General features: G+C 42.5%; 1 protein-coding gene across 1 annotated transcript; it reads right to left on the reverse strand.

The window, feature by feature from the left end:
- Positions 1 to 6,938: 6,938 nt before the first annotated feature.
- On the reverse strand, positions 6,939 to 36,042 carry SSC4D (scavenger receptor cysteine rich family member with 4 domains). The gene is made up of 10 exons (XM_075262773.1): positions 35,916 to 36,042; positions 28,369 to 28,401; positions 26,895 to 27,200; positions 21,899 to 21,970; positions 20,028 to 20,342; positions 16,017 to 16,097; positions 15,858 to 15,932; positions 12,704 to 13,015; positions 12,450 to 12,527; positions 6,939 to 8,136 (listed from the first exon to the last, which is right to left on the reverse strand). The coding sequence occupies exons 1-10, from the start codon at positions 36,040 to 36,042 to the stop codon at positions 7,820 to 7,822; spliced, it is 1,716 nt and encodes a 571-aa protein (XP_075118874.1). The 3' UTR covers positions 6,939 to 7,819.
- Between the last annotated feature and the right edge of the window lie 36,047 nt (positions 36,043 to 72,089).

The raw sequence follows: 72,089 nt of genomic DNA on the forward strand, positions 1-72,089 counted from the left end.
CCAAAGCCCGTAAGAAAGTCGCAGAAATGCATTTTTTCTTCAAATCCACCCCATTCTGATTTTTTTTCCTGCTTCCCAGTACCTTATATAGAATAATTAATGGTGGCATCATGAAGAAAAATTTGTCTTCGCAAAAATTAAGACCTCATATGGCTCTGGGAGTGGAGAAATAAAAAAGTTATGGGGTTTAGAAGGAGGGGAGTCAAAAACGAAAATCAAAAAATGCCATCGGCGGGAAGGGGTTAATTCCATGGTGCTTTACATTTGGGGGTTACACACAATACACAAAATATACAGGTAGATATAATACTAACAGTGACCGACTGGCACAGTGGGGTAGATGGCCCTGCCCGCGAGGGCTTACAATCTATGAGGGAAGGGGGGTATAGACAGAAGGAGAGGGGGGAGACTGTACAGATGGCAGTGAGGTGATAGTGTTATTGGAGGCTGTAGGCCTTCCTGAATAGGTGAGTCTTCAGGGCCTTCTTGAAGCCTGTGATTGTGGGGGTCAGTCTTATGTGTCTTGGTAAGGAGTTCCAGAGTATGGGGGATGCACGGGAGAAATCTTGGAGTTGTGTGAGGAGCAGATGACAGCAGAGAGGAATAGAAGGTCATTGGAGGATCTGAAGTTAGGTGTGGGCAGGTAGCGGGAGATTAGTTCAGAGATATATGGGGGGGACAGGTTTTGGATGGCTTTGTATGTTAACGTAGTAGCTTGAATTCAATTCGAAGCAGTGGTTATAAATATGTCTTATTACTTAATTAAATGGCCAGAAGCCATAACTTTTATTTTGTGATCAGTGTGGAGCTTGTTTTTATGTGCAGCAAGATGTAGTTTTCAGTGGTATCATTTTGGGATACATGGAACTTATGGATTATCTTATATCAATTTTTTCAGAAGGGAGGAAAAAAATTTCATTAAAGGGGTTGTCCCATCTCAGTCTTTCTCCAGGCTGTACCCAGTGTCTGCTTCTCACTTCCTGTATTTCTCCTCTCTCCCCCTCCCTCTTGCTAAACAGGCTGAAGAAGTCTCACAACACTCATACAGATGAGATAATTTGCAGACTCTTGTACAGAATGGACTACATGTTATCTCTATGTCTACAAAGGGTGATAACAGACTCTGCTTTATCAGCAAACTGCAATTAGCTAAATGGATTGCCCTACCGGAACTAAGTGATGTCACTTGTCCTATCTCCCAGATCCGTGGTTATAGCAAAGTTATGTAAACAATGAGAGGAATAAGGTCACATAGCAAGAGAACAGAACAGAATTTCTGAAGCAATATATTTAGGAAAAACCTTCAATTTACACAAGCTACCAGTATAGATAGGATCCTTGAGATGGGACAACCCCTTTAATTTTTTGGGGGAATTGTTTGAATAAAATATTAACTGTATTGTCTGTGTTGTTACTAAGGCTGATTGAATCAGCTCACAACAAACTAGATTTCAGATTCAGCTGAGCTCAAGATTTTTGGTGTTTTCCACCAATGAATTATTATGCTGCTCTGAAATATCAGGGAAGTGCAAAAGAATAAAAAACTACTCACACTTGGCTTTCCTCACCTCTCCAGAGCACTGCTGCAACATCTGGTCTTCTTGGGCTTTTTTTTTTTTTTTACATTTCTTTTTTGTTAGTATGTTGTACAATGGTGTCCTTAAATGGCTATTCCCATGAACATAATCATATCTATATTTGCAGATAATTAAAAGTTATACATTTTTGCAAATATAAATAGTTAAAAATTCTGAGTTTTAAAGATTTTCTCTAACTATCTTAGCGGTGACAGTCTATTGTTTTGATCGGTTGCCAATGCATACAACGATAAATGCAGAAACTCTCTATGGTCTGGGATTTGTCAGGAACCCAGCTATGGTTTTCTTTTTGTACCTGGGTTATCAGGCAGCGACACTACATGTATGAGAAGATAACCCAGTGACAATAAGGAAATTATTGCAGATTTTCTGACCTTAGAAAGTTTCTGGTGTCCTTACTGATTCGGCGACCATCAAACTTAACTGAACTTGAATTGTTTTGTAAAGAGGAATGGACCAAAATACCTTCATCCAGGATCCAGGAACTGATTAAAAGCTACAGGAAGCGACTAGAGGCTGTTATCTTTGCAAAAGGAGGATCTACTAAATATTAATGTCACTTTTCTGTTGAGGTGCCCATACTTTTGCACCAGTCAAATTTCAGTTTAATGCATATTGCACATTTTCTGTTAGTACAATAAACCTCATTTCAATCCTGAAATATTACTGTGTCCATCTGCTATTAGATATATCAAACTGAAATGGCTGTTGCAAACACCAAAATATTTAGAACTAAAAATGATTAAGATTAATAGGGGTGCCCAAACTTTTTCATAGGACTGTATTTTGGTGTTTGCATTATTCGCAAGAATCTGCTGATACTGAGTAGAATCCATGCGACCCTCAACTTTAACAAGATTCCCGGTGCCGGCATTGGCCACACAGCCCCAAAGCATGATGGAACCTCCACCAAATTTTACAGTGGGTAGCAAGTGTTTTTCTTGGAATGCTGCTTTTTTTGGACGCCATGCATAACGCCTTTTTGTATGACCAAACACCTAATCTTTGTTTCATCAGTCCACAGGATCTTCTTCCAAAATTAAGCTGGCTTGTCCAAATGTGCTTTTGCATACCTCAGGCATACGACTCTGTTTGTGACGTGCTTGCAGAAACGGCTTCTTTCTCATCACTCTCCCATACAGCTTCTCCTTGTGCAAAGTGCATTGTATTGTTGACCGATGCACAGTGACACCATTTGCAGCAAGATGTTGCTGCAGCTCTTTGGAGGTGGTCTGTGGATTGTCCTTGACTGTTCTCACCATTCTTCCTCTATGCCTTTCTGATATTTTTGTTGGCCTGCCATTTCTGGGCTTAACAAGAACTGTCCCTGTGGTCTTCCATTTCCTTACTATGTTCCTCACAGTGGAAACTGACAGGTTAAATCTCTGAGACAACTTTTTGTATCCTTCCCCTGAATAACTATGTTGAACAATCTTTGTTTTCAGATCATTTGAGAGCGGGCTGTCCATGCTCGGCGACCATCAAACTTAACTGAACTTGAATTGTTTTGTAAAGAGGAATGGTCCAAAATACCTTCATCCAGGATCCAGGAACTGATTAAAAGCTACAGGAAGTGACTAGAGGCTGTTATCTTTGCAAAAAGAGGATCTACTAAATATTAATGTCACTTTTCTGTTTGTCCGGTCAAATTTTGGTTTAATGCATATTGCACATTTTCTGTTAGTACAATAAACCTCATTTCAATCCTGAAATATTACTGTGTCCATCAGTTATTAGATATATCAAACTGAAATGGCTGTTGCAAACACCAAAATATTTAGAACTAAAAATGATTAAGATTAATAGGGGTGCCCAAACTTTTTCATAGGACTGTACAATCCAAAAAGTAGAAAAAGTTGGGCACTCACCATTAGAAGAGTATAAAAATTTGAATCTTTATTTCAGAAATCCATTTTAAAATACAATACGGGAGGAGGCACGCCGGAGAGAGTAGAGCGACATCCGTTTTGTGCTGATAGCACTTTTTCAAGCTCTACATGTAGAGCTCTCCTCTCTCAGTTGTGCCTCTTCCCGTATTGTATTTTAACATGGATTTCTGAAATAAAGATTCAAATTTTTATACTCTTTTAATGGTGAGTGCCCAGCTTTTTCTACTTTTTCTACTTTTTGGATTTTTTGGACTGGAATCCGCCTCAGAATCTGGTCCAAAATTCGCCTCCCGCAGCTAGCCACGAATGTTGCGGCATTCCGATAGTCACAGCATTCCACTCCGGATTAGGCCCAAATGAATGGGTCTAGTTGGGAGGGAGTGTTATGCCCACAGCTGATTCAGCCACAGAATCTCTGGCAAGAAAGGGCAGGCCACTTATTTTTTCCACAAGTGGGAAGAAACTGCTCGTAGAAAAAGGAAGTGAACAGCTCCCAATGAAGTCAATGGGAAGTGTTTTTTTGGACCGGATTCTGAGGCTGATTCTGTGTCAAAATCCGGTCCAAAAAACCCTGTGTGAATTCAGCCTTATATTTACAAAAATGTTTAACTTTTAATTATCTACAACTTTAAAAATGATTATGTTCATGGGAATACTCCTTTAAGGTGATATTTCTATGTAACTCCATTAAAACAGCGACTATAAAACAATATCTTGTATAACATTTACAAGTAAAGTTATATTTTTGCTAATCCTCATTTAGCCCAGTTCCTTCCATTGAAAAGGTACAGAATGCCAATACTGATCTACAAATCCATATTTCTAAAATATGAATAGATTTGGTTATGTGCTTCATCTCGTATGGGATAATTGTTATTAGCATGTTGATGATCTCTTATACTGTGGGTAATTTTACCCACTTAAGATATTGAAGGGAAATAATACAAAAGTATTCATGTAACATTTTACATTTTGTCCCTAAAGTGTTCATATTAGATGTAAAAGGTACAATTGTTCTCCACATGTGTAATTTAACCTCCCACAGCCATTCATGTGTACATCTATTCAGCCTCACATTACATGGTACTTTATAGATCAAGGTATTCAAACTAACATTCAGTTTCATCAATATCTTTTCAGTTATTCCGCTATTGTAAATGTTGCTAATAGAAACATATTAATCATGTGGGATTTGTTAGATAAGCTTTTCATAAAATACATGTGAATTTGAATGACAGATTTATGTAGAGCTGAACTGTGAGATGTTTGCCTTTTTACAGTCTTGAGTATTGAGTATGTGGGAGCTCTGATAGCTTAACCCTTTGTCTATTGCACATCACTTCACTAATGATACATTACATACATTACATACAAGGGAATATTCATACAAGGCATATTTTCTATACGAGTTTCTGCAAATGTCCCATTTACACTATTACAGTATTGTACATGTCACTGATACCAATAGCCATCATCACAGTGTGCTGAATTCAGCACACTGTTGGCTTTTCCAGTATTCACCAAGATGTTGTAGATATCAGTACTGTTAGTTTCAGCACCAATATCTCTCCACTGTCAGAAAGGTCAGCCTAGCATCATCGCTGGGTGGTAAGAAACGCCCTCCTGACAGTATTCTTGCATAGACTTGCACTGTCGAGAGGAAGGGGGGCATTCCTTAGCGCCCAGCAATGACGTTAGGCTGTAAGGCCCACCCGGATAGTGGAGAGACATCAGTGTTGAAACTAATGGTACCAATATCTCCACCAAAACCGGGATGCGTTTCTGACATGTTCTTATATGCAGCGTTACAGCACATACATGAAGACTAGTGTAGAGTAGTGGATCGCCTACATTTTCCAACATGGATGCAACATAAGCAAGGAGGTGGAGAAGTCAGATGTTTTGGGCCAGAATCATGAGAGAGTTTGAAGGCCCCTTTAAGTTACTTGAAGGTGTGAAAATTACCCCTGCAAACAGTGGCATAACTAGGAATGGCGGAGCCCTGTGGCAAACTTTTGACTTGGGGCCCCCCTCCCCCCTGACCGATGCTGAAGACCCCGACCGACCTCCCCCCTGCATTCCTGCACTCTCTATTATGTCCCCTTAGTGGCCCCTGCACACAGTATTATGCCCCATAGTGGCTCCTGCACACGGTATTATAACCCATAGTGGCCCCTGCACACAGTATTATGTCCCATAGTGGCCTCTGCACACACTATTATGCTCCATAGTGGCCCCTGCACATACTATTATACCCCATAGTAGCCCCTGCACACAGTATTATGCCCCACTTTGGACACCCATGAACAATTATTATACTCTTTTCAGACCCCAAAGTATAATAATTGGAGATTGAGGGGGGATACCAACATGAGAAAAGCAATGTTACTTACCTATGGCTCCGCTGCACTCCTTGGTGGTGTTGGCCATCTTCAATGATATCTGGGATGTCACATGACCCGAGACACAGGCCCAGGTCATGTGACGTCAGGGTTGTCACACAAGTAGGCCTGAAGCCTGTCTGGAATCCGGAGAAGTAAGTAACATTTTTCTTGTTAGTTCCCTTACCTCTCCTGGGCCTCCGATCATTATACTTGGGAGTCTGAAAAGACCCCCGAGTATAATAATAGTGTTTACGGGGCCTGCGGCATCACCTACCGATCCTGGCAGGGGCTGGGATTGATAAGTAAATAGGGTCTGTTACCAACTGGAGTAACTCCAGTCAGTAACAGGCTATTTTGCTCAGTGGTAGCGGCTGTCGCTGGGCCCCCCAGCTGCTACCACTGCTACCCCCGTAGTTACACCCCTGCCTGCAAAGTATATAGAGTAGTGTTGATGACATTGTAGTGTACATAGCAATACATAGCAATGTCATACTGACCAGATGAAGGTGTCAGTATAGTTCTGTAACATCTAGACACTTTTACTTTATCTGTGATTGGCATTCTTAGTATCAAGCCCGCTTTTATTTTCCAGCACCTAAATATTTTAATTTCTATAGCCATGTAAGAAATGAAAATAGGGAGAAGACAACAAGTTTTGGTACTTAATTTCATGTGATAGAGGGGTTAATGACAAGGACAAACATCAGTGGGGAAGGCCTGCATCATTTTGAGTTTTACTACATGCCAAGTAAACCCTTGCTGTCAATTCTTGTTGCCCCCGTGTAAGTGACCAGTACACAGCAGTACAAACACAATATGAATTACATTTCCAGAATATCTTGCTGAGAGAAATCATTGTAAAATAATATTTTTTACTATATAATATAGAATCCACAGTTGAAGTCTTTCAAAATGAATTCTCACAATGAAGACTATTACTTAAATCAAGAAAAATTATTGTAATTTTTTGCAAAATGCACTTTATATGTTATTTACATGATAAAACTCATAGAATAACCACGTAAGGAAACCAAATTTTAAGAAATTCTTTATTTATTGTGACCATATAACATTTCATAAGTATTTGGTTTAACTTTTGCTATGGAACCTAACATCACAGTATTTAACTGTTTACATGAATAAGGACTGAGTAAGGAGCATAGGTTCAGCATCCAAACCATATAATATATTTATTGAAATACTATGAAGAACATGTATGAAGAACTGCACTTAATATTGACCAAAACGCTTCACAGCTTTATGAACTGTGCAAGTGGGTAACATTGACATGAATAAGAAAATACTAAGCCTGCAAATATAATATCATCGATTAACCACTGTTTTTTGGATTGGTTGCTTTTTCAAGCTTTCTGGTATTTCTATAATATAGAAGTCTAAAACTGGGTCTAATAAGTTAAATTTCCTATATGAGAGCTAGCAATATAAGATTGCCCTACAAAAACTGTAACAAAAATGAATAAAAGTTTTACAATATTTTTGGGAGTAGAAGCATTCCATGGCTCATCTCAGTACTCTGATAACTGGAGAAAATTAGATTGGATTTTTCCCCTAATTTAAAGGTCAACTTACAACTAAAATCTGTGTATATTATAAATCCATATTTCTTAAAGGGGTTGCCTGACCACATAGGATAGGTCATCGTATGTGATCTGTGGGAGTCCACCACCCAGACCCCACACAGATCAGCTGTTCTTTTAGCACCCGGAGGCTGCTGGATTGGTCTTCAGTATGAAAAATCAATTCTAGGCCGAGCAACCCCTTTAAAAGAAAAGCACAATTTTTTTTAATATATATTATGCTTTTCTCCAATTAACATTGTCTTGGTTTGAGTGGGTTAATAAAGTGCAAAATTACAGTCAAGTGACAATACAGAATTATTTACAACATGTATAAATTTACATATGTTCACATTGGCTGAATATGCTGTTCACAAGAGGCCGCACTTAACCCCAGCATCTTCAGAGTGGTCACAGTTGTGGACATTCCAGTGAATATAGGAGCACTGCAATAGAGAACTTTCATTGCCATGACACTTAACATTGTCGAGGAATATAATGCCAGTCCCCTGTCCATACCATGCTTCTCCCCAAGCTTTCAAAGCTGCTCCACAGCCTAAAGAACGACAAACCACTTTTGCAGCCTTTAGGTCCCATGCATCATCACACACAGTCCCCCACTGCAATAGAAAAAATATTTCCAAACGGCCTTCACATCGATGACTTCCATTCACTAGACGGACAGACCCTGGCAAACAGAGGAAAACATGTCATTATCTAATTGTTAATAATACTATAAACAGAAAAAACTAAACGGCGAGCGGCACATAGTGTGATTCTGTTTATCCAACAGGTATGCAAAAAATATATGGGAACAAGACTCTGAACCAGTAGATGAAAAAAAATAAATGAAGAGATAATAAGAAAAAATAATCAAAAACTTTCTCAAGGGTTTTGCTCAACTCTCCAGGGAAAAGTATGTTCAACTTATACATCCAATACATTTCTCGTTGTTGCAGATGCTCAAACCTATTATTGACTTTGTCAGAGATCTGAACTATAGGGGTGGCTATAAAGACCTTGAACTCAGACTTAGGGCTAGTTCACACGTGAACTGCCCGCACGGGTTTTGACACAGAGAGAGACGCGGCGAGACGCGTCTCTCTCTTGTCAAAACCCGCCCGCCGCGACCACCACGGTCGCGGCTTTCACCTCCGCTGTCGGCTCAAATGAATGAGCCAACATGGAGGGTGCTTCCGCCTGAAGAAAGAGCATGTCGCTTCTTTTCTCCGCTAGCAGCAGCCTGCCGCTAGCGGAGAAAAGAAGCCCGGCGGTCTCCATAGACCACCATTATAAGGGGAGGTTTTGGACGCGAAATCCGCTGTCAAAAACCTCCCCTTATACTCACGTGTGAACTAGCCCTTATGATGTATCAAAGCATGTCGTGAAATGCTATGTTTTACAAATCCATTGTTTACATTAGACCTGTGTTTGCTTAAAGGTTCTCTAAAGGGTCTGGTGGTCCTCCTCACATACTGGGGGTCACATGGACACTGTAAAACATATATCATATATACTATACCACCCAACTGTCCCAATTTCCCGACACTCACACTTTCCTGCCCCTGTCGCAATGTCCCACGCATCTCCCTACATGTCCCATTATGTCCCTTTAATGATTTACTGATCAATCATTCCTCTGATCACCACCTGCTCTTATAACAGATAAGAGGCTGCGGTGATCGGAGGAACGCTTTACTATGGTTCAAGGACCTTGTGTGACATCACACGGTCACGTGACTAAGTGGGCGTGTCAGTGTCCGATGCAGTGAAGAGAGAAGAGATCCGTGTAAGGTACTGAGAAGGGAGAGGGAAGGGGGGGATCTGAGATGCAGGATGGAGAGAGAGAGAGTGTGTGTGTGTGTGTGTGTGTGTGTGTGTGTGTGTGTGTGTGTGTGTGTGTGTGTGTGTGTGTGTCTGTCTGTCTGTCTGTCTGTCTGTCTGTGTGTCTTTGTCATTATACTGGGTGCAGAGAGGGAGGGGGGACATGAAACTGGGGGAAGATGAAAGGGGATATGAAACTGAGGGAGAAATGGAGGGGGGAGATGATGAAACCAGGGGCAGAGATGGAGGAGGGGACATGAAATGGAGCAGATAAAGGGGGCACTTAAACTGGGGGACAACTGGAGAGGGCATTAAACCGTGGGAGGAGCTGTCTGCCTCTAGTTGCCCCCAGTTTAATGTCACCCTCCAGCTACCCCTACAGTTTAATGTCTGCTTCTAGTTGCCCACCGTTTAATGTCCCACTTCATCTGCCATTTATTTATTGCCCCTTCCAACTATCCCCATTGCTAATATCCCCCTCCAGCTGATCCAGTTTCATGTTTAAACTGGGGCACCAGGAGAGGAACTTAATACTGTGGGGCACTTGGAAGGGGGACATTATAATGTGGAGACATATAATGTGCGGGTGACTGTAGGAGGATTATACTGTGTCGGGGGACATGAAAAATGAATGAGAATGGTCAGAGTCTACATAAAAGTGGGTGAGGCTAAACTAGCTGTGGCGCACTATGCGCGCAGCACATTTTGTCCCTCTTTCTGTTGTTCAAAAGTTGAGAGGTATGCATATACTGAGGAGCAATTCAATCATTGCTTAATTTGAAAAGTATCACCTGTAGTGTAGCTAGATATTGTGGTTATCTGATGACAAATTGATAAACAACATTTACATCTTGGATGATTGCAGGGAAAAGAACTTTGCGGAAGGGGTTGTGTAGGAAGGAGGGTGAGAGATGTATTGGCCTCCCTTAGCTTACTTTGGGCCAAATAATTTTTTAGCGTTTTGACTTACCTAAATGCTGATCTAGGTCTAGATGGTAAACTAGTAATGGATCATTTAAGAGGATTGCCCAAAACTTGCCCAATAGGTGGCATGTCTGATTATGACATGTATTATAGGTTGTGACAAAATTATGTCTAAAGGAGTTCATAGTTATTTTATTTCTGTCTTTAGTTACTATGCAATCTGACTGTGTAAGTGTGCCTGCTTTGGTGTAAACAGCTTGAATGATTCACTTGGAATATTTTTTCTCAGCAAAATTCCTGGTCAAGATTTTGCTTTGGGCAGCAAAATCAACGTTCTGGCGAATTGTTTTGAATTGTCCAAATGGGACATTTTTCTTCCACTTATGAAAATGATGACTGCAGAAATCTACTGCAGTCTACCTGCTTAAAAATGTTCTTGTTCTGATAAAAATGCCCCACTTGTTCTGATTGAGGTATTGGGAAAAAATCCTAAAAGATTTGTGTGTTCCCCTCCAAATATGATCATCTATATGTCTCTTATAATAAATGATATTCGATTTCCACAGTGATTTTGGATGAAAGATTCTTCAAACTTTCCCATAAACAAATTTGTATAGCTAGGCATGAAACGTGTGCCCATGGTGGTGACGCATTTCTGAATAAACATTTTGGATTCAAATGTGAACATATTGTGTTTTATTATAAATCTAATATAGCCATGTTTTATTTATTTTATATGGAGACTTATAGCATTATCTTTGTATTAGTAGTCATTTTTTAGTATTTTTTGCTAATTATATGTTATTTGCTAATCATTTATATTGATATTTATTATTATTATTCATTATTTTTTTTTTTAGCATTTTCCTTTTCTTTTTTATTTTAAACAATATAAAAAAATTGGTTTTCCCTTCCCCAATCATTACTCTTAGAGTCCTCTCATTATTAATGCACTTTATTCTTGTCTTCTTTCTCACTATGACCGTCCCTAGAATATTTCTGCATGATTTGTGCAGCTTAAACATGTTGTAACTGATACTTTTTAAAAGAGCTATTTTTTCCACTGTTACGTCAATTGTGTAGCGCATCTACATTAGCTCCATAGAGTGCGCATGTGAAATAGACCATCCACAATGATATACTCTATCTGGAAGTGTTTCCTAACTGCCCAGATAGTGTAACACCATTCACGCATGTGCAGCTGCCCCTGCTGACCATTTATGCATGCGCAGATGTTTTTCAAATTACTATGTTAACTCTCCCATTCGGCCACAGGAAAATGGTGCTTTGGATGAAGATGTGATGGTGATGAGAAAGAAGAGGTGGAGAAAAAGATGGTGGCGTCCCTAGAGTGTTTTCGAACAGTACAGGGAAGGCCCACAGTGCTGTTTGAGTGCAGAGGAACACCCTCAGTGCTGCAAGAAAACTCATTTACATAAAGAAGAAGATATTTCTCTGGAATGACGGCATGGATCAAAATAAAGGTAAGAGAAGAATAGCCGTTCTGAAGGCTATTCCTAAGTGTATTTAGTTAAAAAAGGGATTCTAATGATAGAATCCCTTTCAGCATAACCAATTATGGCTACAACTTCTTCTAGAGGTCTTAGACGATCACTAGAGACTATAGTGAAAGATTTAAGTTGGCCATGTACAATACATTATTTTTTGTCAGTTGTAATGTCTAATTTCAGCCCACAATCGTCTACATAAATGCCATGAACGTTTGTTCACAGCCAACCAATGGCAGTCTTTTAAAAACAGATCAGTTGGGGGGGGATGATGGGTGTTTCCAGCTATAGGCCAGATAAAAACCCATGCAGGTTTAGCATGCATGCATGTTTGGCATGATCAGCTACATTTCGACAACCATCAGACTCATATTGAAGATGGGACCATTCATACAATGATTCACATCATCAATCAGACAGCTGCATGATGGCCATCTCAAATGGCCAGCCTTTGGGCTTTGTGTCTTAATAAACCACATATTGATGGTTCCAGGTTAGTTCTGCTATGCAATACCTAAATAGTAAACTAGTGTTCAGGTCATTGGTTAAAATCAGTAACTTGCCAGCAAATTGCAAGCAAATCAATTTCAGGACTGTCCAGCTTTGTGTTGTCCTATTCAGATTTCAATCTGTCATGTAATCATCATAGGAAGCAATAGCCTAAATGTGGTAGAAAAAAACATTCCCGACATACAGACTCTGCATTGGGATGATATCTATGTATTTATCTTTGTTGGATACATACCATCTTTTGGAGGTGTTGCTGATCTAGTTGTCACATCAAAGGTGCTTTCTTTGGAAAACAATTCTGAGTCTCTCACACCTAATAATTATAATATATGGTTATTCTTAAGAACATCATTTCCATTAGCAGCAAGACAGATTACAGGTCCATTAAAGCGGGTCCACAAAAACATGGATTCAGAACTGACAGATGGAGAGGACCCTGAGTATAAAGAGCTATGTACAAACTATGTAAAAGATATACAACATATTCACCTTGACAAATGACACCTGCATCTTCATGATGTCCACAATTATGCTGCCCCCAGCCTAGGTGGAAGCATTCGATTAGGTTTTTCTCTGTACCAACACAATCTACATTATCAAGGAGGATGGGACCACTGCCGTAGCCAAAATAACTAAGCGTTGTAGCCACAATGGCAGGACCACAACCCATCAGGTTGCAAACCACTTGTGCGTTGTTGTAATCCCAGTCATCATCACATACAGTTCCCCAAGTATTCTGATATAGAACTTCCACTCTGCCTTGGCAACTGCTGTTTCCATTCACTAGTCTAATGCTGCCACCTGGGGGACAAAAAGGAAAAGTATTTAGTGCAACAAAATTATCTCAACATTTTTCGTATACAGCTTCCAGTTTTTATCTAAAATAAAGAGCAAGAAAATAATTTCCTACTTATTACAGATTATTATGAGTCAATATTTTATTGCTTAAATTATGACAACTTAAATGTATAATTATCAAAAATGTTACCCTAACCACATAGTAAAAATGCATTTTTATAATAAACATATGCTGTTATTTTTGCCATTTTTTTCCCCTTCACAGTAAAGTAAGATGTATACATACTATAGAATGAAGGCTTTACAAGACAGTAAATGGGCTAATATGATGTATGCTGTATACTGCCTCCTTTATATTACCATGATCCCGTATGGGTAATTGGCTATGTTGTCTTGGGAAATTGAGGTCTGGTTTAATTGATCCATAGTAATTACAAAAAAAAAGGCTTCTTCAAGCTAAGGATGACTATTAAAAAGCCTTAGTTACATGATAAATTATCTGGTGATCCTTCTATTGGCAATTCATGAGACAATTTCTGTATGTTTCTCATGAGAGCTTAAAACGCTCATTTATACATTGGAATTTCTGGATCAAAAAGGAAAGGATTTGGAAATAACATCAGTTCTATGATTTATGCTTCCATAATCTAATTACATTGTAGATAGTTGCAGCATGGACATGTCTGAAGCCTACTACAAGTCTTAAAAGATTTGATTGGTTTGGTCAAGTCAACACATGGATTTTCATAGTAAATTTATATTGTAGGGAAGAGCACAATGTAAAGTTAATAAAACTAAATCAACTGGGTGACTCTACATTCTAGTTCATGCAGGAGGTGACAAGTAGGAGTCTATGTCATAAACACAGCCATATACATACAACTTTGTCACAGATTTTTCAGCAGTCAAAGAAACAGCGAATGCCAAGGGCTCCGCGTAACGTAAATAAGATAAGATAAGATACCGTATTTTTCGGACTATAAGACGCACTTTTTTCCCCCAAAATTTGGGGGGAAAAGAAGGGTGCGTCTTATAGTCCAAATGTGGCCGCAATACAGACCCAGCATCCACTGTAATAGAGAGGCGGATGCCAAGGAGTGTTAGACGCCGGCACATGTGCCGGGGCCTGAGACATCGCTACGCTCCTGCCCTGCATGAAGCCAGCAGCAGTAGGAGCGATGCTGCTATTCCGCTCCTCAGTCCCTCCCCGCAATAGCAGCATCGCTCCTGCTGGCTTCATGCAGTGCAGGAGTGTAGCGATGTCTCAGGCCCCGGCACATGTGCCGGCGTCTAACCCTCCCCGGCATCCGCCTATTACAGTGGATGCCAGGTCTGTATTGGCGGCCCCTTCCCCCCCCAGCCAAAGTGTAAACTACCCCCCCCCCCGGGGCCGTACCACACCGGCCCCATACCTGTGAAGTTGCAGGCCGGCCCCTGCGTGGCGATATCGCAGGAGCCGACCTGTTCGGGTGACAGCCGGGAGCCTAATGAAGGCTCCCAGGCCTGTCATTGCTATATTACCATTGCGGCTAGTCTATGACCAGCCGTAATAGTAATATACAGAATGTCCCATAGACGGCAATACTGTTGTATTGCCGTCTATGGGACTTGCAATCAAATGACCGCAGGTTCAAGCCCCCTAGGAACTAATAAAATTGTTTAAAAACCCCCCACAAAGCTTTAAAAATATATAATAAAAAAATGAAATAAATAAGAGTTCTAAATCACCTCCTTTCCCTAGAATACAATGTGGCCTTGCAGCTGTTGCAAAACTACAACTCCCATATATTAAATATTTTTTAAAAATTTTGCTTCAAAATTTTTTTCCCCTATTTTCCTCCTCTAAAACCTAGGTGCGTCTTATAGTCCAGTGCGGCTTATAGTCCGAAAAATACGGTATTCCTTTAATAGTCCCACAATGGGGAAATTTCAGTGATACAGTTTCATAGATGGTACAGTAGTATATAACAAGAGAGAAAAACACATACAAGCTCATGGCAGATGCCGTGATTTCGAAGTGGAAAAAACATCACAGAAAAAACTGAGGTGTCTTACAGTAATTGCAAAGTGGATGACATTCTGGCTTATCCAATCCACACATTGCAGAGAAATATCCGCAGCGGACATGCTGCAATTTAAAAAAACCCACTGCCTATAATAAGCCCTGGACTTATTAAGTTATTATAGGCCTGTCTCACTGTCTGTTTAGGGAAACCCTCGCCTGGAATCTTCTCTCCAAGTCACAGGATTGTGCATCAAAGTCCTACTGTGCACTACAGTTTCTGCAGTGTCTTAAAAATTGGGGGGGGGGGGGGAGTGGGCGTTCATCAGAGCTCACCGTCAACGCCCAGTGATGACGCTAGACTGTCAGGAACACCCTTCTGACAGAGGGGAGAGATCTGTGCCGAGACTAACAGCAGCAATATCTCCTCCACCGGGGCACATAACGGGAAAGCCAACAGTGTGCTGAATTCAGCGCGCTGTCAGCTTTCTAGTGATATATAAAACTGTATATGTATGAGGACCTGAAAGGTCCTCATTAAGCTGTCTGCTCACCATGTCTGGATTAGTAGAGGTCCTGGGGCAGCTGTGACAGAGGAGAGGGGCAGCTGTCTGGCTCAATGGAGGTGACTGGGTCTAGTACTATGAACAGGTCTGGCCCTACCACCCCTAGTACACATTGCACATCAACCCTTCAACAGTGTTGCCCCCTGACGAAGGGCCAGTCGGTGGCCAACGTTATTTGACGCATGTCAGTAGTAGTCAAATAGCTTAAACTTATGTTTTTAGCAGCAAATGTGAAAGACAGAGTAAAATAAAAGAAAGGGTAAAACATACAACTTACTTTTCTTCCCAGGCTGGAAAAATGAGGTTGTGAGCAAATCAGTCTCAGGAGAAGGTTGGCTTCCTCCCCATGTCACTATAAACAGTGGAAAATGCACAATAAACTTTATTAAGTGCAATATACCATGGTAATAAGTTCATGTAACAATGTCTTATTTACCTGTGGCCGTGTCTGTAAATGACTCTGCAGTGTCATGAGCTATATGACTGGTACTTGAGGTGGTAGTTGAAATTCCCAGACCTGAACAAAAGTAAAATTCTTACACAGTAAGGGTGCATTCACACTGAGTAAACGCTAGCTTATTTTGTAGAGTAAAATTACACTTGTAAATTTTGCTATCCCATTGACTTCAATGATATTTTTTTACAAGTGTAAAAATATGCCTGTAAAAAATACGCCTGTAAAAAATATGCCTGTCAAATGTCATTGAAGTCAATGGGATAGCAAAATTTACAAGTGTAATTTTACTCTACAAAATAAGCTAGCGTTTACTCAGTGTGAATGCACCCTAATAGAAGAAAAAACCTTATATAGATCTTTTAGTATCATATATATATATATATATATATATATATATATATATATACACACACACACATATACACAATTAATTTGGAGTTTAGTTTATGATTTTACAATTATGCTTCATAACTAAACATTCCATATGCGGCAGTAATTATCTAGATCCGTGGTTCTCTAAGCCATAGCTTAGAATGTGGTTTACAAGATGAATTGCTGCAGGATGGATGCCAGCAATGCTTGGAGAATACTGGAGTTTACTATCACTTGATTCTTCCCCATGTGAAGCTGCACAGGGAGGAAAGAGGGGAGACACTTCACATCATTGCCGTCTCCTCTTTCTTCTTTTTGAAGTTGAATTACCTGCACACTGTGTAAGGATATCTTGACTTCTCCTGCGTATGGTCAGAGTCTACCCAGGCCACAGGCCTCTCCTGGCTTATGCATAGCTCCCAACCGTTCCGCATTTAGCGGGAAAGTCCCACCTTTATACTCCAGTCCCGTGGTCCTGCCCGGCTCCCTGCATGTCCTGCTATGTCCCTTTAGTATAAACTTTATACTTTTACTTAGTTTAAACTTTTCTCCGATCACCCCCCACTCTAATAACAGTGATAAAAGCAGTGGGTGATCGGGGGAAAGCTTGTACTACTGTAATCTGAAGGATCTGTGTGACGTCAGACGTCACGTGACTAGGGAGGTGTGTTTTAGTGTTCCAGCCGGAAGATGGAGAGATGTGCCATCTAAAGGTACTGAAAGGGGAGGGGACTGTGAGATGCAGGGTGGAGAGTGTATGTCTGTGTGTGTTTCTGTGTGTGTGTGTGTGTGTGTCTGTGTGTGTGTTTCTCAGTAACCTAGGGGCAGAGATGGAAGTGGAACGTTATACTGGGGGCAGAGATGGAGGGGGGACATGAAACTAGGGCCACAGATGGAAGAGCAACATGAAATTGGAGGCAGAGTTAAGGGGGGGGGGGCTGAACATGGGGGCAGGTGTACGGGGGACATGAAACTGGGGGCAGATGACACTGGGGGAAGATGAAGGGGGGACATGAAACTGTGGGCAGATGGAGGGGGGGACATAAAATGGGGCAGATGAAGGGGATATGAAACTGGGGGGGGAATTGTGGGGGGGAGATGAAACTGGGGTAGATGAAGGGAGGCACTTAAACTGGGGGACATTAAACTGGGGACAACTGGAGGGGGCATTAAACTGTGGGAGTAGCTGTAGGGGTACCTGTCTGCCTCTAGCTGCCCCAGTTTAATGTCACCGTCCAGCTATACCTATGGTTTAATGTCTGCTTCTAGCTGCTCAAGTTTAATGACCCCCTCTAGTTGCCCCAGTTTAATTTCCCACTTCAGCTGCCATTAATTTATTGCCCCCTCCAACTACCCCCACTATTAATGTTCCCCTCCAGCTGCTCCAGTTTCATGTCCCCTCTAGTTTCCACCAGTTTAAAATGGGGCACCAGGAGAGGGACTTAATACTGTGGGACATTTGGAAGGGAACATTATAATGTGGGGACATATAATGTACAGGTGACTGTAGGAGGATGATACTGTGTGGGGGCACATGAAAAATGAATGAGAATGGGCGGAAACAACATAAAAGTGGGCAGAGCTAAATTTGGCGCAGCGCGCATAGCGCACTTTTTGTCCCTCTTTCTGTTCTTCAAAAGTTGGCAGCTATGCTTATGGTCTGATTTGCTTGTAACAATTGGCCTACAGTGAAGAGGTAAATATTTAACTTTTTAAAAAAAAAAAAAAAATCCTTTCTATTGAGCACTTGGGACAGGGGACCAAGTACAAGGGGATACTGTTGGGGACATGAAACACTGTGCCGGACAGGGGACACTTTGCAAGACTAGAGGAACTACTATAGAGGGACAGGAGGTAATATGTGGACAGGGTTCACTCATAGGAACAGGAGGCATGATTGTGGACAGGAAACAATATGGCATTTTGGGAATTTTTAATGTATGGGGGCATAAACAATGTATTTAACACTAACAATACCATCATATAGCTCTAACATATTTAAAATGCCGCCCTGTATTATTATATTATTTTCTAACAGGAGCAGAAGTGAGCAGGGCAAGAGGAAGGCGAGTTTGTTTACTGCAGTTTCGATAAAGGTGATGTAAAAACCAGAGGCCAAGGGTGTCTGTTTTTCAAACTTTGGTTTTTTGGAAGAAGTTATCTTGGCAGTCTCTGCGAATGTAAAAAGTGAACAAATCCACTTGGGTATGTTCACATCTGTAAGCATCTTGAAAGCTACCACTACATGTTACAAAGCACAGGTGCACTGAGATTGGGGGCACTGCTCTTGCTTCTCAAGTAGTATGGGTGATGTCATAACAGTGGGAAGATCAAGTCTCACTGCATGAGGCAGCACATGTATAAGATGGTATGGATCTAAGTGGCAAGAACAGTGCTCCGGGGAACTGAAGGCTTATCTCCAATGCACCAACTGTTTCATTTACATAAGAGTTCAAAGCTGTTTTTCTCAAATCTACAAAAGTGATAGAAATGACAATGGTATGTTGTTTATGACTGTAATGTGTTCTGTGACATGGTGGTGGCAATTATATATGCTTGGGAGGGATGGTAGACTCCCTTTGAATAAGTATATTTTAAGTCTGCATTGGCTTAGTTTGTGACACATTTATGAAATGTCACTCATTATTTGGTAAGTTTGCTGCATCTGTAAGTCTACCACTTATCTGCTATAATGATAACTCCACTTTCTATGCCACCCACGCACTGCAGTAAAATTGTGACAATTTGGTAAGGGGTGGCAATATATTGTGTGTGGTCCTGTAAAGGGGGGTACCTATTGCATGGGGTCCTGTAAAGGAGGCACTTACTGTGTGGGGGCCAGTTAAGGTAGCAGTATACTGTATGGGAGGCAATAAAGGAGGTAATATATTATAATATATTACATGAGGGCCAATAATAGGGCATTATATTGTTTGTATTTCAATAAAAGGGGTTGTATATTGTGTGGGGCCAATAAAGGAGCAATATACTTTGTGTGTGTGTGGGGGGGGGGTCAAAAAAGAAGCAATGTTCAGTGTGGAGGAAAATTATGGGGCAATATACTGTGTGTGGGTTGGTAAAGTGGGCAATATACCATTTGAGGGGGTTAGGAAAAAGAGGTGTCATACCATTTAGAGGGCCAGAAATGGGGGTGATATAAGGGTGGTGGTGAAGTAAAAAGCTTGCTATGGAATCCACTTTTTCTTACTTACATCCCTGATAGCATCTTTACCATCTGATTCACTCAACAACATGGTCACCTTGTTAATGTGGTTGTCTTTTTAATTCACAGTCCCAAAAAATTAATAGGGCTTGTTGATGTAAAAGATGAATATCCAGAGAGAAGACTTGAAGAAAAAAAAAATAATAAAAGGGTCTTTTATTAACTTATTTTGCATGGTGTATATGGTGTATATTTATTTAAAATGTTTGTCACCTCAAATTCTTTTAGGATTGTTTTTCGGATGAGCAGGGCTTAGCAACTAGGGAATTGAATATGGGACTGCTTGAATATTAAAAATGCATGTGATCTCTGAGCTATATGAATCACAATTTTTGAGTGAAAGCTAACTTTTGTATAACAGAACTTTCTCCTCGGTATGAATTTTTTTTTCTTACCAGCACAGATGATTCCAGCATCTTCATGGTGGCCACAGTTGTGAATGCCCCAGCCAAGACTGTAGCAAGTTGATAGGTATGACTCTGACCCATCACAGTTCACATTGTCCAGAAGTATTAGACCAGTCCCATAACCAAAGTAGGCATTGCTTTTGTAGTCCAGAGCTTCTCCACAGTTAATTTGTCTGCATACAACAATTGCATCCTTCATTCCCCAGTCATCATCACATACTGTACCCCATTTACCCTTGTAGAAAATCTCTACTCTCCCTTGACAGGAATCAGCTCCATTGACCAACCTTATACTGCCATCTCCTGAAATGACATCCAAGTAAAATCCTTATGGTTATAATATAGAATCCACATAATGTAAGAACTTTCATTTGAGCCATGTTTTCCCAATTTATTGATTACTGAAATTGGTACATACATATAAGTATGTGAACTCCACTCCTAATTTATTGAGTTCAAGTGTTTTAGCTATACCTATTCTAAACAGGGAGATATATTACAGCACACAGTAATGCATCTTCATAGACAAACACTGTTAGTAGGAGTTGTAATGAAGAGTTCATTGCCTTCTACTTTGTACATCTGGGTCCCTTATTTTAAGTGAATTTTAATGTCAATGTTGCACTATACAAAGACATTTCAGACAATTGGTTGATTTACTTTATGTCAACAGTTTGATGGAGGCCGTTTTTTTGTCCTATGGATTGAACAATTTTGTATGGAGGAATTCAATTGATTGAGTTTGATGGCACTACATGCTACGACACACAGGACCAGGCTGTCAGAAGGGAGGTAACTTGAGGTAGTGCAATGGTTGTGGTCGTATTTGGGTCCAAGAGCCTTAGGAGGGCCATAAGATGTTTTAGCAAGAGCACAAAATTTACTGTAAGTGAGTGAAAACATGCCTGGCATATACACACATCTATACTAAGATAAGATGGATCATTTTTTTTTTTTTTTTTTTTAAATAAGGGGTGCTATTGCATTATATAAATAAAAGATAGGTCTTTTCTAAGTGTCTGCTTTCGGAAGTCATCAATACATCTGCATCTAAAAATTGCTACAATGGTCACCAAGATGAATAGATGAATAGCTCCTAACTGTATATTAGGCTTTTTGCACACTGCAAACTGCACTGCAATACTTGGAATGTCACATATGAGCCTGTTAGAGATTAAAGGAATGGCTGGGGTACAGTACATCAGAATATTGTCTACTTTATAATGGCAGTCTATGCACACAGATTGTCATAATTCATTTCACAGAATTCCACTGTCCTTGGTTCCAATAGAATCTAGTACTATTATAGTTACCGTTACAAACAGTTATACAGTACTGTTGTATGGTCTTTCATGGATCTCATACAGATTAGGTAAAAAGCTCACTGCAAGGTGTAAGGGCTAGTTCACACAGAGTCAAATGGGCCTTATTTTGACACGGAATCCGAGTCAGAATCCAGCTCAAAAAAAAAAAAAAAAAAGCCTCCCATTGAAATCAATGGGAGCCGGTCATTTCCTTTTTCCGTGAGCGTTTTTTTCCCGCTTGCGGAAAAAGAAGCGAGCTGCCCTTTCTTCAGGCGGATTCCGCGGCTGATTCAGCCATTGACGTCCGTCTCGCGACACCACCTTCTGGACTAGGCCCATTCATTTGGGCCTAATCCAGACTGGACAGCCGCGACTGTAGGAAGACACGATAGTTGCGGCCGGCGCATCTTGGTCCAGATTCTGACAAGGCTTCCCGCGTCAAAATCCAGACCATTTTACTCTGTGTGAACTAGCCCTTAGACTCTGCAAACTATTTGCTATTACAAACACTGATAAGGAATACACAGAGGTAAATAACAAAGGTTTTTTACTTACTTAAAACATTTTGTGAAGGTGTAGTAGAAGGTTTTGTGAGCTGACCCTTTTTACTAGTTGTTGGCAATATCTCTGAAAGAAAAAACAATATATAGTAATAAAATATGTTTTGCCATTGAATAAACTAATGAATAATGCTACTGGAAGAATAGTTGAGAATATTGTTTTAGACTTTGTCCTACCCAGAGATGGGTTTAATGGTATATGGTAGTAGATCTCACAGTTAGCATAAACATTAGCTCATGAAGAATTATGGGTGTAGTCTACTACATTATACACTGCTGATGACGTTATTTTCAGGAATTTTGATACTAATGACCTAGTCTCAGGGCCTATCAACTGTATAGGGGCTATGCTGAAGTACTGCAGTTTGAATGAAGGTACTCTACATGCTTGATATACAGTGGACAGAGTCCACAGCTAATTGGCACTAGGACTGAGTGTTAGACCCTCACTAATCTGATACTATCCTAAGGATAGATTATCAATATCAAAATTAGCCCTTGGACAAGAAAACCCTTTTAACCCCCTCTCGCTCTATGGCGACTATTACATCATGCTGAGCATATAGTTAATCCTCTCTGCCAGAGTCAGAAGATATTTTGACACTAATTAATTAAACCCCCGGATGCCGTGATAAATAGCATCCAGGGGTTCCGGGCGCAAGATCGCCACTCTTGGATCCCTGAATGATAAGATCACAAAATCTGAGAGGTGGCCGTGACAGCTGAACAATGGCCTCCTAACTGCCTATACGCTTTACACATAGCGACAGTACACATATACTCACATATACTATGTATTACAGTACATTGCACTGGGGTTCGCAAGTTCAAGTTTCCTTGTGGGACAGTAAAAAGAGTATTTGAAAAAAAAAGGTCAAAATGTTTAAAATAAAAAAAAAAAAACACCATGGTAATGTTTTGATCAGCTTTTATTAACATTTTTGTGGGTCCATGTTGAAAAACCTACAATTCTATCATAATTTTTTTGCATTTTGTTTTTATGGTATTCACTCTGGCCCTTTGATCATTAGAGAAAGATGACCAAATAGTAATAAAGGCATCGGACAAGGGTGATAACACGGTGATAATGGATAATGAGATTTATTGTATGTGTATTAACCTTTTCATCGGTCATCCAGTGAAATCTTGGAGAGTGACCCTACACCAACCTTCTCTCTGGAATTGAGGGAAATGTTATTAAGGGCAAAAGAAGCCAGCCTAATTGATGAGAAGGAGTATGATTATCTGGCCCTGAGGTGTGCAGTGCTGGCGACTTTCTACTGTCTCCCCAAGGTGCATAGAGGTCTGAACCCACTTAAAGGAAGATCCATTGTCTCTGGCAAAGGGAATTTGAGCCAAAATTTAGGCATTTATATTGCTAAAATTCTGAGGGATTTTGTAGTACCTCTCCCATCCTACGTAAGAGACATGGCAGACTTCCTTAAACGATTGGAGGGGGTCTTAGTGTGTGAAGACTGTTCAATGAGGGGTTAATGCCTTGTAAACATAATATCAGTGTGAGGTCTCACCCAATTTCCATCTCTCCCTGTTGTACTTGTTATGTGAAAGTGAGTCTATCTTTCTTTTGTTATTATTTAACACTGTTTTTTTGCCTAACTATTCCAAGTATAATTTAGCATGCATGAATTTGTTTGTGTAAGGGGAAAAAAAAACCTTTTAAATTAAATATTAGCGGGAGATTTAATTGAGTTTAATCTTGTTTATAATATACTGCTGCAGTGCTCTTCAATATTGGTCTGTGTTTTGTGGCCAATTAACTTATTCTGAAAATGCTATAAGTGGGGTATGGTAAAAACTTATTCCTGCTCCAGGAGGGAGACCTCCAACTATTAGAGTACAAGCTATGCTGTCAACTCAGATTTGATGCGATGGGTGCTCTTATATGGTGCTCTTAAGTGTGTAGCGATCATATGTCCATTAGATCACTACACTATCTCTGCTGTTCGTTATTAATACAGAGTTACTGCTCCTATATCTCTATTTCAGCTGGGGATTCCGGAAATACATGACAAGGAGGAGACGTGTCCCAACCTCTTTAACTAATGGCGGTGTAACACCGCTGTTTCCATTGTACCTCACTACTGTGAGGTTACTATGAGCTCCCCTGCACTCAGGGTTTGAAGCTTTGCAGCTTGGATCACTGGGTCCTTCTTCTAAATGTAAGTGGTACTGTTTGTTTTCACTTTAATGAGCTGGATTGCAGTAGAGGATGTATTTGATTGGCAACATCATAGGTGGATTATCTACTTTGGGGTAGTAAGTTTGTTGCGAGGCGGTTATTACTTTGTAGGGACACTGGCTCTGGTGGTGGAGGTGTTTATTTGGGTGTTTTTATGTATAATGATCAGAGTGTGATTTTTGTGTCTCCTTTGCTTAGATCCCCTGATGCGAAACGCGTCGGGTTGGAGACATAAATAGGGTTGATAGGGTCAGTTTTGGAACCGCCCTTGTTAGGACAGGAGCTATATTTCTGGGGTAACAGGGTTGGTTTTTTTTTTTAGTATTGTTCTCCTGTACCCAGTGTGTTCCCTTTGCTGCTGATAAGTTGCATGACCCTAGTGTATGATACTACACTAGCCACTGGAACTGATAAGAATGTTCCAATATTTTTAATACACCCTTTTGTTGTTTGTGGGGTTGTTTTTTCTTATTGAAGTGTAATAAATGTTATGTTTTAGGTTTCATATATTTATATTGGAGGATCTGTGCTAACAAGTTTATTATTCGGAGATCTGTGAGGAAGTTAATGCTCCTTTGGTTTTTGTGCTTTCTGATTTTTATTCACTCTGCATTAAAAATGACTTGGCAACTTTGTCCAGTGGGTCATTAGGATTACGGGGATACCATATTTATGTTGGTTTTATTTACAAATAAAACGTCACCTTTTAAAAATGAACCATTTTCCTGGGGTTACCATCTTCTGACGCTTATAACTTTGTTACTGTATTGTTTATGGAGATATATATATCGGAACAATTTGTACTTTTTAATTGATACCAATGTTTGGTATGTATGACTTTTGATTACTTTTTATTGTTATTTTTTGGGGAAGCGAGGTAACTAAAACAGGTTAATTTCTGCATTGTGGTATTTTTATATACAGCATTTACCATACAGGATAAATCATGCTATTTTTGTATAAGTGGGGGCATATATGCACATGTTAATGTTTTTTTTTTTATGTTAGAAGTTTTTAAAAAGTGTGTTTTTTTTAACTTGCTATTATTTGTTTGATTTGAATTCTTAGGTTAAACTTTTTTTTTTTTTTTTTTTTTTTTTTTTACTTTTTACATGTCCTACAAATGGACTTGAATCTGGGATCTCTGATCCCCAGTGTGATGTATTGTAATAAATGGTATTGCAGGACATCACACATACATTCCCTATGTGTAATGTGCTTAGGCAGTCAGGAGGCCATTGGCCGGGACAGAGGCGCGTGATTTTCCACGGCGGCAGGTCCCAGCCAAGTGTCACAAGTAATGCCACAGGCACAGCACCATACTATTTTGTCGCTGTGCATTAAATATATACTCAGTGCTCTGTAATAGTATGACTTAGAAAGGGTAGGGATTAAAGGGTGTAGCCTTAATAAAAGGGCATAGTTAAATATATTCAGATCCCATATAATAATGTTAAATTCCAAATTGTTACTGGTTAAATAACAAATAATTGTGCAATTTTTATTTACACCATTTAGTGATCACATTAAATATCGTATTGTTTTATTGTGTGGTCCATTCCAGTTTTGGTCATAGTTACATAGTAGATGAGGTTGGATGTAGACATCAGTCCATCAAGTCCAACCTATAACCCTACAATCCCCTAACGTGTTGATCCAGAGGATCAAATCTGGGAGTCAGTATAAAAACGCTAATACCGAATATGTCTGTTACTATGTTTTGTATCATAAGTGTATTACTAAAATAATTTTATTTTTCTTTACTTCACTATGTTAAGGCTAATGGTAATTTATAATTAAATATAATCATATAATAAACATTACTAAAGCATTCAGTAAATTACCAGAGGCATCCTCCATCAATTTAAAGCTTTATTTCATAATTTTTTTTAATTACAGTAAGTATGACCCAGGGCTTGAACCCTATTGACTGAGCCATAGGCCATTACCTAGAATGGGAGGTTTTTACTAATACCAAGCTTCAATAGTATTTTCTTTCCCAACACAACGTATTGATATACAGAGAAGTATGTCTTTATTCCAGTACATTGTATCCTTAGAAAATATATTTTTAAGTATACAATGTACTGGCATATAGAGATATATACCAATACATTATGTAGAGAAAGTAAAATACTGAAGCTTGGTATAAGGAAAAAAAAAAACTTCCCATTGAAACTATTAGCACCCGTGGCTCATGCAGCAGCATGCAGGCCTTGCATACTCTATTTCTTGAGTTCATTAATATTTATCAGATGAGTTGACTTGTTTGCTCTTGGCATTCAGTGATGAATATACATTAATATCATGACACTAATGCCTTTCTCTAGGTGATTTTTAAAATAAAGCTAACTGAAAAAAAAAAAAAAAACAAAAAAAAAACAAGTGATGTTATTCCATTAGAAAATTTACAAAAAAAATAAAGCACACAGGAGACGGAGAAGAATATAGGAGCTGCTTGTCCACAGACACTGACAGATGTGAAATGCTCGGTTAATACTGTGTATTTTTTCCCCCAGGAATATATTGCTATTCACTTGTGAGATACCTGTTGTAGTGGTAACTGAATACCAGGGGTCTCATGACATGTCTAGTGAGACTAGTAGGTATAAAAGAAGTATTTCAGCAAGATTGTGAATATTGTAAAATTAAATGACTTCCTATCCTGTAAAAAAATTAGAGAAATATAAAGCAACCTAAAGTACAGTTACATCTAAGTTGTGGAGTTATATTGTCTACAATGAAGTCTTTTAATCATTTTCCATTACAGACCAAAACCAAACCTTTTTACCATTACAGGTGACAGCAACATCTTCATAGTGGTAGCAGTTATGAATCCCCCATCCAAGGCTCCTGCATTGACTCAGTGCAGATTCTGTCCCTTTGCAGTCCACATTGTCTAAATAAATAGGTCCAGTGCCTTGTCCAAATGTGAGTCGTTGAAGTACAGCAATGGCGTGACCACAGCCCAGCTGCCGACAAACTACATTGGCATCTACAATGTCCCAGTCATCATCACATACTGTTCCCCAAGTCCCATTATAAAGAACTTCAATTCGTCCTTGACAACGGTTCTCCCCATTGACTAGTCGAATATCTGCAAGGAAGAACATATATGACAACAGTTGGTGTGAAGCAAGGTAAAAGATTTTCAGCTTACAGCATCACACATTGGAATCTTATCATGTTTAACAATGAACTGGATATTTATACGTTTTCTCCGGCATATGTGCACATATAATAGAAGAGGTCAGAATACAATTATAACAACCACTTATTTGGCAAGCTACGGTATCTGTTTGATGATCTGTTTATTGGATGCATACTGTATGCTGTACTCCTGTCTGTATACCTGAGTTATGCTTCTGTTTGATGCCACAGTTATATTTCTGTGGACACTTTTACCCTTTTGTTAGGGATGCAAAGATGGCAGAAATACATGTCTGCCATATATGCATATATATGTGCTTCTGTCTGCCATATTTGGCCGTATGTTCTTTCATCTGCTACGTTTGGACACTTATCTTTCCCTCTGTCGTGCCTGGATGCATGTCCTTCAATTTTCCATGTTTGAACTTTAGGCTTCTGCCATGTATGTATCTTTGCTAACTGTGACCTCTGAACTTCCATTTTGCTAGTACGGTACATGGTGTCTTGGGGCTTCTGTTATAAATGTTTGGTCCATGGTCTTCTGCTTTGTTAGTACTTCTGCTACCAGAGGCCTTTCAGCTTCTGTGATGAATGTTTGGCCTATGTACTTCCATTGTTTATATACACAGCTCTGCTATCTGGATGTTCTGGCCTGTTCCTGTACCTTTGCTACTAGTCCTGAGCTCCTGTCTGTTTTTAGTCCCTGATCTGTCTGGTCAGCTGGTACCAACACTGGGACCATCTCAGGAGGTACCAAACTTGTAGACTGCTAACACATTCATAGTCACCTGACCCCAGAGCTCCATTGTCCTCCATCAGTGTCCATTCGGTCTCATGCCAGCACCTTGTTGACGTAAGTCCTGCTCTTCAAATGACTACTGAGACCAATTATTGGCCTCAGTGGCCACTGGTAAGGAACTGATGTATGTGAATATGTCACCTGTCCATCACCAGTGATGGCTAAGACCAGTGACCAGCCCCAAACAAGGTGATGTTACTTTATTTCTGGTAACCTTATATTTCCTATCATGGATTGTAGCTTAGTAACTACAGTAACAGTAACAGATTTGAGGGCTCACTTTGAATCTATAAAACAGGTTTAATGGCCATCTTACCTGCTTCTTCTCTTCTCATCACTGATACCATTTCTACAAATAAAAAAAATATCAAATTATATCAAATGTCAAAATAGAAAGTTCATCATAACCATAATATAATGCCTTCAGATAACATCTTCTTCAGATAATAAAATAATCATTTATTAACACATGAAAACTGTAAGCGCCTCAAGGGAAGAACAAAGCTGTATTGTGGCTAGTGAGGAGTGTATGAGCATTAAGGCTAAGACCCCACATAGCGAATCGCAGCTAAAAAACGCTTTGTGTTTTGCTATGCAATATTTTTGTTTATTTATTTTTTTTCTTCCTTTATTAAATATATAAGGAAAGTGATTGTGATTCTCTAGCTAAAATTAACATGCTGCATTTTTCAAAATTTTTTGAAAACACAGCTTTTCTGCAGCAGCCAAAATCACTGTATTTACACAACTTGAGATGTAGACGAAAGGCTTCAGGCTAAGGCTCCACGTAGCGAACCTCAGTCAAAAAGCGCTGCAGGAAAACCCATGACGGAAGCGCATTGCGGTTTTTCCCACAGCCCTTTTGACAGAGTCTGCAGTTTTTCTCCACAAACTTTCTGCTTCAATTATACCTATACAGAAAAGTTTCTTGGTTATAATTGACACGCTGCAAAACGCAACAGTTTTTGAAATCACAGCATATCGGCTGCGGATATTTTTCTACAATGTGTGGATGGCATTAGCTAGAATCCCATCTACTTTGCAGATACTGTAAAACACTGTGGCAAAATCACGCAGTTTACACTACAAGGGGCCCCGGCCTCCAGTGGTTTTTTCCACTTTTAACTGGCCCCAGCATGTGTATCATCAAGTAATGACCTTTCCTATGGTGCCCCTTAGGGGGCATTCACATGGAGGAAGTTGGCGCTGATTCTGCCACGATAACTCGCGGCAGAATCAGCGCTAAAAAAATCCTCCCATTGATTTTGCGAGTTATCGTGGCAGAATCAGCGCCAACTTCCTCCGTGTGAACGCCCCTTTACTAAGCTCTCAGGTGACGAAAAGACAGGTTGTAAATGTTTAAAACCTGGGGGTCCATTCACACAGAGTTTTTTGGTGAGGATTTTGGCGCTGAATCTGCCTGCAAAAACCAATGCAGTGAATGGGAGGTGGAAAATCCACGTGGAATTGGCAAAAACTGATAGTGGTTTTTTCAAGGTCCATACACGCTGCTGGAGTAAAAAAACATTTCCTAATTCCTGAAGCAGATTTTTTCCTTGCCAAAATCCTCGCCAAAAAAACTCAGTGTGAATGGATCCTTAGACTTGCATATGCAAATTTAATTTAAAGGGGTTGTCTAAGACCTGAATATTTTTGTTAGTGTTCACCTATCCTATGGATAGGTTGCAGGTAGATCAGTCAGCCCTGACACCTGAACCTGAACTGATCAGCTGATGCGGCCACCGGAAGCCATATACATGTATACTGGCAGAAGCTCTGCTCCTATTTAAGTGACATAGCTCTAGTTCCATCTTTTGGTGTTTATCAAAATCTGGACAGTATGTGCTAGGTGCTGGAAATATTGGTGCCATTAATTTCGGCACCGATATCCCTTCACTGTTAGAAGGACAGGCCTTACAGTTCAGTATCATCGCTGGGCTACGAGGGACGCCCTCCCCTTGACAGTACAAGGCTATTAACGAGTACTGTCGATGACACTAAGTTGTAAGGCCCTCTCTCCTAACAGAGAGATATCAGTGCCAAAACTAACAGCACTGATATCTCGGCACCAGGGCACATACCAGGAAAGCTGACAGTGCGCACACTGTCAGCTTTTAAGTGGTAACTAATACAGCCATGTGAAAGCTTCTCTTTAAGCTACACGCACATGAATATGTGTCAGGTCCATGGACCCATTCATTTTCTTCAGTGAGGCTGGGGCAGAAAAATTTTAAAACCTGTCCTGAGTTTTGCTTGTGATGATACCTGGCGCATGTATGGGCCAAATAAAATAAGTGGTTAGTGAATTTTTAAGCATTCCAACCACCACAAATACCTAATAGCAAGGAAGAAGGAAGGAGTCAGGTGCCCAATCACAAACTCGTGAGCCAGTATCAGAACCAGCCTGGAAGCCCAAGGTTCTTAATAACGAGAAACAGGACCAGAAGATGGGAAGTTTAATTCCCTAGACAGCCCATTTAAAATGATCTCTTTCTCATGCAAATAAAAAATTACTTTACAGAGTTTGGTTAATTACTCAAATATAAATCATGTTCTCTTCAAATATACAGTCCTATGAAAGAGTTTGGGCACCCCTATTAATTTTAATCATTTTTAGTTCTAAATATTTTGGTGTTTGCAGCAGCCATTTCAGTTTGATATATCTAATAACTGATGGACACAGTAATATTTCAGGATTGAAATGAGGTTTATTGTACTAACAGAAAATGTGCAATATGCATTAAACCAAAATTTGACCAGTGCAAAAGTATGGGCACCTCAACAGAAAAGTGACATTAATATTTAGTAGATCCTCCTTTTGCAAAGATAACAGCCTCTAGTCGCTTCCTGTAGCTTTTAATCAGTTCCTGGATGAAGGGATTTTGGACCATTCCTCTTTACAAAACAATTCAAGTTCAGTTAAGTTTGATGGTCACCGAGCATGGACAGCCCGCTCTCAAATGATCTGAAAACAAAGATTGTTCAACATAGTTGTTCATGGGCAGAATACAAAAAGTTGTCTCAGAGATTTAACCTGTCAGTTTCAACTGTGAGGAACATAGTAAGGAAATGGAAGACCACAGGGACAGTTCTTGTTAAGCCCAGAAGTGGCAGGCCAAGAAAAATATCAGAAAGGCAGAGAAGAAGAATGGTGAGAACAGTCAAGGACAATCCACAGACCACCTCCAAAGAGCTGCAGCATCATCTTGCTGCAGATGGTGTCATTGTGCATCGGTCAACAATACAGCACACTTTGCACAAGGAGAAGCTGTATGGGAGATTGATGAGAAAGAAGCCGTTTCTGCAACCACACCACAAACAGAGCCCCCTTAGGTATGTAAAAGCACATTTGGACAAGCCTGTGGACTGTTGAAACAAAGATTGAGTTGTTTGGTCATACAAAAAGGCGTTATGCATGGCGTCCAAAAAAAAAAAAAAAAAAAAAAAAAAAAGCATTCCAAGAAAAACACTTGCTACCCACTGTAAAATTTGGTGGAAGTTCCATCATGCTTTGGGGCTGTGTGGCCAATGCCGGCACCGGGAATCTTGTTAAAGTTGAGGGCCGCATGGATTCCACTCAGTATCAGCAGATTCTTGAGAATAATGTTCAAGAATCAGCTACGAAGTTGAAGTTACGCCGGGGATGGATATTTCAGCAAGACAATGATCCAAAACACCGCTCCAAATCGACTCAGGCATTCATGCAGAGGAACAAGTACAATGTTCTGGAATGGCCATCCCAGTCCCCAGACCTGAATATCATTGAACATCTGTGGGATGATTTGAAGCGGGCTGTCCATGCTCGGCGACCATCAAACTTAACTGAACTTGAATTGTTTTGTAAAGAGGAATGGTCCAAAATCCCTTCATCCAGGAACTGATTAAAAGCTACAGGAAGTGACTAGAGGCTGTTATCTTTGCAAAAGGAGGATCTACTAAATATTAATGTCACTTTTCTGTTGAGGTGCCCATACTTTTGCACTGGTCAAGTTTTGGTTTAATGCATATTGCACATTTTCTGTTAGTACAATAAACCTCATTTCAATCCTGAAATATTACTGTGTCCATCAGTTATTAGATATATAAAACTGAAATGGCTGCTGCAAACACCAAAATATTTAGAACTAAAAATGATTAAGATTAATAGGGGTGCCCAAACTTTTTCATAGGACTGTATTTAGGGAAGAAAGACGTACAAGACAATACAGTATATATGGAAAAGATGGATGGTGACATTGTATTACCCTTCTTCTGCTATGACAAAACATTGACATTTTTTCTTATCATAAATTGAAATCAGTTATCTCCTTTCTTACATGGATGGGAAAGAAAATGGAAACACTTTATCCATCCTCTTATCTGTCTGGGGCTATTTTAAAATAGTCTTGTTCAGGCCACTTTAGAAAAGTTTCAGCTTTGATCTGAAGGTTTTGTATTTGATTGATAGAAGTTTCTTTTTTTAAGTCAACTTCAGAATTTATAAAGAAGCGGTATAAATTGCTACACTTGATATCAGATAATACGCCTTTGCAACCAGAGATTTGAAGCATGCAGGAGCCCCATTGCAAGGATCAAAGAAGCTCACAATTGCGGTGCAGAATTTTCCCTAAGGCTAGGTTCACATCCGCGCCTGCTCTCCGCCGGAGTAGTCCGTTCCCCATTCTGCTTGCAGCACTTTCTCTGTTCATTTTTCATGCTTTTTAGGTGGAAACCCGGCAGACGCCATTAGCCATATGGGTTTTCTGCAGGTAACCACTTTTTTAAGCGGATTAGATTTGGGGGGGGCGGAAGTCCCCAAGTGGTTTCCCCTGAACGGAAATCTGAATACAGGTTTGAACCTAGCATGAGACATAAGGACCTGATATTTGGGTCAAATAGTGACCCCATTTGTTTGGAGAGGGGTATCCATTTTTTGGCTGGAGCCCTACATTACAAAAAAGCAGCATTTTGACCACAGCGGAAATGCCATGGCATGACAAAACAATGCTACATATTACAGTACCTGAAAAGTGGATGGGATTCTGGCTAATCTGATCCACATATTGCAGAAAAAATTAAAAGCAGAAATGCTGCATTTTCAAAAAATTGATTGCATTTTTTAAATTTGCAGCTTGTCAATCATGAAACGCTAGCGTATCCTGTATAGGTATAATATGGGCAGAAAGTCCACACAGGAAAATTCTGCAGACTTTCTGTGAAAATCGCTGTGGAAAAGAGTATGGTTGTCACGTTACTAGTGGTACAGGATCAGGAGTCCAGTCGTCGGGTAATGCAGAGGAGGCTGGAGACAGCAGGTGGATAGCCCACAGGGGTCTGAGGCAGTAGTCCAAGAGCAGATGAGTAAAGACCAGGTAGAAGTCTATAGTCTTTCAGGAGCTGTAGTAAAGCTACGGTGAGCTTGCAGCTAGCAGGTGAGGTTCCAAGGAACTGAAGAAGATCTCGCAAGGAGGTCTCCTGGGTGTTCAGGCTGTATCCGGAATAAACAGAACACAATACCAACACAACAGGAAGTGTCAGAGTCACCTATATATAGCCAGTCCAATCAAGGTTAATACAGGGCGGGATCAAATCATTAGCAGCAGCTGATGAGCCTCAGGAGTAGGCTCCACACAGAAGTCCAACAGGCCATGATTCCACAAGCCTGATAGCTCAGGTAGCAAGGAGACACTGAGCAAGACAGCAGGGCACAGGTTCAAATCCTGACAATGGTGTGTTTCCTCCATGTTTTATTTTTTTGCTGTGGCTTGCTTTGTGGGGCCTTAGCCTTAAAGGGAATTGGACAAATCAGTCCTACCACAACCCCTCTCCCCAAGTAGCTGTCTCTGTCCTTGGTTTAGTGTTTGCACTGTTGCCTATGTAGATTTTATTTTGTTATATAGTTATACTTGTTAAATGTTATCAAGTCCAGTATTTTAGTTATGGCTCATATGGTCCTTCTTGTATGCATATATTCCATACCATGACCCTTTTTTTTTTTATTTCCACTTATATATCCAAGAACATAGTTTTTTTTTTTTCTTATGAAATCATTACATTCCCTATGGATTGTTTCCAAGGAAGAATATGGTGCCAATTGGATATAATGAAGTGGCACATGGGGTGCTTGTTGGTTTGTACAAATTGCTTGTAAAGTTGAACAGGGTCCACGCACAGAACATTTTCATTTTGCATAAATCCTAATATTTCACTTGTATGTATTTTAGCATTTTTGTTGTTAACCTATATCTGTAATACCAAATGTTGACAGGTCTTTGAATATGTGCCAGGTAAAGGATTACTCTAGCAGCCATTCCAAAAATCATTCTAGCCTCAATTCTTTACCAGTTGATTTAGATGGTGTGTGTGTGTGTGTGTGTGTGTGTGTGTGTGTGTGTGTGTGTGTGTGTGTGTGTGTGTGTGTGTGTGTGTGTGTCGCGCACACGCTTCCTGGACCTGGTATTACATGGCTTTGGCTCTTTAGTTTATCTTCTAATCACCTCTGTCTGGTCTCTAGTTTCCGGTCTTGGCAGTCAACTTAGAATTTCATCTCAAATAATAATTTGCTTGACATTTTCTCAACTTCCATGAAAGCTGAAAGCATCCCTGACTTTCCATTATATTATAGGATATAGTCACTATGGCTGAGATATTTTATCCAGTTACTGAATCTCTTCCTCTCACTCTTTTTACATCATACATCTTCTTTTTGCACATTTACAGTTACAATATACTATTAAATTTGATTTATACAACCAAGTATATAATTTCCATCAAATTAAAATGCTTTCAATGGCCTTTTTATTTAGTTGGTAGCCCCTCAGATTCCAAAAATATTGGAGAAGTAGCTGGAAAGGTTTTGATCTCTGAGCTGAAGTCCTTACTGAAGATAGGCCTAGCTATACTCCAAATTCCTCTTTACCATTACAAATAAAGTTTTAAAAATTGCCAAAATTGGCCCAAAAAGATCAAGAATGAGTCATACTTTATTGGGAGTAACTACACGCTGATAAGCTTATGTTAATGTTAATGTTTTCTGCAGTGAATGGAAGAAGAGCTGCAGTCCCTGGCACTCCATACACTGTATCCTAAAGGCCAACCCCTTTAACCCTTTCTTTAACTTTCTCTTGAGTTGAATTGCTGCTTGATATGTACTGTGGGGAAGTTAGCTCGGTAGAAGCAGTGGTGTGGACCAAAAAGTCTAGACAGGAACACAAAATATAAATAAAAATAAATAAATAAACCTTGGCTTCAGATACAAAATGAGCAAAACAAAATACAGCCTTAACTCAGGCCAAAACAATATAAAAAAACCTGCTAGTCTGAGTAACTAACTAAACAGTAATGTTAACCTAATTATACATGTGGCTTGCTACCAGCCACACAAACAAAACAAGCACAGCTTTGTCTCACTGGACTCAGGGTTACAGGACAGAACCATACACCTCCTTTCACTCCATGGATCTGCATTGCAATGCAAGAGCTGCAGCTTTTTCTGGCCCAGTAATGAGCCAAGGACTCACACCTGGGGCTGAGGCCTACTCAAGACCCGCCTTGGACCATACATAAGTTAAAAACCTCAGGGAGATATAGCACAATTCCAGCACTGTGCCTTCTCACAGAACCCATGATCAGTACCCAAACTGCCGTTTTGCTTTCAATACAAATTTTTTAAAAAGGAAACAAAACATCAGACATTCCTCAAAATGGTATAAATAAAAAGTACTTATGGCCCTGCAAAAAGGCAACCTCATGTATGGAACTATAAAATATTTATGAATGTCAGAATATGGCAACTCCAAACATTTGGAGTTTAGAAAAACAGCTAGTCTTCACTAAATATCTAGATACAAAAGCAATGATGTAGAACCATCATAAACACCTTACCTGATGGACTGATTAGCAAAAACAAAAAAATGGCTGGCACAAAGTAAGCAGTCAGCATCCAGATAGCCAGCCTTAATATTTGATGTTCAACTAAGTGGTATAGACCTTCTTTCATTTCTCCAGTCATATTATGGCACCAAAAATCATTTATCCTGCAAATTCTGGGAGAAGCCCCTAAATCAGAAAAAAACACAATTATATATAAAATAGTGTTTTCCGGATATTTCCTTTCTTTGAGATAATGACTTTGTCTGTGAACTCTTGGATTGACCTCAGTTTGGACACATTTATTTCTTTGATTCTGCTCTCCTCTTTCAATCTGTTTTGTGAGCAGGGGCATAACTAGCAAGGAATGGGCTCCATATCAAACTTTTGACTTAGGGGGCCCCATGGCATAGAGCCGCATTTCCTGGCCCCCACACAGTGTAATGCCCAACTTACAAACACAATAATGTCCCAAAGTGGCCTCCACATATTATGATGTCTCATAGTGGGCACTAACACTGTTTTTTTTATATTCACTCCCCTCCAGAGGGCCCCAGTCACGTGATATGAGATTCGTGGGGCACCCTGGAGGGCAGAAGGGGAAGTGGAGTCGGACGTGAGCAGGAGCAGGGATCTAGGATTCTAGCAGAAAAAGGAACCCATTGCAGTCAATGGGAGGCTTTTTTTTCAGTGCTGAAATTCCACACCAAATTCCTCACCGTTTTCCTCTGTGCGAATGCACTCATACTGATCAGTGGCAGAAGGAGACAAACTCAGGTAAATAAGAGAACAAACAGACACTTTTCCTTAATAAAAATATATTACAAAGTGTGTTATCTTTACCTGAATGACTGTAGGTTCACACTTGTGCTGGGGTTTCGGTTCTTTGGGTCCACGAAAAAGGTAAACACAATCCGCTTACAAAGCAGTTATCGCAGATCCCATTGACTATAATGGGCTCCTCCTGGTTTTTGTCCAAAAAAGGCAGAGAGTGTATTCAGGGATGGACTCCCCAAATGGAATCCTAGCGCTAGTGTGAACCCAGGCTAATGGATATGTGAAAAAAGTTACCCTTTTTATTGTAATGTGGGTTAATGGGTGTCCATTCATGTTAAATGCAAACTTACTTCAACACAAATTCTGCTCTTCCAAATGCATTTGTTCTGTGATTTTTCCACAGCAGACACATTTATGATAGGGTGGGATTTTTTTAGTTTAAAATGCATGAGGTCTGAAAAATAAATAAGAATCAAGAAATAGAGAGAAATTGTTACTCAAGATCAGAAAGAATTAAAGGGGTTCTATCATTGGGAAAAGTCATTTTAGGTAAGTACATCCTTGCATAGCCTTTAGATAGGCTATTCCACACCTACCTTTTGTATGTAAATCGCCTCAGTGGTTTTTGAATTAGCCCTTTTTTTTACTCATATGCTAATTAGTCTCTCGGTGCACCCCAGAAGTCTCATCGTGCACCCTCTATGCTATTCTTTCCTATGTATGTATACAGCACAGGCTGCTGATGACTTCCTGCTTCCTCTTTGCACACACAGATAGCAGAGAATAGCAGGGACGAGTGCTGCTGGGAACTTCCTGTGCTGTCTGGAAGCTAATTAGCATATTCATAATATCAAAAACCACTGAGGCAATTTACATACAAAAGGTAGGTGGGAAATAGCATTTCTAAAGGCTATGCAAGGATGTGATTAGTTAAAAATGACTTTTCCCAATGATAGAGCCCCTTTAAAAGTGCTAACAGAATTCAGATGTATACTTGTATACTTTTTTTTATCGTTATTATCCTTATACATACAGATTTTTCATTTGTTTATGTCCCTTTCAAATGTACAGTGTCCAAGGATTCTCAGCCCTACAAGCTAATAGGACAAATAGAAATTTTAATGGACACCTAAACACAAACTTCAACCTCCTGTATTTTTTTCTGTCCTAATTCTGGTAGGATGGTTATTTGAGAAGTCTGATTAATATATTTCTTTACTAGATTCTAGATCACATATATTTCATAGGGTTCATTCTACTTTCTATAATCTTCTACATTTTTGGAATCCATAATCTCCTGAACAGAGACTTGAAGGGGTTATCCATTAAAAAAGAATGGGCCAAATAGCAGGATGCATCAATACAGAACACTTCCTAATATATATCCTATTTAAATTCAGTCACATGTACCTGACTTATTTTCAGGTCAGAAATCACAACTCTGATCAGTGGCATAACTAGGAATGGCGGGGCCCCGTGGCGAACTTTTGACATGCCTCCCCCCCCCCCCCCCGTCCTGACTGACACCAAAGACCTTGACCGACCAAACTCCGCCGCATTCCTGTGCACTCTATTATGCCCCATAGTGGCCCCTACACACACCATTATGCCCCATAATGAACACCCATGAACAATTATTATACTCTGGGGTGTTTTCAGACCCCAGAGTATAATAATTGGAGACCCTGAAAGTAACCGCTTTTTAATGCGTATAGGTTTCTGTGTGTGGGGTCCGAAGCAGACTCCATGAACGGAAACCTGAATGCAGATGTGAACCGGGCCTAAGCATCACATTATAAAATACAATTCTAGTATGTATAATGGTAGACATGTATAGAAGCAAATACAGATAGATAGATATAGACAATAGATAGATAGATAGATAGATAGATAGATAGATAGATAGATAGTATCTATCTTCTATCTATCTCCTATCTATCTCATATCTATCTACCTATCTGACACTTTGTTCTCCAGAATCTGAAAGTCTTCTCTTAATAGGTTATATAGGGGCAGGGCAGGGGTCCTGATCAGAGGGTCTCAACACTTTGTTCCATCACAAGCCCTACCAGATAATATTACAAGGAGTCCACACACCACTCAGTGCCCATAAAGAACAATGACATGACACATTCGGCTCTGCTACATCATGTAGCAGAGTCGAATGTGTCAAATATGTGTAACATCTCCTGGGGAGGGGTGACCCAGTTATCATACACCCACAATAGGCAAGAATGTATAGAAACTGGGCGGGCCCCATGTACCACCACTGAGAGTTCGGGGACCGACTGGGGCTCCTGCCAGCGCTTACCTGGCTGTGCTTTCAAGTGCTCTGCGCGGCGCTTCTAAACATGGACTCCCCCGGGCCCCGCTTCTTCTTGAAAAATAAGTCTCTGCCCCCCAGCGTCAGGACGCACGCTGAGGGAGGAGAGGAGACATTGTGGAAGGTCCTGTCAGGCCTGCGCGGAGTGTAAAGCGAACACCCCGCAAAGGCTAACAAAATAGGTCACTTACTGCCGTAAGACTTGGACCCCCCCACACACACACACCCACCGGAGAGGAGGGGGGCCCGAGCTTTCAGAGGTAAAAAAAAAAAAAAAATTCAAATTGACACTTCAGGGTCCCCGGGCCCCCGGACGTGTTGGGCCCTGTGGCAGCTGCCTCTGCTGCTATGGCGGTAGTTACGCCACTGACTCTGATGTTTTGTTTGAAAGTTTGCTACTATTCCATGTGAGTAATTCAACCAGCAAACAAAACAGCACAGCAGCATGTGACCTCAAAAGTGGGAGTGATTTATTACCTGTGATTTCATTGCAGTGGAACGTGGAGAAGGAAGGGGTACACAGAGAATGAGAGCAGATAGATGAATCATCGGAAATGTATTATGTCTACAGATTCACTGCATGTAAATAACAGTGATACAACCAGGTAAAAGAAGATCCCACTGGAAATTTAGATGCGAGTTGAATTTATTCAAACAATCCTGGTGGTCACACAATATGGTGTACATGTACGTAAACGTTTTCGGCTCCCAATGAGCCTTCCTCAGGCTGTACAAATTAAATAAATCATATCAATACCACATGTGAGAAGACATAAACACCATATGTGCAGGTAAATGCGTCTAAACATAGTGAAATATCGTGGATGGTAATAATATACAAAATTTGTACAAAATATATCACAGAATGATTCAACAGTTTTCAACATTTGAAATAGGCGACATCTTGTACGGTGTACAATATACAAAGGAGCTTCCTGTGGATGACTAGCACGAATGTATAGCAACTAGTATCCAACAAAACAACCTGGCGTAAAGATGTTGAGGTGGGTGGGGTGCAATAGACACCGTCTCGTAATAGCCTTTGAAGGTCTTGATCCCTGACAGGGTATTGAATACTGAAAATTGTGTAAAGGAATGTTCACATGTAACAATCACTTGGAAAACGTAGAAAACCACTCACCAGTAAGGATAATTATGCCAGCAAGGTAAGGAAGTCTTGATAAGAACCCTAGAGTAAGGGAATAGTATCCCCTGACAACGTAAAAGAGAGAAAAAAAGACAAGAATAGTAAGTCAACCCTGGAGTACCACCTTGTCTCTCCCAAAATTGAAAGGCATATAAAACCATAACTAAAAATGGTATAGCTATGATCCTCATTGGGAGCCGAAAATGTTTACGTACATGTACACCATATTGTGTGACCACCAGAATTGTTTAATCTAAATTTCCAGTGGGATCTTCTTTTACCTTACGGAGACAGATTGGGACCCTATCCCGCTGCTGTATTACCCAGTGTCCAGTCACACCCTTTCATAATAAGTGATACAACCAGCAGCGCGTAAGAATAAGCAAAGCAAAGGGTGTACAAGGAAACAGTGAGTATTTAGCACTGCTGTAGATGTATTTGCAGATAAGTTTTGGAAGCTCGATAATCCCTTTAACATAAGAGAATATATAACAAATCCAGAAAACCTTCCAGGATGTGAGATCTGTTCCTTGGATGATCAGTATATTGTCTGTTTTTTTCTTTAGTAGAAAAAGCCCAGCAGGACCACCTTTGATAGAAATAATTCCCTATTAGTTCACTGTATCTTACGAATATTATAAATGTGAAAGTTTGTGTGTTTGGATATTTGTTACTCAATCACGCAAAAACGGCTGAACGGATTTGAATGAAATAGATAGATAGATTGTAACCTCGATTAAAATATAGGCTATTTTTTATTGCGGTAAATTACATGGCTTCGCGACTGTTATGAATTAAAGGGGTTGTCCCATCACAAGGATCCTATCTATACTGCTTGTTAATGTGGATTTAAGACTTTTCCTAAATACATTGCTTCAGCAAAACTGCTTTGTTTGTCCACTATATCACTTTATTCAATTCTCTGTGGCCACAGCCCTGACTTAGCTGCTCATGAGTCAAGTGATTTATCTGCTGCTCTCAGGGGGAGGGAGGAGGGGCTATGTGCAGGGAGCCAGCCTGTGTATCTAGCTATTCCTGTGTCTACACCATGTGACCTAGCTTCCTGCTCTCAGATAGGGGAGAGGAGCTGCTTTCATTTCTTCTGTTCTCCCAGTTATCAGGCTAACTAATTCAATTGTGTTCATTATGGCAGAGACAGGCAGTGTCTGTATGTAACACAGAATGGAGTTGCTGCTGACTGTACTTCATAGTCCAATATGGGTGGGTGGAGCTACACACGAATTTGGGGGCGGAGCAAAACGACAGGTTGCATGTGAAACCCCGCCCACCAAATGATGCAAGAAACCAGGAAGAAAGACTGATGAGTATGTGAGGTGGGAATACCCCTTTAATGTTCACATACTATATTACACTGCTCTTATCTCCGCTTCTGAGAAAGGGCTGTTATCTGTATGTGTAAACACACTCTAACCTTCAGTGTTAATGCATTTGCATATTATCTGATCTGTTCCAGGCACTGCAGACAAACTGACATGGGCAAACACCTTCAATCCAAATTGGCAGTTTGCCAATTTTCAACATGCCTGGAAAAAAAAAAATCTTTTTTTTTTAATGTAGTTTGTGAGCCCCACGTAGAGCTCACAATCTACGTTTTTTCCCTATCAGTATGTCTTTGGAATATGGGATGGAAATCCATGCAAATACGGGGAGAACATACAAACTCCTTATAGATGTTTTTTGCCCTTGGTGGGATTTGAACACCAGGACTCCAGCGTTGCAAGGCTGCAGTGCTAACCAATGAGCCAACGAGAGCTATGAAGGAAGCCAGAAGTCAACAGAGATTTCCTCAAGTGGAGCTGAGGGGGATCATTGATGCCAACAACACATGCATTATATGGCATCACAGCGAGCTGCTGAGATGCCAGAATAATTACAGGCACGGTGAGAAGAACAACTTCAGTGCCAGGCCAACTTGAGAGCTGCCGAAACCCCGAAGGAAGCAGATCATCAACGCCAACAACACGCTCATTATATGGCATCCCAGAGAGCTCCTGAGATGCCGCAACAATCACGGGCACAGTGTGAGGAACAAGTTCAGTGGCAGGCCAGCTTGAGAGTTGCCAAAACGCTGGAGCATGAGGATCATGAACGCCAACAACACGCTCATTATATGGCTTCCCAGTGAGCTCCTGAGATGCCGCAACAATGACGGGCACAGCGTGAGAAAGAAGTTCAGCGACAAGCCAGCTTGACGGCTGTTGAAACGCCGGAGCAGATGGATCATCAACACCAACAACATGCTCATTATATGGCGTCCCATCGAGCTGCTGAGTGTTAGGAGTATTTAGGTTCTTTACTTTCTATTTTTCTTACCTGGGGAGTTTTTGGCTGCGCGGTGTCTGGGGTGGCATCCTGGCGCTGCAGGGTTGTCCTGTCGTGAGTATTGGTGCACACCTTCTGACTTGCACGTGCGCACTGATGGTAGGCAGCTTTATCTCCTGGTTGATTAGTCTGTCCTCCCATTTGCACCTGGGAGGAGTGGTCTCTACTCTGTATTTAAACCCATGCCTCCCATGGTTCTGTGCTGAGTGTCGCTTTTACAGAGCTAGGCCTTAGCAGGAGGAGTAGGTGGTGTTCTGGGATAGAGGAAGTTCCGTGGTTGATTTTTGGGAGGTTTGGGTGAACGAGTTGGTTTGTGTGTTTTCCCTTCTGTGTTCACCAATCCTCCCTCTGTGTAAAATTGACTGTGTGAGTGAATTGCCTTATCCTTTGATTTCTACTCAGTTTCCCTGTGTTTGTTTCCTAGTGTACGGTTCCTTCCCATATTGGTTTGGGGGAATCCTTTCCCACATGTTTCCTGTGTGCTGCTTGTGTTGTTAGTCAGCGCACACCCTTGTCAGTCCCTGTCAGTAGTAGCTTCACTTGTTCGTTAGGGGTGACCCCCTTTAGTCTCCAGTCCCTAGAGGTCTTATAGGGCATTCCTTCTCCCACTTCCCTCTAGGCCTACGGAATCAGTGAGAGAGGAGCTGTCGGGGTCAGGCTTAGCCTGAGTACAGCCGACCCACACCCGTGAGGCAGGGACCGGGATAGCTAGTGGGAGTAGTGCAGGGCGAGATTCCCTACTGCTATCCCTTAGCCCCATTGCAGCTACCTGGACTGACATAACAGTACACTCAGCCGGTAAAAAAAAAAAAAAAAGGTTCGTTTGCATTATGACGGACCTGAAACAGTTGTACCAGGCGGTGCAGCAGATTTCCACTGAGATGGAGGGGATCAAGCTACGAATGGATGCCATCCAAGCTTCTGGCGTATCTCAAGTACAGCAGTTGGCTCAACACACAGCCTCTCAGGTGGAGGGCATACAGAGGCAGGTGAGTAGCGCCCCTGTGGGTCGGCCTCTGGAGCCAAAAGTCAGCTTACCTGAACCCTTCCGAGGTAAGAGGTCAGATTTTTTCCGATTTCAAAAGGACTGTCTTTTGTATTTCCGGCTACGGCCGTTTTCCTCCGGTTCTGAGGTACAGAGAGTTGGGATTATTATTACTTTATTGAGAGATGATCCCCTCATCTGGGCACATTCGTTACCAGCCGACTCAGCTTGCTTACTAACTGTAGAGGCGTTTTTCTCCACAATGGGGTTACTGTATGACGACCCAGACAGGGTACGCACGGCTGAGTATAACCTACGACGTGTGGTGCAAGGGGATCACGCTATAGAGAAATATTGCACAGAGTTTCGTAGGTGGGCAGCAGAAGTACACTGGAATGACCCCGCTCTACTTAGTCAGTTTGAGACAGGGCTCTCGGACCAGGTTAAAGACCATCTAGTTTCTCACCCTGTTCTGGGAGATCTAGATGAGGCCATGCAGCTGGCAATCAGAGTTGGACGGCGCCTCCGGGAGCGTGGAGACAAGAGTCCTGGGGGGCTTAGCCCTCCTCAATTCTCTGTTTTTAGAGAGGACCCGGGGGACCAACCCATGCAGATTGGGGCCACTGTGCGAAGTGCAAGACCCAAGAGTGAAGGGTCCCGCACAGTACGCTGTTTTGTGTGTGGAGGGATGGGACATGTAGCAAGGGTATGCCCCTCCAGAGAATGGTTTGCCAAGGAGAGTAATAACCCCAGGTCTATTGAGGGTAAAGGGAGAAAACCTACTAAGGAGGGAGGTGTGCATATTTCCTGTACTCAGACTGCCGGGTTGACCCTTGAAGGATGGGTAAATGGGCAGAAGTGCCGGATTTTGGTTGATTGTGGTTCGGCAGTCAACCTTATTGACTCCGAGTTTTGTGAGCAATTAAGGGTGAGTCCTTTGGTCTTGGAGTCTCAGATACCGGTGTGGGCTATTGATAAGACCCCTCTACAGCAAGCTGTCATCTCCAAACAGGTGGAGGGTTTGGAGTTTATTGTGGGTGGCCACAGGGAAGAGATTGACTTGTTCTTGTTGTCTAAGTTACCAGCACAAGTAGTTTTAGGGTGGCCCTGGCTGAAGCAGCATAACCCTATTATCAACTGGGAGACTGAGTCAGTAGTTTCTTGGGGGCAGGGGTGTAATGGTCGATGTCTGCCCATATCCGTTATGTCTTTGTCTATAGACAATTTGCCTCAAGAAATATGTGAGTTCAGGGAGGTCTTTGAGGAAAGGGCAGCCAAGACATTACCACCACATCGCACCTATGATTGCTCGATTAAATTTATACCTAATGCAGTGTTACCCAAGACAAGGTTGTACAATCTCACTATTCCGGAGAGGGAGGCGCTCAAAGAGTATATTGAGGGGAGTCTAGAGGTGGGGCATATTCGCCCATCTAAGTCCCCAGTAGCAGTGGGGTTTTTCTTTGTAAAGAAGAAAGATGGAGGGTTGCGCCCTTGTTTGGATTTTAGGGAGATTAACAAAATCACGGTGCGGAATCCCTATCCCATTCCGTTGATCTCGGATCTATTCAGCCAGATTACGGGAGCCCGCTGGTTTAGTAAAATAGATTTACGTGGGGCGTATAACTTGCTGAGAATCAAGAAGGGGGATGAGTGGAAAACAGCGTTTAACACACCCCTAGGACACTTTGAGAATCTTGTGAGGCCTTTCGGTCTAACCAATGCGCCTGCGTTTTTTCAGAATTTTATTAATGATGTACTAAGTGCCGTCATAGGGAGGGGGGTTGTGGTCTATCTGGACGATATACTCATTTACACCCCGGATTTGGAGACTCATTGGGAGAGAATGAGAGAGGTTTTAGATCTCCTGAGGGTTAACCAATTAAGTGCTAAGCTGGAGAAATGTGTGTTCGCGGTCAATAAATTATGTTTCCTTGGCTATATCCTATCGGACAAGGGGTTCGAGATGGACCCTGAGAAGGTCAGGGCAGTCTTGGAGTGGCCGCGACCCGAGAACCTAAAGGCGGTCCAACGGTTCTTGGGGTTCTCCAACTATTATCGCCAGTTTATCAAGGGATTTTCTGAGGTTGTGAAACCTATCTCGGACTTGACTAAGAAGGGGGCTGACTGTGCTAAGTGGTCGCCAGAGGCGCTAGCTGCGTTTGAAGAACTGAAGAAGCGATTCTCGTCCGCTCCCATTTTGAGACAGCCGGATGAGAGGTTGGCCTTCCGAGTGGAGGTGGATGCCTCCTCGGTGGGGGTGGGAGCAGTACTTTCTCAGGAGTTCGAGGAGGGTACGCATCCCTGTGCCTTCTTTTCTAAGAAATTCTCTGCCTCTGAACGGAATTATGACATCGGAGATAGGGAACTACTATCAATAAAACTAGCGTTCGAACATTGGCGTCATTTCCTGGAGGGGGCCAGAAGGCCAGTCCAGGTATTTACTGACCACAAGAATTTGATTTATCTTGGGTCGGCGAAGAGATTAAATGCACGGCAGGCCAGATGGGCTCTATTTTTTGCGCGGTTCCATTTTAACGTGACTTATGTGCCGGGTTCAAAGAATGTTAAGGCTGATGCTTTATCCCGGTATATGTCGACTGAGGAGGAACGAGAGGCGCCTGCCACTATTCTTGGGGATGGAGTGGTGGTAGCAGTATTGGGCGCGAAATTGGAGAAGGCCTTGATCGAAGCGCAACATGCTGCACCTTCCAAGATACCTAGAAACAAGCTTTTTGTCCCAACTACTCTCCGACAAAGTCTCCTGAGGGAGTGTCATGAGTCGGTTCTTGCTGGTCACCCGGGGGTTTCAGAGACCATGAGATTGGTGTCTAGGAATTTTTGGTGGCCAGGGTGGAGTAAGGAGGTCTTGCAGTTTGTTCAAAATTGTTCGGTCTGTGCAAGAGCCAAGGCGTCGCATACCCGTCCCCACGGTCTTCTACATCCATTGGAACCTCCTAAGGCACCTTGGACTCATCTGTCTATGGATTTCATCACGGGCCTTCCGGTGTCTAAGGGTTTCATGGTCATTTGGGTAGTCGTTGACCGCTTCACGAAAATGTGCCATTTGATCCCGTTTTCCAGGCTGCCATGTGCCAAGACACTATCTGAGGCGTTTATTAAAGAGATTGTAAGGTTGCATGGTCTTCCTGAGGAGATCGTTTCGGACAGGGGACCGCAATTTGTGGCTAAATTCTGGCGGGCTTTTTGCAGCAGGTTGGGAGTTACACTGTCGTTTTCCTCCGGGTTTCACCCAGAGTCTAACGGACAAACAGAGAGGAAGAATCAGGATGTGGAACAGTTTTTGAGGTGTTTTGTTCGAGAGAACCAGAATAATTGGGCTGCCTTTCTCCCCCTGGCAGAATTTTCCCTAAACAACCATGATTCCAATGCCACAGTTACCACACCTTTTTTTTGCTCCGGTGGTAGACATCCTGTTTTCGGAGTATTTTCTTCCATTTCTTCCCCAGTTCCGGAGGAGGAGCTATTTTCTAAAAAGCTGCAAGGGGTATGGTCCCGTATCCGAAAGAATCTGGTGCGGGCGTCGCACCAGGCTAAGGTCCAGGCGGATCGGAAGAGAGGAGAGTTGCAGTTCTTCCCTGGTGAGATGGTTTGGTTGTCCACCAAGAATATCAGGTTGAAGGTTCCTAGCAAGAAGCTGGGTCCCAGATTTGTGGGTCCTTTTAAGATCATCAAGATGGTAAATGAAGTGGCGGCGCAGCTGCAACTACCTAAAAGGTGGAAGATAAACCGGGTCTTCCATGTCTCCTTGTTAAAGAAGGCCAAGAAGGGAACGTCTCCAGTTAAGGTTCCACCAGTTTCTGAGTCCGGGGAGTATGAGATATCCCGAGTTCTGGATAGCAAATATGTTCGGGGGAAGCTATGGTATCTGGTGGCATGGAAGGGATACGGTCCTGAGGATAATTCTTGGGTCCTGGAGTCGGATGTGTCAGCTCCCAGACTCGTGGAGAAATTCCACAAGGAGTTCCCGAAGAAGGATGCTCCTAGAGAATCCGGAGTCTTCTCCTTGAGGGGAGGATCCTGTTAGGAGTATTTAGGTTCTTTACTTTCTATTTTTCTTACCTGGGGAGTTTTTGGCTGCGCGGTGTCTGGGGTGGCATCCTGGCGCTGCGGGGTTGTCCTGTCGTGAGTATTGGTGCACACCTTCTGACTTGCACGTGCGCACTGATGGTAGGCAGCTTTATCTCCTGGTTGATTAGTCTGTCCTCCCATTTGCACCTGGGAGGAGTGGTCTCTACTCTGTATTTAAACCCATGCCTCCCATGGTTCTGTGCTGAGTGTCGCTTTTACAGAGCTAGGCCTTAGCAGGAGGAGTAGGTGGTGTTCTGGGATAGAGGAAGTTCCGTGGTTGATTTTTGGGAGGTTTGGGTGAACGAGTTGGTTTGTGTGTTTTCCCTTCTGTGTTCACCAATCCTCCCTCTGTGTAAAATTGACTGTGTGAGTGAATTGCCTTATCCTTTGATTTCTACTCAGTTTCCCTGTGTTTGTTTCCTAGTGTATGGTTCCTTCCCATATTGGTTTGGGGGAATCCTTTCCCACATGTTTCCTGTGTGCTGCTTGTGTTGTTAGTCAGCGCACACCCTTGTCAGTCCCTGTCAGTAGCAGCTTCACTTGTTCGTTAGGGGTGACCCCCTTTAGTCTTCAGTCCCTAGAGGTCTTATAGGGCATTCCTTCTCCCACTTCCCTCTAGGCCTATGGAATCAGTGAGAGAGGAGCTGTCGGGGTCAGGCTTAGCCTGAGTACAGCCGACCCACACCCGTGAGGCAGGGACCGGGATAGCTAGTGGGAGTAGTGCAGGGCGAGATTCCCTACTGCTATCCCTTAGCCCCGTTGCAGCTACCTGGACTGACATAACACTGAGATGCTGGAACAATCACAGGCATGGTGCAAGGAACAAGTTCAGCAGCAAGACAGCTTGAGAGCTGCCAAAACGCTGGAGCAGGAAAACCATTGACGGCAGCAATTTGCTGAATATAGGCGGATCATCCACTCCAAAAACCCGCAGACGAAGTCGCAGGCAGAGGCTAGTATGGTTATATATTCACAGACGTCAAGTGTGAAGACAATGATAATTATATGAAACTTAACCTCTAATAAGACGAGAAAGCAGGAGGGTGTTTAGATTAGTGTAAGGATTTCCAGTTATCCTGGGCAACCCATTTATTAGTAACCCTCTATTTCCTATCTATGACCAAATTTCAATATTAGCAGTATTTCTCTTGTCCTGACATTTTTATTCTTATATTTTTTTTTTTTAGAATAGAACACTTTATTAATCCTCCAAAGACAATTTGTAGTGTTGATAGCTATCTTAAGATACAGGTGTATCTCCATTAGCTCGTCTGCATTGTTGCATTTGGTGACATCTTCCTCTTGACAATACCCCATAGATTCTCTGTGGGGTTAAGGTCACGCAAGTTTGCTGGCCAATCAACCACAGTCATACTGTGGTTATTAAACATCTTAACTGTCCTGTTTTCTTAATTACCGTATATACTCGAGTATAAGCCGAGTTTTTCAGCACAGTTTTTGTGCTGAAAAAGTGCGCCTCGGCTTATACTCCAGGACCGCCCCAAGATGTTTTCAGAGCATCTTCTCTGCCTTGGAAACATCTTAAGGCGGCCTTGGAGACAGCACTACCTCACTGACCACCTATCAGCAGCAGCGCTGTTCCAGCGGCCTCCCACAGATGTCTTTTACTGCGGACCAGTGAAATTACCACTCGAGTTAATACAGTAATTGACTCGCTGCAGTGGGCCTCCGCTCCAGTCCCAGACCCCTCCCTCAGCTACAACACACGCCGGGTGACATGGCCATGTTAGCTCAGGCCCGCACCCGACGTATGTCGATGATGTCTAACTGCGTCTCAGCACAGGCGGCGTCATCACGCCCCCTACGCTGAGACACAGGAGCAGCCGAGGGAGAAGACAAGCAGCCGCGGAAGAAAATGAGCAGTGGCGGCAGCAGGAGCAGCAGTGCGAGGTCGGTAAGTATGAGAACTTAATGTTTGTTTGTCCCCAGGCCTGCTCACTGCCGACCCCGCGTCACCTTATATTATAGGCCGCGGAGGCTGACAGTGAGTAGGTCCGAGCCACATCCGCGATCCCACTACTGCTATTATTATACTCGGGGGTCTTTTCAGACCCCCGAGTATAATAATCGGAGCCCCAGGGGAAGTGAGAGAAGGATTAACATGAGCACAAACAGAATGTCATGCATTTTCCCCCCCTCAGCTTATACTCGAGTCAATAAGTTTTCCTCGTTTTTTGTGGTAAAATTAGGGGGGTTGACTTATATTCGGGTCGACTTAAACTCGAGTATATATGGTTATATAATTTTTATATATTCCTACAATGAAAATTCAACTGGAAAATACTTTTACCACTGATCTAGATGAATGTGTTTGTATTCATAGTCTTCAAAGAGACTGTACTACTGTACTGCTATTTATATGCATCCGTCTGCTTTGCATAAACTGCATCCAACACATGATTCCATTTTGTACAGAGCTATAATAAAGATTTATGAATACTGTATGGAAATTTCATACAGCATATTTTTCTGTTCCCAGCTCTAAAAATTCTTGCTTCTCGCAGTAAATATCTACATTACATGCATACTGAGTGATATGGTGCTTTGCACAGTGGTGAGCAGAAGTCCTGCCATTCAAGTATAGGCTTCTTCCATGTGTATGAGATGTTATCTTTGTTTATTAATAGAGATGAGCGAACAGTGTTCTATCGAACACATGTTCGATCGGATATCAGGGTGTTCGCCATGTTCGAATCGAATCGAACACCACGTGGTAAAGTGCGCCAAAATTCGATTCCCCTCCCACCTTCCCTGGCGCCTTTTTTGCACCAATAACAGCGCAGGGGAGGTGGGACAGGAACTACGACACCGGGGGCATTGAAAAAAATTGGAAAAAGTCATTGGCTGCCGAAATCAGGTGACCTCCATTTTAGACGAATAGTGGATTTCAAATCCGGGTCATATGAGAATGTGAACTTTGTGACTATGAGACAGGGATAGCTGTACAGGCAGGGATAGCTAGGGATAACCTTTATTTAGGGGGGAATGTTATTAAAAATAACTTTTTGGGGCTCTATCGGGTGTGTAATTGTGATTTTTGTGAGATAAACTTTTTCCCATAGGGATGCATTGGCCAGCGCTGATTGGCCAGAGTACGGAACTCGACCAATCAGCGCTGGCTCTGCTGGAGGAGGCGGAGTCTAAGATCGCTCCACACCAGTCTCCATTCAGGTCCGACCTTAGACTCCGCCTCCTCCAGCAGAGCCAGCGCTGATTGGCCGAATTCCGTACTCTGGCCAATCAGCACTGGCTAATGCATTGTATTGGCGTGATGAAGCAGTGCTGAATGTGTGTGCTTAGCACACACATTCAGCTCTACTTCATCGGGCTAATAGAATGCATTGGCCAATCAGCGCTGGCCAATGCATTCTATTAGCTTGATGAAGCAGAGTGTGCACAAGGGTTCAAGCGCACCCTCGGCTCTGATGTAGCAGAGCCGAGGCTGCACAAGGGTTCAAGCGCACCCTCGGCTCTGATGTAGCAGAGCCGAGGGTGCACAAGGGTTCAAGCGCACCCTCGGCTCTGATGTAGCAGAGCCGAGGCTGCACAAGGGTTCAAGTGCACCCTCGGCTCTGCTACATCAGAGCCGAGGGTGCGCTTGAACCCTTGTGCAGCCTCGGCTCTGCTACATCAGAGCCGAGGGTGCGCTTGAACCCTTGTGCACACTCTGCTTCATCAAGCTAATAGAATGCATTGGCCAGCGCTGATTGGCCAATGCATTCTATTAGCCCGATGAAGTAGAGCTGAATGTGTGTGCTAAGCACACACATTCAGCACTGCTTCATCACGCCAATACAATGCATTAGCCAGTGCTGATTGGCCAGAGTACGGAATTCGGCCAATCAGCGCTGGCTCTGCTGGAGGAGGCGGAGTCTAAGGTCGGACCTGAATGGAGACTGGTGTGGAGCGATCTTAGACTCCGCCTCCTCCAGCAGAGCCAGCGCTGATTGGTCGAGTTCCGTACTCTGGCCAATCAGCGCTGGCCAATGCATTCTATTAGCCCGATGAAGTAGAGCTGAATGTGTGTGCTTAGCACACACATTCAGCTCTACTTCATCGGGCTAATAGAATGCATTGGCCAATCAGCGCTGGCCAATGCATTCTATTAGCGTGAACTGAGTTTGCACAGGGGTTCTAGTGCACCCTCGGCTCTGCTACATCAGATTGCTACATCTGATGTAGCAGTGCCGAGTGTGCATCAGATGTGTAGTTGAGCAAAACTGACTCAGCACTGCTAAGTCTCTGCATTCGCATAGGAATGCATTGGCCAGCCTTCGGCCAATCAGCGCTGGCTCTGCCGGAGGAGGCGGAGTCTAAGGTCGGACCTGAATGGAGACTGGTGTGGAGCGATCTTAGACTCCGCCTCCTCCAGCAGAGCCAGCGCTGATTGGTCGAGTTCCGTACTCTGGCCAATCAGCACTGGCCAATGCATTTCTATGGGGAAAAGTTAGCTTGCGAAAATCGCAAACTGACAGGGATTTCCATGAAATAAAGTGACTTTTATGCCCCCAGACATGCTTCCCCTGCTGTCCCAGTGTCATTCCAGGGTGTTGGTATCATTTCCTGGGGTGTCATAGTGGACTTGGTGACCCTCCAGACACGAATTTGGGTTTCCCCCTTAACGAGTATATGTTCCCCATAGACTATAATGGGGTTCGAAACCCATTCGAACACTCGAACAGTGAGCGGCTGTTCGAATCGAATTTCGAACCTCGAACATTTTAGTGTTCGCTCATCTCTATTTATTAACAATATATTTGCTGAAAAAAATGTGAATGTGAAGTCTCTCTCATGTGTTTGTTTTGTCTCCTATTCACGAATACTACTTTATAGGAAACTAGTATGTGACAATATTTAATAATGCGATATTTAAGGGGCGCAAATACTTTGTCACAATAATACTTACCACAGTATATTTGGTAAAAGTTTAGTATCTAGTACATATACATCAATTTTGGTTGTTCACGGGTGTCATTGGACAGTAGCAAGTGGATACAGATTCAGTTTTATGAAGTAGCTGCATACTGAAATGGTAATGGGCTGAAAGTCAATCTACTGACTAATTTTGTGTTTTCAATACTTCATTCACTTGACATTCTCTGGTTGAAATGGAATAATGTTGTCTTTTGTCTGAGCAGTGGGATCTGTCCTCCTCCTTATTTATGAAATGCTGAAAAATGGTTGAAAGATGGCAGCGGAGACCATGCAGTGGAAGTATTTCAGGACACAGCAGAGACAAGGCATGGCTATTTGTCTAACAAACTGGAGCAGAATGGAGTCATCTGTTGAACTGACTATTGTGCTTTCCTCCATACTCATGTTGCTGCCCATTTTCTTTAGAAATCTTTGTACCATATATTGGTTGACGTTTTTATTATCTTTCCCAGAGTATATCATATGACAAGTAAATTCATAGGAATTTAATATACCGTATTTTTCGGACTATAAGACGCACCGGACCATAAGACGCACTAAGGTTTTAGAGGAGGAAAATAGGGGAAAAAAAAATTAAGGAAAAAAAATTGGTGAAATATTTAATAACCTAATAATATAATATTTCACCAAACAGAACCGGGGGCTTTCGGACACAGGGATACCAAATGTGTATGTGTTTCACAGTAATGTTTTTGTTTTATATGTATTGTAGGGATATGGGGGTGATTTGAACATGTCTGTCTGTCTGTCTGCCTGTCTGCCTGTCTGCCTGTCTGCCTGTCTGTCTATCTGTCTGTCTATCTATTCTATCTAATCTCATCCATGGATGGAAAGAGACACCCTGCAGTGAAGCTATGTAAGAAGAGAAAAAGGGGTGGGCCAGACGGGTGAAGGAGGTGTGGTTTTCTAAGCAAACTTGAAAACACACCTCTTTCACCCGTCTGGCTCGTCCCTCCTTCACTGCCTCTCAGATCTTGCTCCGGCAATGAAGCCACACAGGCAGGGAAGTAGGGGCGGGCCAGACGGGTGAAGGAGGCGTGGTTTCAAGCTTGCCGAGAAAACCACGCCTCCTCCTCCCGTTTGGCCCGCCCCTCCTTCCCTGTCTGTGTGGTTTCATTGCCGGAGCCAGATCTGAGAGGCAGTGAAGGAGGGGCGGGTCAGACGGGTGAAAGAGGTGTGGTTTTCTCGGCAAGCTTGAAACCACGCTTCCTTCACCTGTCTGGCTCGCCCCTACTTCCCTGCCTCTCATATCTCGCTCCTGCAAACACGCGACACAGACAGGGAAGGAGGGGCAGAGCAGGCAGGCACCGTGCTGCTCTCCGTGCTGCTCCTCATAGACGGGACACAGACGCTGCACACGCTGCATTCGGACTATAAGACGCACACACATTTTCCTCCCATATTGGGAGGAAAAAAAGTGCGTCATATAGTCCGAAAAATACGGTAGTTCTTTTTATTACTGAAGGAAATATGATTTCCCATTGTGACAAAAAGGAGCCTGGATATTAGATTTAACTAGAATAGAAAAAGGCAAACAAAGGCATAGAAAGCACTGCATGCCAGTAGGGCTCTATTTCAATATGAAAATGTCTAGTCACAGCCATGCCCTGATGAAAAACACTTACGGTCCCCTCAGAACTTGTGGATTAACCTGTCTTCAATTTCGATATATATATATATATATATATATATATATATATATATATATATATATATATACAGGGATCACAATCTACTTTTTTTTTTCCTATCAGTATGTCTTTGTAGAATGGGAGGAATTCCATGCAAACATGGGGTGAACATACAAACTCCTTGCAGATGTTGATCCTGGAGGGATTCAAACCCAGGACTCCAGTGCTGTTAGGCATATTTTCTTACATCTATTTTAAGTAATTAGTAAAAGCTTATTGAACATTATGGTTATTGTCTTCATTTTTTCCTCTGTTTCACATTGAGAATTTAAAGAGTTCTTAAAACACTAAGGCCTGATTCACATCTGCGTTCGGTAATCCATTCAGGGAGTCCACATGGGGACACCTCAAACAGACTACCGTACGCAGTGGCAAGCGGTGTGCAGTGAAAGCACAGAGACCCCAGAATATAATGGGGTCCGTGTGCTTTCCGCGCGGTCTCCGCACGAGTCATGCGGACAGGATAGTAGATCGTGAAGTAATTTTCTGTCCGCATGTTCTATGCGGACACCGCGCGAAAAGCAAACAGACCCCATTATAGTCTATGGGGTCTGTATGCTTTCACTGCACACAGCTTGCCACGTGTTCAGTAGTCCACAGGCTTTTATCGATTTTCATTTCTCACTTCCTGCTTCCAAACCCCATAACTATTTTATTTTTCCATTCACAGAGCCATATGAGGGCTTAGCGATTGTGTGATAAATTGTAATTTGCAGTGGTTACGGAATTGAGGGAAAAAAAATGTGAGAATGTAGAGCGCTACTGAAAAAAAGTAATTAGATACCGGAAAGAGAGAGTTTATAATAAAAATATGTTTATTGGTTCCACAGACAGTATAGAAGGCAACACGTTTCGACACCAAACAGGTATCTTCGTCAGGCCACTGTACTAACATAAAAGAACATAACCAGAACATATATTAAATACCGTATATACTCGAGTATAAGCCGACCCGAATATAAGCCGAGGCCCCTAATTTTACCACACAAAACTGGGAAAACTTATTGACTCGAGTATAAGCCTAGGGTGGAGGGGGGGGGGGGGGAATGCAGCAGTGAAGAAGGCAACATGTTTCGACACTGATCAGGTATCTTCATCAGGCCACTGTACAAACATAAAAGAACATAACCAGCATTATGCATACAGCATTTACTGTGCAAATTGACAAGTCAGCTGTATTCGAAGGATCAGTAGGAATCTGCGAATGACCTACCAAACTATTGTACAAAGTCCTCCATGCTGGTGGTCTCTTTTTTAATCTCTTCTGCAGCTTTCACCCAGGACATAGGAGTTAAAAAAAAAATTGTGTATGTCTCTTTAAGACTGTTTAACTTGGGTTGTCCTCATCCTCCATCATATGTGGGGAAGTTAGCTTGGTAGACGCAGTGGTGTGGACTAGAGATGAGCGAACACTGTTCGGAACAGCACGCTCCCATAGAAATGAATGGACGTAGCCGGCACGCGGGGGGTTAAGCGACCGGACATCGGCAAAGTGTACATGCCAGCTGCTTCCATTCATTTCTATGGGAGCGTGCTGTTCAGAACGGCTGATCCGAACAGTGTTCGCTCATCTTTAGTGTGGACCCAAAAAGTCAACACAGAGACACAAAATATGCAGAAAACTAGTTTATTACAAAAAAAAACCAAAAAAAAAAACCAGGAAAATAAATAAACCTTGACTTCAGGCACAAAAAGAGCAAAACAAAATACAGCCTTAACTACAGGCACAAACAAAATAAAGAAGAGGATATCCGGCACCCAGGATTTCGAAGTCAATTTTTTCTTAAAAATACATCTTTATTTCTTGTCTTTAAAAATTATTATAACATGCCGTATGCACTAGTAGTCCATTTGCGGAGGTTATTGCCGCTTACGCCTTGCGTAAGCGGCAATAACCTCCGCAAATGGACTACTAGTGCATACGGCATGTTATAATAATTTTTAAAGACAAAAAATAAAGATGTATTTTTAAGAAAAAATTGACTTCAAAATCCTGGGTGCCGGATATCCTCTTCTTGTTCTGCTACTGCCACGACTCCAGCTGGAGGGAGTCCTTCACTTCCTGTGCATCCGTGGGGATTTCCATGTTGAACACCATACATCACGAACAAACTGTGAGTCAACTATTCAGTTATCTTTTTTTTCGAAACCTAAAGGCTACGTTTTTTAAGCCTGTATTACTTACCTAGGGGCTGAGTGTTACACTACCTTTTTTCCACAAACAAAATAAATACCTGCTTGTCTGAGCCACTAGCTAAACAGAACTGATAACCTAACTATACATGTGGCTTACTTCCAGCCACACGAGCTGCAGTGCAATGCAAGAGCCTTTACTGCAGTCTTTTCTGGCCCAGTAATGACCCAAGGATCTACATCTGGGCTGAGGCCTACTCCAGATTCTCCCTGGACCACACATATCTGGAAACCTGGGACTGAGATATCTGGACTCCAGCACTCTGCCTGTCACCTTCTCACACCCCTTAAAAATCCAAAACTTTGCAAAAATAAATTTCTTGGAGTTGCCATATTCTGACACCCGTAACTATTTTATATTTCAAAGTATGGGTATGCATAAGGCGTCTTTTTTTGACCGGTCATATGTATATTTTTTATATCATTTTGTCCGATGTATATTCAAATTTTTATGGGAGGCAAAAAAAGGCAGTTTGGCTCTTTAAATGAATTTCCCCGCTACGGCATTCCTCATATGAATAATATTTTGATATGTTTGTAGGCCGGGTGTTTTTCGATATGGGAATGTATAATTTGTTTCTGTTTGCTTTGTTGCACATAGCAACCAATGACTGTGTAGATTTCATATCTCTTTTATTAAATAAAAGCTAAGCTCTGATTGATTGCTAAGAGCAACAAGGTCAGTTTTTGTGTAACAGTCAAAAAAGTTTGCCCAATAGTAAAATGTATTCCTTATTGATATAATAGAGACTAAATTGTAGATCAGTGGGGATATGACCACTGAGACCTTGCCAATCATAATAATGGTCCTTTTTACCGCTATCTGAATGGAATGACAGTTATGCAGGGGCATTGCTGCTCCATTCATTCCTTTGATATTGCAGAGATAGCAGATTACAGCACTAGGCTATCTCTGCCAGTCACCCAAAAATACATGAAGTTACAGTGTACCAGAACAACTTTTGCTCCATAGACATGATTGTGAGGGTCCTAGCATTTAAACCCCCACCATTCTGCAACTTATTCCCTATCCAGAGCAATAGCTAGGCTTTCCCCGAGACAAAGACATAGTTCATTATTAGAGATGAGCGAACACTAAAATGTTCGAGGTTCGAAATTCGATTCGAACAGCCGCTCACTGTTCGAGTGTTCGAATGGGTTTCGAACCCCATTATAGTCTATGGGGAACATAAACTCGTTAAGGGGGAAACCCAAATTCGTGTCTGGAGGGTCACCAAGTCCACTATGACACCCCAGGAAATGATACCAACACCCTGGAATGACACTGGGACAGCAGGGGAAGCATGTCTGGGGGCATAAAAGTCACTTTATTTCATGGAAATCCCTGTCAGTTTGCGATTTTCGCAAGCTAACTTTTCCCCATAGAAATGCATTGGCCAGTGCTGATTGGCCAGAGTACGGAACTCGACCAATCAGCGCTGGCTCTGCTGGAGGAGGCGGAGTCTAAGATAGCTCCACACCAGTCTCCATTCAGGTCCGACCTTAGACTCCGCCTCCTCCGGCAGAGCCAGCGCTGATTGGCCGAAGGCTGGCCAATGCATTCCTATGCGAATGCAGACTTAGCAGTGCTGAGTCAGTTTTGCTCAACTACACATCTGATGCACACTCGGCACTGCTACATCAGATGTAGCAATCTGATGTAGCAGAGCCGAGGGTGCACTAGAACCCCTGTGCAAACTCAGTTCACGCTAATAGAATGCATTGGCCAGCGCTGATTGGCCAATGCATTCTATTAGCCCGATGAAGTAGAGCTGAATGTGTGTGCTAAGCACACACATTCAGCACTGCTTCATCAAGCCAATACAATGCATTAGCCAGTGCTGATTGGCCAGAGTACGGAATTCGGCCAATCAGCGCTGGCCAATGCATTCTATTAGCCCGATGAAGTAGAGCTGAATGTGTGTGCTAAGCACACACATTCAGCACTGCTTCATCAAGCCAATACAATGCATTAGCCAGTGCTGATTGGCCAGAGTACGGAATTCGGCCAATCAGCGCTGGCTCTGCTGGAGGAGGCGGAGTCTAAGGTCGCTCCACACCAGTCTCCATTCAGGTCCGACCTTAGACTCCGCCTCCTCCGGCAGAGCCAGCGCTGATTGGCCGAAGGCTGGCCAATGCATTCCTATGCGAATGCAGACTTAGCAGTGCTGAGTCAGTTTTGCTCAACTACACATCTGATGCACACTCGGCACTGCTACATCAGATGTAGCAATCTGATGTAGCAGAGCCGAGGGTGCACTAGAACCCCTGTGCAAACTCAGTTCACGCTAATAGAATGCATTGGCCAGCGCTGATTGGCCAATGCATTCTATTAGCCCGATGAAGTAGAGCTGAATGTGTGTGCTAAGCACACACATTCAGCACTGCTTCATCAAGCCAATACAATGCATTAGCCAGTGCTGATTGGCCAGAGTACGGAATTCGGCCAATCAGCGCTGGCCAATGCATTCTATTAGCCCGATGAAGTAGAGCTGAATGTGTGTGCTAAGCACACACATTCAGCTCTACTTCATCGGGCTAATAGAATGCATTGGCCAGCGCTGATTGGCCAGAGTACGGAACTCGACCAATCAGCGCTGGCTCTGCTGGAGGAGGCGGAGTCTAAGGTCGGACCTGAATGGAGACTGGTGTGGAGCGATCTTAGACTCCGCCTCCTCCAGCAGAGCCAGCGCTGATTGGCCGAATTCCGTACTCTGGCCAATCAGCACTGGCTAATGCATTGTATTGGCTTGATGAAGCAGTGCTGAATGTGTGTGCTTAGCACACACATTCAGCTCTACTTCATCGGGCTAATAGAATGCATTGGCCAATCAGCGCTGGCCAATGCATTCTATTAGCGTGAACTGAGTTTGCACAGGGGTTCTAGTGCACCCTCGGCTCTGCTACATCAGATTGCTACATCTGATGTAGCAGTGCCGAGTGTGCATCAGATGTGTAGTTGAGCAAAACTGACTCAGCACTGCTAAGTATGCATTCGCATAGGAATGCATTGGCCAGCCTTCGGCCAATCAGCGCTGGCTCTGCCGGAGGAGGCGGAGTCTAAGGTCGGACCTGAATGGAGACTGGTGTGGAGCGACCTTAGACTCCGCCTCCTCCAGCAGAGCCAGCGCTGATTGGCCGAATTCCGTACTCTGGCCAATCAGCACTGGCTAATGCATTGTATTGGCTTGATGAAGCAGTGCTGAATGTGTGTGCTTAGCACACACATTCAGCTCTACTTCATCGGGCTAATAGAATGCATTGGCCAATCAGCGCTGGCCAATGCATTCTATTAGCGTGAACTGAGTTTGCACAGGGGTTCTAGTGCACCCTCGGCTCTGCTACATCTGATGTAGCAGTGCCGAGTGTGCATCAGATGTGTAGTTGAGCAAAACTGACTCAGCACTGCTAAGTCTCTGCATTCGCATAGGAATGCATTGGCCAGCCTTCGGCCAATCAGCGCTGGCTCTGCCGGAGGAGGCGGAGTCTAAGGTCGGACCTGAATGGAGACTGGTGTGGAGCGATCTTAGACTCCGCCTCCTCCAGCAGAGCCAGCGCTGATTGGTCGAGTTCCGTACTCTGGCCAATCAGCGCTGGCCAATGCATTCTATTAGCCCGATGAAGTAGAGCTGAATGTGTGTGCTTAGCACACACATTCAGCTCTACTTCATCAGGCTAATAGAATACATTGGCCAATCAGCGCTGGCCAATGCATTCTATTAGCTTGATGAAGCAGAGTGTGCACAAGGGTTCAAGCGCACCCTCGGCTCTGATGTAGCAGAGCTGAGGGTGCACAAGGGTTCAAGTGCACCCTCGGCTCTCCTACATCAGAGCCGAGGGTGCGCTTGAACCCTTGTGCAGCCTCGGCTCTGCTACATCAGAGCCGAGGGTGCGCTTGAACCCTTGTGCACACTCTGCTTCATCAAGCTAATAGAATGCATTGGCCAGCACTGATTGGCCAGAGTACGGAATTCGGCCAATCAGCGCTGGCCAATGCATCCCTATGGGAAAAAGTTTATCTCACAAAAATCACAATTAAACACCCGATAGAGCCCCAAAAAGTTATTTTTAATAACATTCCCCCCTAAATAAAGGTTATCCCTAGCTATCCCTGCCTGTACAGCTATCCCTGTCTCATAGTCACAAAGTTCACATTCTCATATGACCCGGATTTGAAATCCACTATTCGTCTAAAATGGAGGTCACCTGATTTCGGCAGCCAATGACTTTTTCCAATTTTTTTCAATGCCCCCAGTGTCGTAGTTCCTGTCCCACCTCCCCTGCGCTGTTATTGGTGCAAAAAAGGCGCCAGGGAAGGTGGGAGGGGAATCGAATTTTGGCGCACTTTACCACGTGGTGTTCGATTCGATTCGAACATGGCGAACACCCTGATATCCGATCGAACATGTGTTCGATAGAACACTGTTCGCTCATCTCTATTCATTATCCTTACTCTGTGTCTAAATGCATAAAACTGTGTAAAACCTTTTTGACGCACCTCCTTACAACTAGTTTGCAAGGCACATGACCCCTTGGGTGCTGGTTAAATCTAAAATCTTCCTTCAAGTGACTATTGCTCTTTAAGTATTTATATTCCCATTTTGTGCGCGCTTTAGGGTTTCAGGATGTGGCACCCCAGAAAATGTATTTTTACCACAAAATATGCTTCTATTTAGCAAAAGTATTCTAAAGTGCACTAAAACTTTTAAATCAAAAAATATATATTTGGTATCACTGTGATCATACTTCTAGAATAAAATTAAACTTATTTTTGCTATCCAGTCCAGAAAAAGAAAAAAAATGCAACAAAATATAGTAGAGTTGCCTCATTAACCCCCCACAGCAAACGTTAATCAATAAATTATATGTATCTAAAAAATTTTGAATGACTACTACAACTCTTCCTTCAGTAAAATGAGCCCTTGTACAGCTCTTGTAATGCATTGATAAAAAAAATGAAAAAAAAGAAGTTTCTCAGGACTTTCAAAATGGGTTGATCCTTAAGGCTGAAGCCCCACATTACAAGCCCCACGTTAGTATTTCCTGATTAGATGGCCCTCAGACGAGCAGGATTTTGGTTTGACATTATTTCGCCTGAAGCTAAAGAGGACCTTTCATGGTCTGAGGCACAGGCAGTTCTATATACTGCTGGAAAGCTGACAGTGTGCTGAATTCAGCGCACTGTCGGCTTTCCCGATCTGTGCCCCGGGTAAAGAGCTATTGGTCCCGATACCGTAGCTCTTCACAGTCAGAAGGACATCCCTGACAGTCAGTCAGGTACGTCCTTCTTCAAAGCAGCGCCTATCGCGCTGTACAGTGTGAGCAGGGAAGAACGCCTCCTCATCTCCTGATAATACTTGTCTATGGACCAGCACTGTAAGCAGAGGGAGGGGGCGTTCCTCCCCGCTCACACAGTACAGCGCGATAGGCTGACTGTAAAGAGCTACGGTACCGAGAATTCAGCTTTTCAGCAGTATATAGAACTGCCTTTTCCCTGGACCATGAAAGGTCCTCTTTAAGGCTGTATTTTATTTTGCTCATTTTTGTGCCTGATGTAAAAGTTTACTTATTTTGCTGTTTTTCTTAAATAAACCGCTTTGCTGCAAGATTTGTGTCCCTGTTTCTGACTGGTTGGGCCTGCACCACTGCTTCTATTGAGCCATCATAAGACAACAGATATATATATATATATATATATATATATATATATATATATATATATATATATATATGGCATATATGAATTTATATGAATATATATGAGTTTCTGATGACTGTTGTCTGATGCTTGCTCTTTATACACAGCCAATAAACTGGACTAATCTGTACCATATTTGGCACATGGATAAATCAGACACCTCTGAAATTTTAGACTGAGATTCAGCTCTCTAGGATATACAGTTCCCAACATAAGCAAATATAGAACCACTGTCTTCCAAATCAATGACCTCCCTCTATATCACATCATTTGACCCACATTAACCAATAGTAGCTTGAAGATTCTTCATTCTTAATAGCCTCACTGACATGCAGCAGGATTACAGTACTCATTCACTGTTGTCTTCTGTTATTAGTCATCATCAGAGCACAGCTCTCACATGACCTATATTAGCTAATAGAAGCTTACAGATCCTTCAATAGACTTAGGGCTCGTTCACATCTGCGTTCTCCTCTCCGTACTGCAGGTTTCTGTTTCCTGCATGAAACAGAGCAGGAGACGGAAACCTGCAGGAGTCTTTCTTACCCATTCATTTGAATGGGTGAGAAAGTTTTCCGGCCATGAGCGGTGGTGAGCGTTTTATGCTCTCCGCCGCGAAACCTGGTTTTATAATCCGGACACAGAGTCGGACATGCAGTACTCTGTGTCCGGATTAAAAAAAACGGTTTCGCTCACGGCTGGACCCGGTCTGTGGTTTCCGTCTTCTGGCATGCAGAAGATGGAAACCATAGAACGGAGACCCTGAACGCAGGTGTGAACTTAGCGTAACTGACATAAATCATTATCAGAAGATTGCACTCTCTCATACTATTGTCCTTTGGTGTCAGCTATTATCAGAGGACGGCACCCATTCAATGTTGTTCTCTGTTATCAAACCTTATCAAAGGAAGATATACATATTGTAAGCTGATAGCTGGTCAGGTAATGGAGGGGGTGTACATCTCACCCAGACTACTCAGTTGGGTGAGATGTGAAAACTCCAGGAATGTTTGTTCTCAGCAGACAACTTTCATCTGCTGAGCATTTTGGTAAATGCTCAGTACTGGGCTGGATTTTTAGGAATGACAGGTAGGATTGGTAGTGGGACCTGTCATTCCACCCCCCTCCAGTAGACATTTGGGGATGTTCCGGCAGCGACTCAGCTGCAGAGAGTCTCCTCGTCAAGGAGGCTTAAGAAGCCAGCTCTAGCAGCAACACTTTGGCAGAGCTTGGCTGGAGAGCTGACAGAGAGGTCATATTTTTGGGAGCTGTGTCCTTAATGATTCTACTGGCTTTTTGGATTTCTGTTATTCTAGGTGAGGTATCCTATTCTATGTTTAGTTAGAGCCTAGCCGGGCAGGTATTAATTTCTGTATTGTTTCCTTTTGTTGCTGCACTACCTTTTTGAGTGAAAATAAACTCTACCTTTGTTTCGGACTAAAAGAAACTGGACTTGTGTGTCTATGCCACCCCACCTAGCAACCCCAGACCCTGACAATATATACAGCACTCCCTCACTTTCTGTTATTAGCATTTATCCATGAATACCATTTATGCACCTTGCACTTACATGACTCCTTCTCAAAGGGTGGTCACCAAATATTGATTTCATTTAGAATTGTCTTTTGTTCATTTACTTATTTTGTTAATTGGCAATAATAAACTATTAATACTTCTATTTTTGAAAGCATTCTTTCTTTACAGACTTTTTTGCACACCTTCTTCCTAAAAATTTTGCAATTTGGCTATATGTCTATATAGCTTTATATATACTGTATATATGCCTATACAATTTTTTTTCCTTTGGGTTATTCAAATAGTTTGTGTATCTTTTTTCGGTGATAAATTGGGCTTTATTTCTAGGTTGTTTTTATTTTTCCATGTTTTTTCTTTATTTTAATATGTGAAAAATGTAAAAAAAAAAAGGGGAAATTTCTTGTTTTTCACATTTTTTGTTGCTGTGCCTCTGACAGTAGCAGAGGGGTTTACGGGGTTTTGTTTTTTTTTTCATAACGTCTCCTGATACATACAGCCCCGATCATAGGAGGAATACAGCCACCTATACTATACTCCAAGCTGATCTGGGACCCAGCAGCTCTCGGAGTTCCTGCCTCCCCAGCTGTCATTTAACGAGCCAAGTCAGAGAGGAGCTGCATCATTGCGGCTCATTGAGCATTGTGTACACAATGATTTAGAAGGCAGGGGCGGTAATAAACTGTGGGTGCCTTCCCTATGGGATTTCTGGCTATAGTAACAGCCCGTATCCCAAGCCCATAGCTTGACGGTTTTGTGCAGCAGGCTAACCTTACAAGGTCGTACATATTGTGGGGGAGGTAGCTCAGTAGCAGCCATGGTACAGAGCCAAATAGTCAAAGAGAGGGACACAAAAGATGCAGCAAACTGGTTTATTTTGAAAAAAAATCCAGGAAAATAAATAAACCTTGACTTCAGGCACAAAATTGAGCAAAACAAAATACAGTCTTAACGTAAGACAAAAATAAAAAATAAAATCCTGCTCGAACAAGCAACTAACTAAACAGAAATGCCAACCAGACGAACAAAACAAGCGCAATATTGTCTCACCAGACTCAGGGTTACAGGACTGACTCAGCCACTTCCTTTCACTCCATGGAACTGCACTGGAATGCAAGAGCTGCTGCATTTTTCTGACCCGGCAATGAGCCAAGGATCTACACCTGGGCGGAGGCCTACTCCAGATCCACTCTGGACCACACATATGTCAGAAACCTGGAACTAATATATCCAGCACTTTGCCTGTCACCTTCCTACCCTTCATTCACATCTGTGTCCAGTATTCCGTAGGGGAGGAAGCATGGGGACCCTCCGAAATGGAATACCGAATGCATCTGCAAGCGCTGTGAGTTCATGCGGGCAGGAATGTAGATTGTGAACTACCTTCCTGTCCGCATGATCCCTGCGGAGATCTGGTGGCAAGCACACGGACCCCATTATAGTCTATGGGTTACATGTGCCTTCACTGGCACACTGCTTGCAGTGGCGTTCGGTATTCTGTTCAGGGGGATCCTCATGCGGACTCCCCCGGACTGAATACCAATGCAGGTGTCAGCGAAGCCTTACAATACACATTTTTGCAGAGTTAGAGGTGGTCTGCCCGGACATATATATTGTATGTGCAGTCCAGAAGAGGCTTAAGAAGAAAAATGAAAAATAAAAAAAATATTTACCACCATTATTTCTATGACCATAACTACATGTACTAGTATTTTTGATGATCGTGGAAAATAAAAGCAGTGTAGTATGATGGACAAGCCAGAAGATATCGTAGGAGCAGGAAAAGCGGCAGTGGCAACTTTATTGTCAGGAACACAATAGCATTGGCATCATTGGGTCAGTGATAAATAGGCAGCCCCCTCAGCAATGGAAGATCAATTAATGGCATAAGCTAAAGGTATGTGAAAATCCTCAATGATACACGTCTACCGTATTTTATATAAGACACACCTAGGTTTTAGAGGAGGACAATAGGGAAAAATAATTTGAAGCAAAAAAATTGTAAAATATTTAATATATGGGAGTTGTAGTTTTGCAACAGCTGCAAGGCCCCATTGACAGGTGACCCTGCAGCTGTACGGAGATCCATAGAGTGTTTTTTTTGCGGGGCCAGATGTACTTTTTAGTTATACCATTTTGGGGAATGCTATTGCTTAGATCACCTTTTATTTAAATCAGAAGCAAAATGGTGAAAAAAAAACATGGCGGTTTGAAAAATATCAGTAGAGCGGGCATTTTCGAACACAGGGATTCCTAATGTGTATGTGTTTCACAGTAATTTTCTACTTTTATATGTATTCTAGGGAAAGGAGGTGATCTAGAAGTTTTATTTATTTTATTTTTTTTTCACTATTTTATTCCCCTTCCCCCTAGGTGGCTTGAACCTGCAGTCATTTGATTGCAAGTCCCATAGACAGTAATACAAGTGTATTGCTGTCTATGGGAGATTCTCTACATTACTATTACGGCTGGTCATAGACCAACCACAATAGTAATATAGCTATGACAGGCCTGGGAGCCTTCAGTTGGCTCCTGGCTGTCACCAGAACAGGTCGGCTCCTGCGACCTTGCCGCACAGAAGCCGGCCTGCAACTTTAAAGGTATGGGGGTGTATTCTATACACTTTGGGGGGCAGGGGGGGTTAAGTTTTAATGCCCGCAATTAGAATGCATTCTAATTGCGGGCATTAACTTTGGGTCTCCGCGGTTGCTATGGGGCCGCTCTGCAGCAGAGCGCCGCCATTATTCTTACAGACCCGGCATCCTGGCAATGGAACGGCGGATGCCAGAAAGGGTTTTAGATGCCGGCACAGGTGCCGGAGCCTGCAGCATTGCCACACTCCTGTCGCTGCAGGAAGCCAGCAGCGGCAGGAACATGGCGACATTCGGACTATAAGACGATTTTGGGGGAAAAAAGTGAGTCTTATAGTCCGAAAAATTCTTTTTCACAAATGCACTGTATTCCACACTTGTAAGAAATAATTGTACATGCTTCGATTTGATGCCACCTGCCACGCTAAATACTTTCTCTGAGAGGTTTGACAAGACAGTATACCCATGGCAAACTAGGCCAGTTATTGTCACTGGTTGAATCTCTTAATCCTTAGCTCCATGTATTCAGGTCTCAGGGTATCAGCTGGGGAAGGAGCCCAGTCCAAGTACAATTAAACATCAAGTAAAGAGTAGCAAACTGTATTTAAATGTTAGATAAATTAAATTGTCACTTTATGTCATAAAGAGGCTGTTTCCTCAGTAAAAACAAAGCCTGTAAGAAAGTCGCACAAATGCAGTTTTTCTCCTATTCCACCCCATTTTCATTTTTTTTCCAGCTTCAGTACAGAGTAGAGAATATTAAACGCTACCATTACAATGTACAATTGTCCATAAAAATTTAGATCTCATATGGTTCTGTGAACAGAAAAATAAAAAAGTTATGGGGGTTTGGATGGCGGAGAGTCAAAAACGAAAATCAAAAAATGCAGTGGCAGGAAGGGGTTAGGTTAAAACAGTCAATCGCATATTGATGACCTATGTTAACGATAAGTCGTCAATATGTAAGGGGAAAACCCCTTCAACTATGGAGTATATAGCCGTTGTTCTTACTGTAGAATTTTTTGTAGCTAAACAACTCAAATGCAGTAAAAGTAATGGCGGTGTATAACTATTGCTTTGGCGCATCAATCCAATTTGCTGCCAAATCTTCCATAACTAAGCAACTGAATTGCAGTGAATTGGCAGCAACGTATGTTGTTTCCGTGCAACAAGACCAAGTTGGGGTGACAGTGGATTGTCACTTCACTGATACAGATTGAATGTGAGAACTGTGTGATGCAGCATTGCTGTGATACAGTCATGACCATAAGCGTTGACACCCTGATATTTTTAAACTGAAAAAAGGCCAATAAAGCAACAACATATGGGAGAAAGGCACCATGCATGATTAATAGAGAAAAACTCCCACACTTTTGTAGAAAATAATAATTACAAATGTATTCACTTTTGATTAAAAAAAAAAAACACATATACAATAAGACAAAAAATAATACAAAGAAAAAATTGGAATTGGGGAAAAACTTGACCAGTCATCAATAGCAGGTATACCTAAAGGTATAAGGTATACCTATCTATATGTAAGCCGTGTACCGGGGTGGTCTCCTCAGGATACAGCGAAGTCACGAACAAAGGAAGTGAGTCCTACTCAATTTAGCAAAGACAAGATTTTTATTTAGTTTAGTAACCTCCTTTACCCAAAAGAACACTCCCGGATATTTACATTCACTCAGCCTGGAAGCTGAGACCCTGGTGCTGTACAGCACGGTGCCCACTAGTGTGGCCTTCAATATACTCCAAGCTTTTACCTATCTGCAGACTGCACCTATACAGCTGCCTGTTACCTTTTATTACCCTAATACACAGGAACAATTCAGTGAGTGTGACACAGGCACCGGCGGTATAACACCAAGGCTTACAATTTTATTGCAATACTACTATTCCCCCCCAAGCAAAGTACAACCAAGCTGATATAATAGTAGGTTATCTTGCAAGCCAAACAGTGTGAAGTTAAACTGGATGTTGCTCCCAGACTTCCTTAGAAGTCCCTTTCTGAGAGATATAACTCTGTAGAATCCTCTGAGTCTTAATCCTTGTACCAGACAAGTAGATATTTCACCAGTAGTGCAGCCTGTGATGCTGGTTATGCCTAACTATCTAACTTCAGGCTCTTACTCAGTCTCTCAACAATTTGGCGCCAAACTTGCAGTGTGGTGCGTGCACAGTTACATCTGTTAGCTACCTTTTAGCCTTTGTTTGCAACAGCTGGAAGAGGGGCTCCTCAGACAGCATGCGGTCTCACTGACAGTGTCACTTCTCAGCCAAGTCTCTGACAGCAATCTTCCCCATAGGATGGTGTCTGAATAATCTCAGGAAGTGTCTACTTCAGCTTCACTTGCTGTAGATCCAGCCCTCCAAGGATCTTCTCTACACAAGGATGCCACTGCAGTCCTTCTTTCTACTTCAGATCAAAGCACGCAATGCCCAAAGTGGCTGCTGCACACACACTCTCCTCCTTCTGAGCCCAGATCCCCCGAACAGGGTCTCCACGCCAGTACTCCAGGGGCATACAGCCTTTTCCCTTTGTCTTGTGGTCTTGCAACAGTGACCTCTTGGTCAAATAACAAAATGTCAGATTATGAAAAAAAACAAAACTTATTTACAGAAACAGGCACATTCACTACACAAGGGCTGTTTCGCTCTCTTACATATATACAGTACAGACCAAAAGTTTGGACACACATTCTCATTCAGAGTTTTCTGTATTTTCATGACTATGAAAATTGCAGATTCACGCTGAAGGCATCAAAACTATGAATTAACACATGTGGAATTATATACTTAACAAAAAAGTGTGAAACAACTGAAAATATGTCTTATATTCTAGGTTCTTCAAAGTAGCCACCTTTTGCTTTGATTACTGCTTTGCACACTCTTGGCATTCTCTTGATGAGCTTCAAGAGGTAGTCACCTGAAATGGTCTTCCAACAGTCTTTAAGGAGTTCCCAGAGATGCTTAGCCCTTGTTGGCCCTTTTGCCTTCACTCTGCGGTCCAGCACACCCCAAAGCATCTCTATTGGGTTCAGGTCTGGTGACTGTGGAGCCCAGGTTATCTGGCGTAGCACCCCATCACTCTCCTTCTTGGTCAAATAGCCCTTACACAGCCTGGAGGTGTGTTTAGGGTCATTGTCCTGTTGAAAAATAAATGATGGTCCAACTAAATGCAAACCAGATGGAATAGCATGCCACTGCAAGATGCTGTGGTAGCCATGCTGGTTCAGTATGCCTTCAAGTTTGAATAAATCCCCAACAGTGTCACCAGCAAAGCACCACCACAGCATCACACCTCCTCCTCCATGCTTCACGGTGGGAACCAGGCATGTAGAGTCCATCCGTTCACCTTTTCTGCATCGCAAAAAGACACAGTGGTTGGAACTAAAGATCTCAAATTTGGACTCATCAGACCAAAGCACAGATTTCCACTAGTCTAATGTCCATTCCTTGTGTTCTTTAGCCCAAACAAGTCTCTTCTGCTTGTTTCCTGTCCTTAGCAGTGGTTTTCTAGCAGCTATTTTACCATGAAGGCCGGCTTCTGCACAAAGTCTCCTCTTAACAGTTGTTGTAGAGATGTGTCTGTTGCTAGAACTCTGTGTGGCATTGACCTGGTCTCTAATCTGAGCTGCTGTTAACCTGCGATTTCTGAGGCTGGTGACTCGGATGAACTTATCCTCTGCAGCAGAGGTGACTCTTGGTCTTCCTTTCCTGGGGCGGTCCTCATGTGAACCAGTTTCTTTGTAGCGCTTGATGGTTTTTGCAACTGCACTTGGGGACATTTTCAAAGTTTTCCCAATTTTTCGGACTGACTTACCTTAATTTCTTAATTAATGATGGCCACTCATTTTTCTTTACTTAGCTGCTTTTTTCTTGCCATAATACAAATTCTAACAGTCTATTCCAGGGGTCTTCAAACTTTTTAAAAGGTGGGCCAGGTCACTGTCCCTCGGACCATTGGAGGGCCGGAATATAGTTTAAAGGGATTCTACCATTAAAATCACATTTTTTCTCGATAACACATAGGAATAACCTTAAGAAAGCCTCTTCTTCTCCTACCTTTCGATTACTTCTTTGCCCCGCTGTTTGGTTAAAATTCTGTTTTCTGTCGGTATGCAAATGAGTTATCTTGCAGCACTGGGGGCATCCCCAATGCTTCGAGAGAACTCTCCAGTGCTGCCTCCAACTTCTTGTGGGAAGTCGTCTTTATGTGTCTTCTTCTGGGGCAGGCAGAGCCGACTGAGCATGCCCACAGGCCACAAGAAAATGGCCGCTTACTTACTGTGCAAGCGGCCATGTGCAGTCGGCTCTGAACGAGGCCCAAGACGTACAAGTTTCACCGCCTGCGCCGGAAGAAGACGCATGAAGATGACGTTCCAGAAGAAGATAGAGATGGCGCTGGAGAGTTCTCTCGCAGCATTGGGGATGCTCCCAGTGCTGCAAGAGAACTCATTTGCATACCGACAGAACGGAATTTTAACTGAACGGTGGCGCGGATAAGAATAGCCTTTCTTAAGGCTATTCTGACGTTTCAACGACAAAAACAGTTTTTAATGGTAGAATCCCTTTAAAGCTGATCCAGTGGAATGCACACACCAAACACAAGTGTGAATGCCCCCTGCGGTGTTATTAATCCTACAGTAAGATATTATAGTGCTTACTTCAGTGGGCATAGATAGGGACCGGGATCCAGGAAGTCAGCAGGCACTAAACCAAACTAGTGAGGTGGCTTTGCCCACTGTAATTTGGGCTGCCTCAGGTCAGGTCACGTTGCTATGGTGACCTGACTGATGAAGTGACGCGGAGGGGTACAATTGACTATACCGGGCCAGGCCATGGAGACAGCGCGCTTCACTTTACTGATTGGAGGGCACCACTCCTGATGTCTGCGCGATCTGCTCGGTCTCCGGTGTCCGCCTGTGTCCTTCTGTCACATCGCAAGTATGCGATGTAAGGAGGATACCTGAGGCAGATCACCGGTATCCTCCTTACATCGCATATATGCGATGTGACAGGAGGACACAGGCGGACACCGGAGGCAGAGCAGATCGCACAGACATCAGGAGCGGTGCCCTCCAATAGGTGAAGTGAAGCGTGCTACATGGCCTGGACCAAGCTCCCCAGGAGCTTCATTATAAATGCGCGCCTGCCGGTGGTGCCAGCGGGCCGGACAGATGTGCTCGGCGGGCTGCATGTGGCCCGCGGGCCGTAGTTTGAGGATCCCTGGTCTATTCAGTAGAACTATCAGCTGTGTATCCACCTGACTTCTGCACAGCACAACTGATGGCCCCAACCCCATTTATAAGGCTATAAATCCCTCTTATTAAACCTGACAGGGCACACCTGTGAAGTGAAAACCATTTCCGATGACTAAATCTTGAAGCTCATCAAGAGAATGCCAAGAGTGTGTAAAGCAGTGTTACAATCAGCTGGGTTTATTAAAAACAAACAAACAAAAACCCTGTGGAGCCCACTGGGCTCTGAACCACAGGAACACCCTGGTGTGAATAAGGTCTAGCAGTTAGCGTCACTGCTAGCCCACTACACAACCGGGTTTGCTCTGTTTAATCACAGAGGTCTGTGTTGCTCAGAGCAACCGCTCAAAGGAAGCCTAGACAGCACTCCTGTGCTAGACTGCAAATAAATAGATAGTGTGCACTCAGTGACCACCTGAGGTAGCTATCAACTAAAGTTTCAGTAATAAATTCCTAACTCAATCTATAATTCTGCCTAATCAATTTCTAACTGAACTAGCTAACCTGAGCACACGCAGTGCATTTGTGAAATGATACTAGGGTGGTAGGCTGAGGAACCTCCCTCCTTAAAAAGGGGAAGGGCGGTCCTAAGCAAA

This window comes from Leptodactylus fuscus, chromosome 2 (genome assembly GCF_031893055.1).
Source record: "Leptodactylus fuscus isolate aLepFus1 chromosome 2, aLepFus1.hap2, whole genome shotgun sequence".
Classification (NCBI taxonomy): domain Eukaryota; kingdom Metazoa; phylum Chordata; class Amphibia; order Anura; family Leptodactylidae; genus Leptodactylus; species Leptodactylus fuscus.

Coding starts and splice junctions, on each gene's coding strand:
- SSC4D (XM_075262773.1), bottom strand. CDS start 36,042: ATGACTGGAGAAATGAAAGAAGGTCTATACCACTTAGTTGAACATCAA. Junction 13,016..15,857: donor TTTCCAGCCTGGGAAGAAAA/GTAAGTTGTATG, acceptor TTTGTCCCCCAG/GTGGCAGCATTAGACTAGTG. Junction 12,528..12,703: donor TGCAGGTGTCATTTGTCAAG/GTGAATATGTTG, acceptor TATAATTATTAG/GTGTGAGAGACTCAGAATTG.